The sequence below is a fragment of the Lampris incognitus genome, chromosome 2 (genome assembly GCF_029633865.1).
Source record: "Lampris incognitus isolate fLamInc1 chromosome 2, fLamInc1.hap2, whole genome shotgun sequence".
Classification (NCBI taxonomy): Eukaryota; Metazoa; Chordata; class Actinopteri; order Lampriformes; family Lampridae; genus Lampris; species Lampris incognitus.
Genome location: NC_079212.1, coordinates 49,490,757 through 49,562,845, shown reverse-complemented (window position 1 = coordinate 49,562,845; position 72,089 = coordinate 49,490,757). Strand labels below are relative to the sequence as shown.

General features: G+C 46.9%; 1 protein-coding gene across 3 annotated transcripts; it reads left to right on the top strand.

The window, feature by feature from the left end:
• The first annotated feature begins 41,308 nt into the window (after window positions 1-41,308).
• nsfl1c (NSFL1 (p97) cofactor (p47)) lies at window positions 41,309-69,830 on the top strand. 3 transcript variants are annotated; one of them, XM_056273983.1, is made up of 9 exons: window positions 41,309-41,500; window positions 43,544-43,644; window positions 46,994-47,071; window positions 53,672-53,837; window positions 58,447-58,542; window positions 62,798-62,907; window positions 63,849-63,986; window positions 66,673-66,915; window positions 68,564-69,830. In XM_056273983.1, exons 1-9 carry the CDS (start codon window positions 41,399-41,401, stop codon window positions 68,724-68,726), a joined length of 1,197 nt encoding a protein of 398 aa, XP_056129958.1. In that variant the 5' UTR covers window positions 41,309-41,398; the 3' UTR covers window positions 68,727-69,830. The 3 variants fall into 3 exon arrangements, with proteins under 3 accessions (XP_056129958.1, XP_056129959.1, XP_056129960.1); XM_056273984.1 differs by having other exon boundaries at window positions 41,319-41,500; window positions 66,745-66,915; XM_056273985.1 differs by lacking the exon at window positions 41,309-41,500 and having other exon boundaries at window positions 46,994-47,073; window positions 53,673-53,837.
• The last annotated feature ends 2,259 nt before the right edge of the window (window positions 69,831-72,089 follow it).

The following is a 72,089-nucleotide window of genomic DNA, read 5'->3' as shown; positions in this document are numbered from 1 at the left end:
ATCATCCACTGGAGCACAAACTAGGAGTCATCAGGATGCTGGACCACCGAGCTGACAACGTCCCCACCGACACAGCAGCCGGGGTAGGGGAGAAATCCCACATTAAACAGGCCCTGGTTAAGTGTAGTCATCCTAACTGGGCATTTGTCAAAGCCAGGAAGACGCCCAAACAGTGTGTTCTGTACTCGGTTAGTCATTGTTTAAGTTGAGACCTTTATCCTGTCGACGGACTTTTATTTTGAAGTACTTCCTTGATTCTTACATCTTGATACGCACAATGTTTGTAAGTATTTCAGTATGGCCTATATTTACTACAGCATTACAAAGTCTATCCCGTTCCGTTTTATCTGTAGTATGTTATGCGGTGTTGGTTTGTGCTAGCTTGCTATGTGTTAGCATGTTCCCCTTTGCTAGCCGTATGCTACATTATACCTATCTGTATATTGGCTAGTCTACAGCTCTTATTTCGTGCACTGAGGCACTCTTATTTGTACGTTTGATATGTCTTATGTGTTCATTTTGTGCACTTTGTAGTACCTTCAATTTTGTAACTGCAGTGTTATATTGTGTTTGTATATTTCAGTTTCACCTTTTGGCAAGTAAACATCATAAACTTCACTCCGCCTCCTTAAATAATTGACTGCCAGAGAGTTTAGCTGACTGGATAGTTGGGTTATTGCTCAGATCCCCCAAGACCAGTACAGTGAAAAAACAGCATATCATCAAGCTGTAAGCGGCTGGATAAGAGACTGAAGGACTGTCATACAGGTATTGAGCAAGCCTCCACGACACCTTCCGCTGATGTTCTCACTTCAGTGAGCCCACACATCTTCTCTCACCATGGCAGAAAGAGGCGCTAAATTGCTAGAAGGATGCGTCACAGAAGAGGACCTCCACTCATTACATTCTCTTTCCTCCAAATCATCAAGTAGTTCCAAATCATCACTCGCCATCGCCAAAGCACGAGCCAAGGCTTAGGCAGGTATCGCCAAGATGGCCTATGCTCAGAGGGAGATGGAACTTAAACTACAGAAGGCCCGTCTGGAAGCTGACCTAGCAGTGGAAAAGGTCCGCATAGAAGCCACCCTAGAGGCTCTTCAAGTAGAAAAGGAAACGGATGCTGCATGGATTGAAGCAGAAATACTGGAGTCAGGTTTGATTGACCAAGACCGTCAGTCACGTGGCAGTAGAGCCTCTAATCATCTCTCACCCCAGACACGACTTCAGCGTATAGAAACACTGTACTGGACCAAGCCAGCCTGAAGTCCAACCCATTCAGCGCACATGCTTCACCTTATCATGAGCTCCAAGTCACAAATCACAACCAGCAGCCCGCTACATCCATCCCACTCTACAGACCCCTTCCCATGAAAATGGAGCTGCTCTGGCAGAACAATGGAGGAGCGGACAAGAGAGATCAACAACGACCACTCAGTGATCCTAATAATAACCAGAACGGTCAGCCCAGGCACCCCTGACACCTCCATTACATTACAGTCATTTAGCCGACGCTTTTATCTAAAGCGACTTACAATAAGTGCATTTAACGTAGGAAATCAGGAGAACTACTAGTCATCAGAGGTCATAAGTGCATCTAAGAGCAAAACAAGTGCTAAAGTAAAAGTGCAAGAAAGAGTTTTTTTTTTTAAATGAGTGAATACAATAAGTGCTAAGAACAAGTAACAGGGTAGTAGTTCTTGAAGAGGTGAGTTTTCAACCTTCGCCGAAAGATGGGCAGCGACTCCGCCGTCCTGACATCAGTGGGGAGTTCATTCCACCACTGCGGGGCCAGGACAGAAAAGAGCCGTGACCGGGTCGATCGGCAGTAAGGGCCTCTGAGCAACGGGGCGACCAGGCGTCCCGAGGCAGCAGAGCGAAGTGGTCGGGCGGGGGTGTAGGGCTTGACCATGGCCTGGAGATAGGAAGGAGCTATTCCTTTCACTGCCATGTAGGCAGTGAATGCGATCAGGTCCCAAACAATCGGTCGGAGATCCCAACTCCCAATTTCGCTCGGATTGCAGACGAGATCCCACCCCTGGACCCGGACGCAGGCATACTCCTGTTGCTTGGCACAGACATTCTGAGAGCGCACAAAGTCCGGAGCCAGACAAATGGTCCTCATGACGCCCCATTCGCCCAAAGACTGGATCTTGGATGGGTGTCGTTGGCGATGTGTGCCTTGGAGGAGCACACAAGCCACCTCGCGTCAGAACTTTCAAGACCTCAATTCTGGAAAGTGGATACCCCAGCTTTCTCAGCCCATGCAGCAGCCAGGTCCAGGAGAAAGACATTTGTCCATAGCTACCCGGTGTCGGCTGCCCTAGACAGCACACGGAAGACGCTCGGCAGAGAGAACCTGGGTCAGTCGGTCTTCCTTCACACAGCCAGCGACCACAAGCTTGCTCCTTCGATAGACGACCTGAGATTCCTGCAGATCATGGACAATGAGTATCGTCAAGATGAGTCTAATACCTGTGTCGCACCCCTACCCTTCCAGTCACCACGGAAATGACTGTCCAACAACAGGGAGTATACCCGAAGCCGTCTCAACTCTCTCCGCCGCACTCTAGTCAAGCAGCCACAGATGAAAGCCCACTACGTAGAGTTCATTGAGAAGATGCTTACCAACAAACATGCAGAGATCGCTCCACCCCTACAGGAGGGCCAGGAGTGTTGGTATCTCCCATCATTTGGAGTCTACCACCCAATGAAGCCAGACCAAATCCGTGTGGTTTTCGACTCCAGCGCACCTTATGAGGGAGTCTCTCTCAACGACGTGCTCCTCAGGGGCCCCGATCTCAACAATAGCCTTTTGGGGGTGCTCATGAGATTTCGGAAGAAACCTGTCGCCGTCACTGCTGACATTCAGCACATGTTCCACTGTTTCATAGTACGCAAAGACCACAGGGACTTCCTCCGCTTCCTGTGGTTCCGCAATAACGACCCCAACAGCGACATTATGTACTACAGGATGCGCGTCCATGTCTTCGGCAACAGCCCATCTCCTGCAGTCGCCATATACGGCCTGAGGAGAGCGGCCAAGGAGGAAGAAGAGAACTTTGGTAGCGATGTGAGAAAGTTCATCGAACGAGAGTTCTATGTAGAACGATGCACTGAAGTCTTTCCCTACCAAAGCAGAAGCCTTCAGTGTCCTCGGACGTGCCCAAAGAATGCTTGCAGAGTCGAACCTCAGGCTGCATAAAATAGCCTCCAACAGACCTGCTGTAATAGAAGCATTCCCTCTGGAAGATCGTGCTAAGGATATCAAGGACCTCAACCTTGTGTAGCACACTTGATAAGAATGACACTTACAAGGGCTGGTGTTTTTGTTGTTTTACTCCATCTGTCAAATAGACATTACAGAGGACACGTTTTCAGAGCACGGCTCACTATACGAACGGCAACACTCATCTGACGACTCTACCCGAATGCCCCAGAGTGCACCGCGGGAGCCAGCACTACGTCACACAGGCTAGAAGCAATTAACCTGCAGTGCCCTCCTGTGGCGAGAACCGGCTATCACAACAACACAGCAGACAATTCTCCTCTTTACTAGTAGTGAGTGGTCAATGAAGGTAAGTATATAAAATAAAAAATAGATGGGGGGGGCTACTAAATCCCAAGTACCCCACACTCTCCCCTCAAAAAGATAATGGCGTCCCAACATAACAAATCTACCAGTCCACATTGCATAACTTTTCATTGAAAAGATAGGTTATTACTAAGCAGGAGTCAATCTGGATACTGTACTGTAATCAGTCATAACATATAACACACATCTCCTATTAATGGTATATGTTTGCAGTAAATAATGTGCACTTGAATCCACTGCTTCGTCCGTCTTGAGGCCGGGGAGCTATAGTATCTGACTAAAAGCAAATAACTTTGTAATAGTAATATCCCTGGTGGTAACAGGTGTGTTCTAAAACACCAATGCTACAGTAACTCTATGTCTGGTGATCACAGGACAACTAAAATCACATAGCTATAACAATTGTAACATGTCAAAAGTTTTTTTTTGGTTTTTAAAAAAAAAATTCATTTATTTATTTATACTGACTTGTCTGATTTGCTTATCTACCAGACACACTAGGCTGCCCTAGTCTGTGATAAGTAAACACTGGTGTAGGTTTTCTATTTCTCAAAGGATATGCTTTTTCTCTGGCAGGCTGCACAGCTTCCCCTGGAGGAGGCTGCAAGGCATCTTCTGGTGGAGGCTGCAAGGCATCTTCCGGGCTCTTGTCGTCATCGGGCTCATCCTCTTCTTCAGCTCCAGATGTCTCGCCATTCTCTGACACTGTCCCATTGTCCTCTATTGTTGCAGGCTGCTCCGCAAAATCCTCTTCATCTTGACCGTCTCTTTCCTCCGGATAGAACTCCAAGGCGTCTGGGCTCAGCTGACTCTGGATCCGCTCACTGGCTCTGACTGTTGGTCGTCCCACGATGCATCTCCAGTTATCCTCATCATCTGAGTCACTGTCCTGTTCCTGGTTCCACTGCATTTGTCTGTCTGTCTTCTTTCTCTCCCGTCTAGGTTTCACAGGTAAGTCCTCTTCTCTTGGTTCCACCGGCAGGAAGTCGCATGGCAGAAGAAGGTTCCTATGCATGACTCTGGTTCGTCCTTTTCCATTCTCCGGCTTCAGCTCATACATAGGGCTGTCGGCGTGCTTCCTCTGTGTTACTACATGCACCTGGTCCTCCCAGAATGGTCTTAATTTCCCCGGTCCTCCTTTCTCGTTCAGGTTGCGGATGAGAACCCTGCATCCGGGATACAGCTCTGTCCCGTGGGCCTTTTTATCGTATAGTGTTTTGTTTCTGGCCCCCTCCTTCCGTGCTGTCTCTGATGCTAGGCGATAGGCGTCATTCATGCGGGCCTTCCACTTCTCTTCATATTCTTGATGGGATAGTGCCTGGTCCTTTGCTCTAAGGCCAAACATCAGGTCAATGGGAAGTCTTGGATTTCTGCCGAACAACAGATAGTAAGGTGCAAATCCGGTCGCTTCATTTCGGGTGCAGTTGTATGCATGTATCACCTTTGGGAGTGACGCTTTCCAATCCGTTTTCGCAACCGCTGGCAGGTTTCTCAGCATCGCCAGAACCGTTCTGTTGAAACGCTCGACCTGACCATTTCCTTGCGGGTGATACGGTGTTGTGTGAGAACCCCTGACTCCACTGTACTCCTGCAGCTTGGCGAAGAGCTTATTGTCAAACTCCTTCCCTTGGTCATGGTGCAGCGTCGCCGGGAAACCAAATCTCAGCACAAAGTCCCCGAATACCTTCTCTGCGGCGGTCTTGGCAGCTTTGTTTCTGCATGCATAGGCTTGAACAAAACGGGTAAAGTGGTCCATAACCACCAGTATATACTCGTACCCTCCCTTACACTTCTCTAAGCGTAAGAAGTCAATGGAGACCATCTCAAATGGGTGTGTGGTCACGATGTTGGTGAGAGGGGCTCTGGTTGGTTTGTTGGGGCGCTTGGTCTTCAGGCAGCTACACACCTGTGTGATGTAATGTTCCACATCTTTCTGCATGTGAGGCCAATAGAAACGGTCCCTCAACAGGTGCAACACCCTCTCCACGCCTAGATGGCCCAGGTCTCTGTGCAGTTCTTTATACACCAGCTCATGGAACTTTTTCGGCAGGACTAGCTGAGTTCGGGTAGCTGTTTTCCGGCGCAGGATGCCATCATCATCAAGGCACAGCCGATGCTTCTCTCTCATGAGTGTCGCAACACCCCTGCTCGCACACTGTGTTTTTCCCCGAGGCCACTGATTGGAGGTTATGTACTTCAGCACCTCACCAATGACAGCATCCTCCCTCTGGGCGTCTCTCACCGTCTGACTGGGTATCTCTGCCACAGGTGATGTATGTTCCTTCTCAAACTCGGCTAGTGCTGTGGCTATGGTTACCGGACACATCCAAGGCTCAGCTCTCTCCAGCTGTACTGACAGCGCCTGGGTCACACTGTTCATGACCTCGGGGTGTACTTCTTGTGAACAGGTCTGCATGTACTGCTCCATCGGCATGCGTGAGAGGCCATCTGCGTCCCCATTGGCTCGTCCAGGCCGGTACTTGATAGAGAACTGGAAATCGGCTAACTCTGCTACCCACCTGTGGGTGGTCGCATTCAGTTTGGCTGTCGTGAGCACATAGGTGAGGGGATTATTGTCTGTGTAGACAGTGAATGATGGAGCGTGGTAGAGGTAATCTCTAAATCTCTCACATATGGCCCATTTCATCGCGAGGAACTCCAACTTCCCTGAGTGGAGATGGTAGTTCTTCTCAGGAGTTGTCAGTGTCCTAGACCCGTACGCGATGACTGCCAGCCCACCCTGTGACTGTCTTTGATACAATACTGCCACGAGGCCCTCTCGTGACGCGTCGCAGTGAAGGATAAAGGGCTGTTCAAAGTCTGGGTAGCCCAACACTGGTGGCTGGATGAGGAATTCAATCAACTGACAGAGGACCTGGTGGTGTTCAGCTGTCCACTTAACTGGGTGGGAGGAGGGCAGATGGTCTCGGGAGCCCTTCCTCCCCTTGTCCTTTCTCTTTTGTTTGAGCTTCCCCGCTGCTGTCTTCTCTGGGGTGAGGAGGTCATAGAGAGGCCTTGCGATTCGGGAGAAGTTAGGTATGTAGGGCCGGTAATACGAGATGAATCCCAGCATCTTCCTGAGCTCTCCGATTGTCGTAGGTTCTCTCTCCTTCAGTGCCTGGACCGGGTCCACATCAGCGGGGTCCATTGTGTATCCATCCTTGGTCACAAGCCTTCCCAGGAACCTTACTTGGTTTTTGAAGAGTTCACATTTTCTTGCCGTCAGCTTGATTCCATGGCTTCTGTAGCGGTGCAGTACTCTTCTCAGGTGCTGGAGGTGTTCGTCGAATGTGGTTGAGTGGACCAGGTTGTCATCTAAATACGGCTGACAAATGTCGTCCCTCAGCCCAATCAAACATTCCTCCATGGACCTCTGGAACTCTGCTGGTGCTGAGGACAGTCCGAAGGGAATTCTCACCCATTCATATAATCCCCACGGGGTGATGAATGCAGTCAGTGGGCGGCTGGACTCCTCAAGAAACCCCTGGTGATATGCCTTCCCCTGATCCAAGACAGAAAACCAGGCACTCCCCTTCAGGCTGTCGAGCATATCCTGGATGCGTGGTATTGGATGGCGGTCTGGGATGGACCTCTTGTTCAACTCACGGTAGTCACAGCAGAGGCTCCCATCCTTTTTCCGCACACACACGATTGGGCTTGAGTAGGGTGATTTTGACTTAGTTATCCAGCCTCTGTTCAGTAAATCCTCGAGGTATTCCTTCACTTCTTTATGAAGAGGCTTTGGGACTGATGTGTATGTCCGCTTCACCGGTGTGGTGTCACTCAGGCGGATCTTGAGCTGGAGTGATGGAATAGTCCCCACATCATGGTCATCGCGTGCGAACACACTACTCTCCTCCCGCAGTAGCTCTCTCACCTGCAGTTGTTGTTCAGGTGTCAGGTGGTTCAGAGGGACAGGCGGGTCCCATAGATCTTCCTCCTGGTGTTCCGTCTTGACATCACCTGGCCCTTTCAGCTTTGTTGTGTCTCTAATCACAGGTCTTCGTTCTGTACCTGTTGTGGAGGTCCCTGGGATGACTGGGTTCACTGTACTAGTCCCATCCACATCCAACGGCTTCACGGCGGCAGGGTAGATGGCTCTAGTTCTTTGGGTCTGCCCCAGGGGAGTCCGTGGCGGCAGTGTGATGTCATGAGCTGTGACGTTAGTCACTGGGACAGCGATGCGTGACCAGGTTCCCTTCTGTAAACATACAATGTTTTCATCCACCTTCAGGCCCTCTGGCCACTTTGGGTTCACATTAGGCTCAAAGAGGACGTTCTGGTCTGCTTGGAGGGGCCCTGCTCTAACACCACACTTAACAGTCTTTGTCTGGCCCGCCGGAATAGTCATGCTTTCTCGGCCCACTTTAACCATCCCCTCACCTTCCATATCATCTCGGCTCTTTATCAGCTTCACGAGGACTTCAGCCTTCTTGTAGTCAACCGCGAACGCAATGCTTAGTGCCTTTGTGATTACACTTGATGGCTGTCCAGCTCCAGACTCTAACAGGTGTTCAATTACATTGTAACCGATGATCGGTTCTTCTGTGGTGCCCTGGTGTGTGGTTACTAGTATTGGCACAGTGAGTTCCATTGGTGGGGTCTGAGTGGTGCTATTCGGTGCTAACTGGACAGTCACTTCCACCCATCCAGAGAAAGGAATGGTTGTCTGGTTTGCTGCTTTACCAGTAAGGGTGCCAGGGCCAAGGATCTCTTCTGTGCTTCTCACCTTGGTGTGTGGGAGATGTTTTCTCCTCCATTCTTCACTGATTAGGCAGACCTGCGACCCGGTATCCCACAATGCCTGTGTGGCTACACCATCAATGTAACAGTTTATCATGTATTTCTTTCCAATTAGGTTCAGCAGCTGTGACTGGCGTTTTGAGGAGATATGACTCACTGTGGGTGCTTGCTGTTCCCGCCCTGCCTCGTCTCGCTGTCGGGCAGACACTCTGGCTTCTAGTAGCTGAATACTGTCGTCGATGAGCTTGCTGGTGACAGTACAGCTAGATGTGTCTACCTGCTCCGATTTTTCAGGCCTCTGAGCTCTACACCCTCTTGAAAGATGGCCACTCTGTCCGCATTTGAAACAGTGGTTGCACTGGTCGCCCCTTTCACTGTCTTGACAGGCTTTGCATCCGCGCTTCCTCACAGGCTGCTGCTGACGAGAAGGTCTTTGGCCAGAGGAGTGGTTCATGGCTTTTCTCATCTGTTCCATTTCTCCTTTCAGCTGTTGGATTATCTCATAGAACGCAGACTCCTTTTGGTTCCCTGCCTGTGTCTTAAGGGCTTTCACACTCGCGGATGTTGATGGCGACGACTCCTGACCCCCGACCACTGCAGCTTCCGCTCCTAGATACTGATGTGCCTCAGCTCGCACTTCCCGCACTCTGGTTTCCTTACTGTGGGAGCTCTTCTTGAATTTCCGCTGTCTCTCTGACTCGAAACTTGCGGCCTCTATCATCTTAACAATGAGAACATCATCAGTAGTTGCTTGATCATCGAGATAGCTCTTGAGCTGATATTTTACCTGGTCATTCACTAGCCCAATTCCCACAGCTCTTAGGAACTTCTTCTGTATCAGTTCAGGGCTGTATTGTTCATCAGAGCCAGGCTCTCTCGCTGCTGCTAAGAGTCTCTCTTTACATGCTATGGCTCGGAACAGGAAGTTCTGTGGTGACTCCTGACTGTCCTGTGTGATGTTGATTAGTCGGTGATATAGGTCCACAGAGCTATCCTCTTTGAAATGGCCTTTCAGAATGGTCCTCAGCTGAGGGAGGGTGAGTTCAGTTTTGATCTCTAACAAGTCACGGAGAGTCAGCCCAGGGCTGATGGCTCGGATTACAGCCTCTATTATCTCCAACTCGCTGTGGCCTTTTCTCACCCCCATATCAATCTGATGCGTAAGATTTATATAAGACAACTTGTCTATCTGCCCCCGTTCTCCTATTTGGCCATTTATCTTAAAGTCTCTGCGTATGGTCACTTCAGGGGGTTGGATTACTGACGGGATTGGGTTTGAAGGTTGACTAGGTCTACTGGGTTCTTTAAGACTTAGTTTTTCACTGAGGCGTGATATCTCTTCCTCAAGCGCTTTTGTGGATGCAGTAAAGCTGGACTGTAAGGCCTGATATTGTTCATGTAAGCTTGCCAATTCAGCAGCATCCTTGTTAGTACTGTCTGCACCTGCACCAGTATGTGACTCCGCCCCTCTCTGCTTCATTTCACTAGAGAGGTCCACTAGTCTGGACAGAAACTGACGTGCTACCTCTTCATCCTCCTTCTCAATTGCTTCATCCACAGTTTCACTAATAAGTCTGATCAGCGCATGCCTCTTTGTCTGGTTTTCAGTGGGGACTTTAGCAATAACACACACCTCTTTTAACTGGTCCAGCCCTAACTGCAGGAGGGTCTCACTCAGCCTGTCTTGCAGTTGCTCAAGCTCCAGTTCCATTGTTGGTCACGTGTTCTCACTCCGCTCCCCACTTCTTCTCCTGACAATGGTGGCAATGGCGCTGATCCCGGGTTTCGGCACCAATATTTGTAGCACACTTGATAAGAATGACACTTACAAGGGCTGGTGTTTTTGTTGTTTTACTCCATCTGTCAAATAGACATTACAGAGGACACGTTTTCAGAGCACGGCTCACTATACGAACGGCAACACTCATCTGACGACTCTACTCGAATGCCCCAGAGTGCACCGCGGGAGCCAGCACTACGTCACACAGGCTAGAAGCAATTAACCTGCAGTGCCCTCCTGTGGCGAGAACCGGCTATCACAACAACACAGCAGACAATTCTCCTCTTTACTAGTAGTGAGTGGTCAATGAAGGTAAGTATATAAAATAAAAAATAGATGGGGGGCTACTAAATCCCAAGTACCCCACACTTGCTACTGATGACCTTCCCCTTCAACACAGCTTCGGAGTGTCCTGGAACATTGCCTCAGACACGTTCACATTCCAGGCCATGGATGAGAAGAAGCCCTTCACCCATAGAGGGATGCTGTCTGTGAACATTCTATACGACCCCCTCGGTCTCTTAGCTCCTGTCACAATACAAGGCAGGCTGCTCCTGAGGGACCTCTCCAAGCAAGCCGAGGACTGGGACTCATCCCTCCCCAGAAGCATGGAAGCAGAGTGGACAAAGTGGAGAGACTCACTAAAAGACCTACAGGAGCGCCAGATACCCCGCACTTATATGTCTTTCTCACCCTCTGGCAATGTATTCAAGGAGCTTTGTGTCTTCGCGGATGCCTCTACGAAGGCCATTGCAGCAGTAGCTTACCTGAAGCCACCATTGAAGAGGGACAGACCAAGGTTGGCTTCTTCTTTGGAAAAGCCAAGCTGGCACCCCAACCAGACCTCTCAATTCCTAGACTGGAATTTTGCGCAGCAGTACTTGCAGTCGAGATTGCAGAGTTGATCATCGAAGAGATGGACCTGGAGTTCCACCGCACCACATACTACTCAGACAGTGAGGGGGGCGGCCACACGGCTGAACCCCCTGATGAAGCGCCGGTAGAAGTTTGCAAACCCCAGGAAGCGCTGGAGTTGCGTCCTGTTAGTGGGCCGTGCCCACTCCTCCACCGCTCGGGTCTTCCTGGGGTCGGTGCGGACGAGCCCCTTCTCCACGATGTGGCCAAGGAACTCCACGGAGGCGGAGTGGAACACGCACTTCTCGGCTTTCACGAAGAGCCTGTTCTCCAGCAGCCGTTGGAGGACCAGGCGGACATGCTGGTGGTGTTCCTCCTCAGTCCTGGAGAACACGAGGATGTCATCCAGGTAGACCACCGCGAACGTGTTCAGCATGTCCCGGAGCACGTCGTTGACCAACGCCTGGAAGACGGCCGGGGCGTTGGTGAGGCCGAAGGGCATAACGAGGTACTCGAAATGCCCTAGGTGGGTGTTGAAGGCCGTCTTCCATTCATCCCCTTCCCGGATGCGCACGTCCAGCTTCGTGAACACCGTGGCGTGAGTGAGTGGCTCGAACGTGGAATTCATAAGGGGGAGTGGATATTTATTTTTGACCGTGATGTTATTTAGCATTCGATAATCTATGCAAGGCCTCAGGCTGCCCTCCTTCTTTGCCACAAAAAAGCCCGCTGCCACCGGGGAAGACGAGGGCCTTATGATTCCTGAGGCCAGGGACTCTGTGATATAATTGCGCATAGCCTCCTTCTCCGGGACGGAGAGGTTATACAACCGACCGGTGGGAAGGGCGGCCCCGGGAAAGAGATCTATGGCACAATCATAGGGACGGTGAGGGGGGAGGGAAAGTGCACTGTCCTTACTAAATACAGGGGCTAAATCGTGATAAATGGGAGGAACACCAGTGAGATCCGTGAGAGGAGGCACGGGTCTGAGGCCGCTGGACGGGGAGTGGGCGGAGCGAAGGTAGTTGGCATGACACGCAACGCTCCAACCCAAAATCCGCCCAGTAGACCAAGAGATGTAGGGATCGTGCCGTTCCAACCACGGTCTTCCTAACACCAGGGGTGCTGTGGGGGCGTGCAAAACCAAGAAACGGATAGCTTCCACGTGATTACCCGAAAGGGTGAGGGAAGCAGTGCTATGTGTGATCTTACCAAGTGAACGACCATCTAGGGCTTGGGCTGTGAGGGGTGTGTCTAGGGGGACGAGTGGAATGCCGGCCTGCCGGGCCAGCGAGATGTCCATCAAACACTTGTCCGCCCCCGAATCCAGGAGTGCACCAACAGACAGTGAGTCGTTACCCCAGGTGAGAGTGACCAGAAAAAGGTGGTTGTGCTCCTTCTTGGGCTGGGGCTGAGGAAGGGTCGTCAGGCTCACTAGGACATCCCTCACTAATGAGCCGGGTCTTTTTGGGCGAGCCTTGATGTAGTGGCCCGACCTCCCGCAGTAGAGGCAGAGGTGGTCACGCATCCTCTGCTCCCTAACCTCCAGCGGGAGCCGTGACCGACCCAACTGCATGGGCTCCTGCTCCGGCCTGGATCCAGAAGCCACCCAGGGTTGCGAGGGGGGGTGTGAGGGTGGAGAGAGCCCACGGGACGCTGACCCAGGGAAGGCACCGGTAGAACGGACGGGGGTTGGTCTATGGGAGGGGCCAGCGCACGGGGCGCGTTCCTGGCGCCGCTCCCGCAGCCGTTCGTCCATCTGGAGGGCGAGGGTGACGAGCTCGTTGAAGGAGGCAGGGCGGTCCCGAACGATGAGATCTTTGATGGGCTCGCTCAGCCCCCTCCTGTACGCGCTCTTGAGCGCAGTGTCATCCCACCCACTGTCTGCCGCGAGTATCCTTACCTCCAAGGAATAATCTGCCACCGACTTGGCTCCCTGCTGGATGGAATGGAGGCGGCCGGCAGCGTCCTGCCCGTCAGCTGGGTGGTCGAACACCAGACTGAACTCGCGGCGGAAGGCACCATAGTCCGAGGCGAGCCACTCGGTATGGCCAACCGCCGCTATGGCCCAGCTGAGGGCTTTGCCCGTGAGGAGGGACATGACAAGGGCTACCTTGGTCTCTCCTGTCCTATACCTGGCTGGCTGGTGTTTGAACAGGAGCTCACACTGACCAAGGAAACCCCTGCACAGCTCGAACTCCCCACCGAAGGCCTTGGGGCAGGGGAGGTTAGGCTCGCACCGGGGGTTGACTCGGAGGAGGGGGAACGTCGGGACCAGGAACGGGGAAACCGGAGGCCGAGCTGGGGGCAGAGACTGAGGCCAGGGCAGGGTGGTCGCTCATCCTGGAGACCGCAGCGATCTGCGCGGTGAGGGCGTCTAACGCGCTCGTCGCGGCCTGGGAGCCGGACTGAAGATCGCTGATCTCTCCGGTGACACGGGTGAAGGCAGTAGTAAGCTCTGAGTTGAGAGAGGCAAGTTGGCAGCTGTGACTTCTTACTACTGCCTCTCGGGGGACGGGGCTCAGGGGCGTCACAGGGACCGTATGCTCCTTGGGTTTGCCTGGGTCCATAATGGCTTCGACGTTCTTTTATGCTCGCGCACCAGAACCCGACCCGTGTGGCGAAACCCAAGACCTCTCCTGCGATCTCCCCCCTTGTCCCTCCATCTGGACCCCTCCTTTCGGACTCGACTTCCCGGATCTCGGACCTGGACTTTCTCGGACAACCCCTCTTGGATCACGGACTGGACTTTCTCGCCAGGTGCACGCACATTTTTTCAACACCTCCTGGTCATTTACATACCGCACCACACATTGGCTAAAAACACTCACACAGTTATTCACGCAAACCACGGGACACCACACAGTTTATTCACACATCCCACTAACAGAACGCCTTTTTTCACCATACATTTCCCTCCCACAATAAAACCTCCCTTTGTAGCTTTTGAAGTCATCTCGTGTCTGTCTGTCTTGGGTTTCGCCACACGGGTCAGGTTCTGGTGCGCAAGCATAACAAAAAGGGGTTTTTATTGTGGGAGGGAAATGTATGGTGAAAAAAAACGTTCCGTTAGTGGGATGTGTGAATAAACTATGTGTGGTGTCCCGTGGTTTGCGTGTATAACTATGTGTGAGTGTTTTTAGCCTGTGTGTGGTGCGGTATGTAAATGACCAGGAGGTGTTGAAATAATGTGCGTGCACCTGGCAAGGAAGTCCAGTCCGTGATCAAAGAGGGGTTGTCCGAGAAAGTCCAGGTCCGAGATCCGGGAAGTCGAGTCCGAAAGGAGGGGTCCAGATAGAGGGACAAGGGGGGAGATCGCAGGAGAGGTCCGGGGAGAAACGTGAAGGTCGCTGGGGACGAGGGAGACGCGGGGAGCCGTGGAAGTCGCGGAGGGAGAGTCTTGGGAGGAAACAGAGACACGAAGATAAAACACTGGGGAATAAACAGAATGCAAGGAACGCTGGAGGGCTTGTCAGAACTTTACCGCAGGGTTCAGTACGTCGAAGCACGGAGTGGTGTTCTGGAAGACTTCTTGTAGAGGGCTGCCTGATTGCCACAGGTGTGCCTGATGGATGATGGCAAACACCTGGTGCAGTGCAGCGCTCGTCTCCTCAGAGCGCGAGCCGAGCGCTCGGATGTTTCCGGCACGTCCGAGCTGGGGGAGTGACTTGAACGTGCCGGGGAGGCAGCTGTAACCACAACAAGCACAACTGTACCTGGGTATTCAACCCAACCCACTCTTCTCACATGGGGGGCGCATGGGCGCACATGACTGGAATCGCCCGTCGCATCCTCGACTGTATGCTCCTCCAAGGTGGATCATCGCGTCTCACACATGAAGTCCTGACTACCCTCATGGCTGAGGTTACTGCAGTCATGAATGCTTGACCCCTCGTCTCAGTGTCCTCAGACCCAGAGTCTCCTCTCATACTTACTCCAGCTATGCTCTTGACCCAGAAGACATGCGTTTCCCCTTCCCCTCCAGGTGACTTCGGGGCAGGAGATCTTTTCAAGGAAGAATGGAAACGGGTTCAGAGTCTAGCAGACATCTTTTGGAGCAGGTGGCGAAAGGAATATCGCCACACACTTCAAAGCCGTCGCAAGTGGCAGGACAAGAAGCCCTACCTCCAAGTAGGAGACATCGTCCTAATGAAGGACAGTCAAGCCAAAAAGAAACCAGTGGCCTATGGCTATGGTTGTGAAGACGCTTCCAAGTCAGGACGGGATGGTGAGAAAGTAGACATCAGAGTCGTCAAAGAAGACACCCAGAAAGTATAAGTGGTCCTATTGCTTTCTACAGAAGACTGATAAATAGTTTTCTTGACTCTGTTAGTCATTGTTTAAGTTGAGACCTTTATTCTGTCGACGGACTTTTATTTTCAAGTACTTCCTTCGCAACCGGCAAATTGTAGTCAGGAAGTGTTATACCGTCTTACCAGTGCATTGTGTGTGCCGCAAAAGGTTATCCGCCATCCTTGATTCTTACGTCTTGATACACGTAATGTTTGTAAGTATTTCAGTTTATGTGGCCTGTATTTACTACAGCATTACAAAGTCTATCCCATTCATTTTTCGTTTTATCTGTAGTATGTTATGCCGTGTTGGTTTGTGCTAGCTTGCTATGTGTTAGCATGTTCCCCTTTGCTAGCCGTATGCTACATTATACCTATCTGTATATTGGCCAGTCTACAGCTCTTATTTCGTGCACTGAGGCACTCTTATTTGTACCTTTGATATGTCTATGTGTTCATTTTGCGTACTTACTTTGTAGTACCTTCAGTTTTGTAACTGCAGTGTTATATTGTGTTTGTATATTTCAGTTTCACCTATGGCAAGTAAACATCATAAACTTCACTCCGCCTCCTGAAATGATTGATTGCCTAAGAGTTTAGCTGACTGGATAGTTGGGTTATTGCTCAGATCCCCCAAGACCAGTCCACAATGCACCAGCCGATCGAAGAGAGGAGAAGGACAACAGCTGTCTAAGCGTAAACCAGTGATGATTCTGTATGGGGCGGGAATGTCGGAACAGTTGAGATACATATTTTCCAAACACCACGTCTCAGTTGCTTTCAAACCCCAAAACACGCTGCACCAGAAATTGTTAAACCCAAGGACCGGGTCCCCTGACACAAACAGAGCAATATAGTGTACACTATTAAGTGCCAGGAGGATTGCCGTGACTTGTACATCGGGGAAACCAAACAGACGCTGGACAAGACGATGACACAACACAGGAGAGCTAACACGTCAGACCAGGACTCCACAGTCTACACCTCCTGCACCACAGTCTACACCATCTACAGACCAGTGGTCACTCTTTCAAGGATAAGGATGTGCACATCCCTGAAAGGGAGGAACGCTGATTTGAACAGGGAGTCAAAGATGCCATCTATGTGAAGAGGGAACAGCCATCCCAGAACTGAGGATGGGGAGGGGGTTAGAGTACGTCTGTCTATTGCTTTTTCACGTGTTTATTCAGGAAATTGAAACCGGAACTACAAGCAGTCAAACCGGAAGTACAGGCAGACACTAGAGGACAGTACAGCGCATTAGCGACACCCATTGTCAAATTACTGTATTACAACACTGTCACCATTTTACAATGCCGTGACTGCAACTATTCCCCAATCCTCTGTGAATAGTACACATGGCCATTGTAACTCTAGTTAAAGGTCACATCCATATTTTCATATGAAACTGGTCGTTGGTTTCGGTGGTTATGCCACTGTATTGTTTATAAGGGTGGGGATACCTGCAGTCACTGTATTGTTTATAAGGGTTGGGGTACCTGCAGTCACTGTATTGTTTATAAGGGTGGGGATACCTGCAGTCACTGTATTGTTTATAAGGTTGGGGACACCTGCAGTCACTGTATTGTTTATAAGGATGGGGATACCTGCAGTCACTGTATTGTTTATAAGGGTGGGGACACCTGCAGTCACCGTATGGTTTATAAGGGTGGGGACACCTGCAGTCACTGTATTGTTTATAAGGGTGGGGACACCTGCAGTCACTGTATTGTTTATAAGGGTGGGGACACCTGCAGTCACTGTATTGTTTATAAGGGTGGGGGTACCTGCAGTCACTGTATTGTTTATAAGGGTGGGGATACCGGCAATCACTGTATTGTTTATAAGGGTGGGGGTACCTGCAGTCACTGTATTGTTTATAAGGGTGGGGATACCGGCAATCACTGTATTGTTTATAAGGGTGGGGGTACCTGCAGTCAGGTGAGACTGAAGAGGTCACTTAGATGATGATGAAACGTATCTGTCAATAAACGTTGCATCCAGATAAACTGATTCAACCTTCTTTGACTGACAGTGAGGAGTTTCGCCAGTTTGACGTAGCCCGTGGGAGGATCACGTTATCCCCCCAGTCCTCCCGAACAGGCGCCCAGACTGACCAGAGGAGGCGCTAAGTGCAGCGACCAGGACACATACCCACTTCTGGCTTCTCACCCACAGACACGGCCAATTGTGTCTGTAGGGACGCCCGATCAAGCCGGAGGTAACACGGGGATTCGAACCGGCAATCCCCTTGTTGGCAGGCAATGGAATAAACCGCTACGCTACCTGGACGCCCCTAGTCTGTTCTATTTCTGATGTGCCATTGGTGGACACTATTGTCCCACAATGCAACATGTTTTAATGAACAGAAAAGACAAACGTAGCGACTTCAAGGGGCAGTCGGGAATCGCCGCAGCCGGGTCTCCCGCACCACGGGCGACTACGTTAACCAGACGATTAAAGTGTCCGACCCGTTAGCCAATGGCTAGCGAGTCTACACATCCGTGGTCGTTACACTACCCCCTCCTTCGGGAAGCGCTTCCCCGCGCTTCAGCAGTACAGCTCCCTCACGCTTGTGGGCACACACGCTTCCGATGGCCTCACAGTCTCACCATCCCACTTCTGACACCAATGTAGCGAATTCAGGTACAGCCGAGAATCCGCCGCAGCCGGGACGCGAACCCGGATCGCCCGCACCACGGGCGACTACGTTAACCAGTCAACTAAAGGGTCCGACCTGTTAGCCAAGGGCTAGCGATTCTAGTCATCTGTGTTCGTTACAATGCAAAGAACATTTTAGTAACTCATTTTGTTCTATTGGCACATGCGTTGCGTCATTTCCTTGGTACAAAATGGTCAGTACGTTCATTTCTGACATACTGTCAAAATGTCATACTATGAGGATTAGTACACGGTGGATAACATATAGTATTAGTTGACCATAGTATGGATTTGGGACACAGTCCACACCATTGCCTCAGAGAAAACCCCAGAAACAGCCCCAGACAGAAAGAGACTGAGGATGCGTCCACATCCACTGTTGTTAGAATACGTTAGGCTGAGAGACATCACATTCATCAGAGACACCAGATCAAGCATTTTACCGCACAGACACTGGCCCAACCCTCACACAAACCCAACCCCCACACACTAACGCAGACAGATGAAGTCACATGCATACATCCAGACACCAAAGGCTGCCAAATGTCATCTGAGATCGGGGGCAGCTTCCTCGCAGGCATGGCCCCAGATGCCTGTATGTAGCCAGATGAGGTCCCCCCAGCCACAATCATGTGGTTGCCGCAGAAATGGCAGCTACTCTTCTTCACCGCCCAAAAAAGAAAAAAGAAAAAAAAGCAGAGCACAACACCCCAGAAAAGAATTGTCCAAGAGGCATTTACTGGGCTGTGGTATTAGCCTAACGTGAATAACAGAACATTTAAAGGGCTGGACGAAGCCTCGGAGGCTGTCTGGATGCTCTAGTCTGATGGCAAAGCCTACACCAAGAGACAGGCCTGTTTAATGTCCATTGATGGGCTTGTTTCATGTGTTTTTACTCGGGTTTAGTATCCATTAACAACAACATAAACTTCCCCGGAGTTTTATTGCACCGGTGATCCCGCGTGCCCGTAAATGCACTACGCTATTGGGTTTAATTCAAATGAGCAAAGGTAAGCTTAACCCAATCGACTCTGTGCATAGCTGTAGTTCACTGACTTCCGGTTTCTTCTGCAGCGGTCATACCAGTTTCCTGTTTGCTGGCGCGTGTTATCGTCAATGGCATATTTTTGGCGATGCCTGCAAGATTTACCATGGATAAATAACAAGCACATGCACACAGCTGGCCACACACTTCCACCTGCACCGACCAGCCAACGGGTGAAACGCGTCAAGTTGTACATATTGTACCGTGCATGGATAAGTAGACACGCTGGCCGCTGGCTGGCGGGTCTGAGCCTTTAGTCGAGCGGTTAGCGATGTCTCCTGCGGTGCGGGCAATTCGGCTTCGCTTCCCGGCCGCGGCAGTTTCTGTGGTTGCGTTGTCCCCCGAATTCGCTACAATATCAAGTTACGTCCACAATTCCGTCCGTCCGCTCATCCTCATAATTGTGGACGTAACTTGATATGTATAACTTGAAACTGTCAATTGCCATTGTCATTGTCAACAGCACACGCCAACAAACAGGAAACTGGTGTGACCGCTGCAGAAGAAACCGGAAGTCAGTGGACTACAGTTATGCGCAGAGCCCGCTAGTGGCTCTTTGGTTGTTTCTGCATCCTAGCACCCCTTCTCCTTCTACCCCTTCTCTTTCATTCCCTCATCTTTCTCTCTGTGCATCTACGACTCCCATGCACAGACAGAAACACAAGCACATCTTCTCGTGTGTTCAGTGCAGCTCCATATTGTGGTGACCCGCATCTATATAACGAGAGACATTCACCTAAGAGGACGGTGTACCTTTAAGGGAAGAGGCGAGGGGTCAGATAATGCACTTCCGCTTCCGGTTCTTAGTAGAGTGTCGTTGTCGAATGTATGACATGCTAAGTTGGAGCTAGTACCTCGACTACGTCTACTCTCACGTCTCCTGTCTCGTTGTTTTCTAACTCCACATTGGTGACCCCGACGTGATCGAACTACTAATACGAGTATGTCTGACAACGAAGACGCCGGGAATAATGCTGCCGCGGTACCCGCTCCCGACGCCGGTGCTAACAACATGGCTATTGCATTTACGCCGCTACTGTGAAGCTACCCAACTTTTGGCAGCATAATCCACGGCCGTGTTTTCAACATGTGGAAGCCCAGTTCCAGCTGAGAGGGATAACGCAGGATGCAACGCAGTACTTCCACGTAGTGGCGGCGTTAGACGCATCGACAACGGCGCGAGCAATGACACTGTTGGAAGCTCCGCCAGCTGCTGGCAAGTAGGATGCTATAAAGACATTCCTCCTGAAACTATTTGAACTGTCGGAGCTGGAGAAGGCAGACCGTTTACTGTCCCCGAATGGCCTCGGCGACGGCAAACCGTCTGAGTTAATGGAAAAAATGCTGTCTGTGCTGGGATCGGCTGATCCGGCCTTTCTTTTCACACACATTTTTCTGAGGCAGCTCCCCGCACCTGTACGCACAGCACTGACCAGTTCTCCTCTCGCCGCCTCCAAGGACTACCGTTCTCTGGCTGCTGAAGCAGACAGGGTTTTCCTGGCCAACCGGCAACAGTTTGTCCATGCCCTGCTACCCCACCAGACCGCCCCACCACCACCTGTGTACGACTATATGGACACCGCGGCTGCGGTGACAGCCCGCCGCCAACCTGACGACGGGCTGTTATTACCATGCCAGGTTTGGGGCAAAAGCAAAACGGTGTCGCAAACCCTGCAGTTACAGGGTTCAGGGAAACGCCAAGGCCGGCGCTCGTTAACGGCTATGGGCGCCGGCCGTGACTGCAAGCTGTTGTTCATCAGAGACTCCTTCTCGGGCCGGCGGCTGCTGGTTGACTCTGGCGCTCAACGCAGCATACTACCAGCACAAGCTGTGGACACGATGACCGACAGTCACGGCCCCCAGATGGACGCCGCCAACGGCACGTCAATTCGGACGTACGGTATCAGACATGTGGACGTGTGTTTTGGCGGCCGACGTTTCGGCTGGGACTTTGTGATGGCTGCTGTATCCACCCCTCTCCTAGGTGCGGATTTCCTCTGTGCTTTCAACCTGCTGGTGGATGTTAAAAACTGTCGCGTGATTGATGCCGTCTCTTTTGCGTCATACCCCTGCACGCTTGGGGGGGGGGGCTGGAGCGCTGTGCCTCGCTAACACACTCTCCACCGGGGATCCATACCAACGCCTGTTCGCAAATTTCCCCGAGCTCACCACACCCACCTTCTCCTCGGCGGTGGCCAAGCATGGCGTGGAACATCATATCACCACAGTGGGCCCCCCAGTTTACGCCCGGGCCCGACGCCTCGACTCGGCCAAGCTCGCAATGGCCAGGGAGGAGTTTTCGACTATGGGGCGCCTCGGCATTGTCTGCCGTTCTGACAGCCCGTTGGCTTCCCCTCTTCACATGGTTACTAAGGCCGACGGGGGTTGGCGCCCGTGCGGGGACTACCGTCGCCTAAACAATGCCACGACCCCCGACCGGTACCCCATACCGCACATACAAGATTTCTCTACCCACCTGGCGGGCGCTGCCATCTATTCCAAAATCGACTTAGTGCGGGGGTATCACCAAGTGCCGGTCCACCCACTGGATGTCCCAAAAACGGCTGTCATCACACCCTTTGGGCTCTTTGAGTTCTTACGTATGCCTTTTGGCCTTAAAGGGGCGGTGCAGACGTTTCAACGCCTTATGGATTCTGTGCTCCGCGACATGCCATTTTTGTTTGTGTAGTTAGACGACATCCTCGTGGCCAGCGCGTCGGCGGAGGAACACATGACGCACCTCAGACAACTGTTCGACAGGCTCAGCGAACACGGCCTCATCATCAACCCAGCTTAGTGTCAGTTCGGGGAGTCGTCCATCACCTTCCTCGGGCACCACATCACTCCACAGGGGGCCGTTCCCCTCCCTGCCAGGGTTGAGGCTGTCACCATGTTCCCCCGCACTGTACAGTCGCTGCAGGAATTCCTGGGCATGGTGAACTTTTATAACCGTTTCCTGCCCCGTGCCGCCCACATCATGCGTCCCCTGTATGAGGCCCTGCGGGGTAAGAAGTCTAAGGACGAGCTGGACTGGTCTTCGGGGATGGACGAGGCTTTTGTGGCCGCCAAGACCGCGCTGGCCAACGCTGCGCTGCTAGCTCACCCGTCGCCTGCCGCCCCCATAGCCCTTACAACGGATGCCTCCGACTACGCCGTGGGGGCCGTGTGTGAGCAGTGGGTGGGTGGGTGGGGGGGCTGGCAGCCGTTGGCGTTCTTCAGTAAACAACTCCGTGAGAGCGAGCGCAAATACAGCACCTTTGATAGGGAACTACTGGGTCTCTTCCTCGCAACCAGACACTTTAGGTTCCTATTGGAGGGCCGACAGTTCACCGCTTTCGTGGACCACAAACCGCTGACGTTCTGTATGGCCAAAACCTCAGAACCGTGGTCTGGGCGTCAGCAACTCCATCTCGTGGCGGTTTCCGAGTTTACCACGGACATACAACACGTGTCGGGCAAGGATAACTTCGTCGCCGACTGCCTTTCACGGGCGGTTGTTAACGCCGTTCACTTGGGACTCGACTACGCCGCTATGGCAGTGGACCAAGCCAAGGACGCGACCGTTCAAGACTACCGGTCGACCCCTACGGCGCTACGGCTGGAGGACGTGACGTTCGACGCGGCCAACACCACCCTCCTCTGTGACATCTCCACCGGTCAACCGCGCCCCCTGGTGCGTACTTCCTGGCAGCGCCGAGTTTTCGACACCGTCCACGGCCTTTCCCACCCGGGAGTGAAGGCCTCGACCAAGCTGGTGAGCGTCAAGTTCGTTTGGCCTGGGCTCCGTAAGGATGTTAGAGCCTGGGCCGGCTCGTGTGTGGCGCGCCAAGGTGCACCGCCATACCAAAGCCCCTTTGGCGCCGTTTGTGGTTCCAGAGAGGCGGTTTGACCACGTCAATGTTGAGCTGGTGGGTCCCCTGCCCCCCTCCCGTGGTTATACGTTCCTCCTCACTATTGTGGACAGGGCCACCAGGTGACCAGAGGCTATTCCCTTGTCCTCCACGACGGCAGCAGAGGTAGCACGGGCGTTCATCGGCGGCTGGGTGGCCCGTTTCGGCACGCCTGGTGACATCACGAGCGACCGGGGCTCCCAGTTTACCTCGGAGCTCTGGACGGCGGTCGCTGAGCACCTGGGGGTGAAGATCCACCGCACTACGGCGTACAACCCGCAGAGCAACGGACTTTGTGAGCGGTTCCATCGGGACATGAAAGCCGCTCTGCGGGCAAGCCTAACTGGCTGCGACTGGATGGACCGGCTCCCATGGGTCATGCTCGGCCTGTGTTCGGACCTCCAGACCTCCTCCGCTGAGCTGGTGTATGGCCAGCCCCTGCGGGTTCCGGGGGAGTTTCTTCCGGATGCTATGGCTCCCTGGTCGGCCGCCTCTCACCTCAGTGCGTCCCGGAGCGCTGCCGGTGCCTTCGCTCCCATTCCGATTTCTCAACACTGCCTCCCTCGGTCCTACGTCCCCAAGGATCTGCCATCGGCGAGGTACGTCTTCATTAGGCACGGCAGCCATCGGTCCCCGCTGCAGCCCCCATACGACGGGCCCTTTCGTGTCCTGGAGGCGGGGGATAAGAACTTTGTGGTGGACATGGGGGGCAGGCCGGAGCGGGTCGCTATAGACCGTCTCAAGCCCGCTCACTTGGACATCGGGGAGCCAATGCAATTGGCCCTACCCCCGCGGCAGGGGCGCCCTCCTAGGTCGGCCCCGGCACCTGCCTCTGTTCCTGCTTCGGCCCCGCCTATGGCCCGGGTTTCGGCCCCATCTGTTTCCCCTTCTGTGAAGCGCAGCCGTTATGGCCGCAGGGTCCGCCCCCCGACTCGTCACCTTTTTTCCCCGTGACTTTGCACTATGTCATTGACTGTTCTGTTGTAGAGTCTATTTTTATGTTCATGACTTGCACTTTTGCTGTTTTGCATTGTTTTGTGTAGGTGAATTCTGGGGGGGCCTGTGTGATGACCCACATCTATATAACGAGAGACATTCACCTAAGAGGACGGTGTACCTTTAAGGGAAGAGGCGAGGGGTCAGATAATGCACTTCCGCTTCCGGTTCTGAGTAGAGTGTCGTTGTCGAATGTATGACATGCTAAGTTGGAGCTAGTACCTCGACTACGTCTACTCTCACGTCTCCTGTCTCGTTGTTTTCTAACTCCACAATATACAACATGACGTTGTAGCTTTCAGCAGCTCTACGTCACACACACGTTCATGCAGTTCACGAGAGGCAGTTTTTCATTTCATTCTGCTCGTGATGGAGAGGAATTCATACGCTCACACCTTCTAAAGCCATCGTCTCTAACCATCACTAACGACAGCTGGAAGTTAGAATTTGTCGTGGAATCACAACTAAGTTAATGCAAATAACAGCAAATCCAGTTACGTTTCTTCCTGTCTCACATGTTACCCTGCGTCATTCACCGCTTTAATTTGCAGCTGGAGTGTAAACTGTAAATCACATTGTGTTTAATTAAAGTGTTTCCCTGCTGTGTCAGTGTGTGTCCTTCAATTACGAGGGGGAGCCGTGGGTGCTTGGCCCTCAGTGACGCCGGGGTAAAGGGCGGCAGGGGGCTTTAGGCAGTGGAAAGATTGGGGGGAGTACTTGAGGAAATGGGGGTGGAAAGAGGTAAGAGAGCAATGCAAATACAACGAGAGAGGAAAGAGAGTGGAGGGATCTCGGCTGGATGGGATTAGAGGGACAGAAAAGGGTGGAAATAGCCAGGAAGCGGAGAGAAGATGGGCAGGAAAGGGGAGTGGAAAGGAGGAGGAAGAAGAGGAAACGAGATGTAGGAGGGCAACGCCTGATGGCTGTAAATCTTTCAGCTGGCTGCTGAGGGACAGGGCCGTGGCCAGATTTATGGCTGTCTGCTGGAGTAATAAGAGAATTGAGTGGCCCATTTCCCTTCCCCCCTAGTGTGATACTGCAGACAGCTAACATCTGAGGAGTCATACTGCTGATACATATTATATCATTATATATATGCTTACATCTGAGGAGCCATAATGCTGATACATATTATATCATTATACGTATATATGCTAACATCTGAGGAGCCATACTGCTGATACATAATATCATTATACGTATATATGCTAACATCTGAGGAGCCGTACTGCTGATCATTATATATATGCTAACATCTGAGGAGCCATACTGCTGATACATAATATATCATTATATATATGCTAACATCTGAGGAGCCGTACTGCTGATCATTATATATATGCTAACATCTGAGGAGCCATACTCCTGATACATAATATATCATTATATATATGCTAATCTGAGGAGCCATACTGCTGATACATATTATATTATATATATGCTTATATCTGAGGAGCCATACTGCTGATATATATTATATCATTATATATATGCTAACATCTGAGGAGCCATACTGCTGATACATATTATATCATTATATATATGCTAACATCTGAGGAGCCATACTGCTGATACATAATATATCATTATATATATGCTAACATCTGAGGAGCCATACTGCTGATACATATTATATCATTATATATATGCTTACATCTGAGCAGCCATACTGCTGATACATATTATATCATTATACGTATATATGCTAACATCTGAGGAGCCATACTGCTGATACATATTATATCATTATATATATGCTTACATCTGAGGAGCCATACTGCTGATACATATTATATCATTATATATATGCTAACATCTGAGGAGCCATACTGCTGATACATAATATATCATTATATATATGCTAATCTGAGGAGCCATACTGCTGATACATATTATATCATTATATATATGCTAACATCCGAGGAGCCATACTGCTGATACATATTATATCGTTATATATATGCTAACATCTGAGGAGCCATACTGCTGATACATAATATATCATTATATATATGCTAACATCTGAGGAGCCATACTGCTGATACATATTATATCATTATATATATGCTTACATCTGAGCAGCCATACTGCTGATACATAATATATCATTATATATATGCTAACATCTGAGGAGCCATACTGCTGATACATATTATATCATTATATATATGCTTACATCTGAGGAGCCATACTGCTGATACATATTATATCATTATACGTATATATGCTAACATCTGAGGAGCCATACTGCTGATACATAATATATCATTATATATATGCTAACATCTGAGGAGCCATACTGCTGATACATATTATATCATTATATATATGCTAACATCTGAGGAGCCATACTGCTGATACATAATATATCATTATACATATGCTAACATCTGAGGAGCCATACTGCTGATACATATTATATCATTATATATATGCTTACATCTGAGCAGCCATACTGCTGATACATATTATATCATTATACGTATATATGCTAACATCTGAGGAGCCATACTGCTGATACATAATATATCATTATATATATGCTAACATCTGAGGAGCCATACTGCTGATACATAATATATCATTATATATATGCTAATCTGAGGAGCCAAACTGCTGATACATATTATATCATTATATATATGCTAACATGTGAGGAGCCATACTGCTGATACATATTATATCATTATACATATATATGCTAACATCTGAGGAGCCATACTGCTGATACATAATAAATCATTATATATATGCTAACATCTGAGGAGCCATACTGCTGATACATATTATATCATTATACGTATATATGCTAACATCTGAGGAGCCATACTGCTGATACATAATATATCATTATATATATGCTAACATCTGAGGAGCCATACTGCTGATACATAATATATCATTATATATATGCTAACATCTGAGGAGCCATACTGCTGATACATATTATATCATTATATATATGCTTACATCTGAGGAGCCATACTGCTGATACATATTATATCATTATATATATGCTAACATCTGAGGAGCCATACTGCTGATACATATTATATCATTATATATATGCTTACATCTGAGGAGCCATACTGCTGATACATATTATATCATTATATATATGCTAACATCTGAGGAGCCATACTGCTGATACATAATATATCATTATATATATGCTAATCTGAGGAGCCATACTGCTGATACATATTATATCATTATATATATGCTAACATCCGAGGAGCCATACTGCTGATACATATTATATCGTTATATATATGCTAACATCTGAGGAGCCATACTGCTGATACATAATATATCATTATATATATGCTAACATCTGAGGAGCCATACTGCTGATACATATTATATCATTATATATATGCTTACATCTGAGCAGCCATACTGCTGATACATAATATATCATTATATATATGCTAACATCTGAGGAGCCATACTGCTGATACATATTATATCATTATATATATGCTTACATCTGAGGAGCCATACTGCTGATACATATTATATCATTATACGTATATATGCTAACATCTGAGGAGCCATACTGCTGATACATAATATATCATTATATATATGCTAACATCTGAGGAGCCATACTGCTGATACATATTATATCATTATATATATGCTAACATCTGAGGAGCCATACTGCTGATACATAATATATCATTATATATATGCTAACATCTGAGGAGCCATACTGCTGATACATATTATATCATTATATATATGCTTACATCTGAGCAGCCATACTGCTGATACATATTATATCATTATACGTATATATGCTAACATCTGAGGAGCCATACTGCTGATACATAATATATCATTATATATATGCTAACATCTGAGGAGCCATACTGCTGATACATAATATATCATTATATATATGCTAATCTGAGGAGCCAAACTGCTGATACATATTATATCATTATATATATGCTAACATGTGAGGAGCCATACTGCTGATACATATTATATCATTATACATATATATGCTAACATCTGAGGAGCCATACTGCTGATACATAATAAATCATTATATATATGCTAACATCTGAGGAGCCATACTGCTGATACATATTATATCATTATACGTATATATGCTAACATCTGAGGAGCCATACTGCTGATACATAATATATCATTATATATATGCTAACATCTGAGGAGCCATACTGCTGATACATAATATATCATTATATATATGCTAACATCTGAGGAGCCATACTGCTGATACATATTATATCATTATATATATGCTTACATCTGAGGAGCCATACTGCTGATACATATTATATCATTATATATATGCTAACATCTGAGGAGCCATACTGCTGATACATAATATATCATTATATATATGCTAACATCTGAGGAGCCATACTGCTGATACATAATATATCATTATATATATATGCTAACATCTGAGGAGCCATACTACTGATATCCTTATCTATATACACTACCGTTCAAAAGTTTGGGATCACCCAAACAATTTCGTGTTTTCCATGAAAAGTCACACTTATTCACCACCATATGTTGTGAAATGAATAGAAAATAGAGTCAAGACATTGACAAGGTTAGAAATAATGATTTGTATTTGAAATAAGATTTTTTTTACATCAAACTTTGCTTTCGTCAAAGAATCCTCCATTTGCAGCAATTACAGCATTGCAGACCTTTGGCATTCTAGCTGTTAATTTGTTGAGGTAATCTGGAGAAATTGCACCCCACGCTTCCAGAAGCAGCTCCCACAAGTTGGATTGGTTGGATGGGCACTTCTTTGAGCAGATTGAGTTTCTGGAGCATCACATTTGTGGGGTCAATTAAACGCTCAAAATGGCCAGAAAAAGAGAACTTTCCTCTGAAACTCGACAGTCTATTCTTGTTCTTAGAAATGAAGGCTATTCCATGCGAGAAATTGCTAAGAAATTGAAGATTTCCTACACCGGTGTGTACTACTCCCCTCAGAGGACAGCACAAACAGGCTCTAACAGGTACTATTTAATGAAGATGCCAGTTGGGGACCTGTGAGGCGTCTGTTTCTCAAACTAGAGACTCTAATGTACTTATCTTCTTGCTCAGTTGTGCAACGCGGCCTCCCACTTCTTTTTCTACTCTGGTTAGAGCCTGTTTGTGCTGTCCTCTGAAGGGAGTAGTACACACCGGTGTAGGAAATCTTCAATTTCTTAGCAATTTCTCGCATGGAATAGCCTTCATTTCTAAGAACAAGAATAGACTGTCGAGTTTCAGATGAAAGTTCTCTTTTTCTGGCCATTTTGAGCGTTTAATTGACCCCACAAATGTGATGCTCCAGAAACTCAATCTGCTCAAAGAAGTGCCCATCCAACCAATCCAACTTGTGGGAGCTGCTTCTGGAAGCGTGGGGTGCAATTTCTCCAGATTACCTCAACAAATTAACAGCTAGAATGCCAAAGGTCTGCAATGCTGTAATTGCTGCAAATGGAGGATTCTTTGACGAAAGCAAAGTTTGATGTAAAAAAAATCTTATTTCAAATACAAATCATTATTTCTAACCTTGTCAATGTCTTGACTCTATTTTCTATTCATTTCACAACATATGGTGGTGAATAAGTGTGACTTTTCATGGAAAACACAAAATTGTTTGGGTGATCCCAAACTTTTGAACGGTAGTGTATATTTTGCATAATGCCAAAACATTTCTGTTTCTAAATTATTTTATATATAGGTGAAAAAAATCAAAGATGCTCATAATCATCTGAAATGCCGAGAAAAGTGGTTGTTAGCCATTTTTAGAAAAATGCATATTTTGCATATTTATGCATAATTAATTATGAATAAATTTAATTTTCTGCTATTTTTTATAGGTGCCCCCGATCATCCCCAATAACCTCCAAAAAGAATCAAGGCCCCAAGTGCTTTACTTTGGCCGTTTATAGACTCTCACACAGACATACACCGCACACCAGACACACATTGTGAAAATACAGGAGTAGATATATATATTTATGAGTGTATGTTCGCTTAAAACTCCAGAAATACTCATTGTAGAACAAAAAGAAAGGTATCTTTAGAACCAGCACTTTCCAAGGATTGCACAGTTCGAAAAATATTCCAAAAACCAAGTAAATTTTTGATTTATTTGCGAAATCGAGTTTATTTTGTGACAATTTGCGGCGGTGGTGCCGCCGAGCTGCCCCTCCGGTTTCGCAGACTTCAGTTTCCCTGCAAGCCATGTTTTGCAATGACCATTGAGAAAGCCCAAGGTCAGACTTTTAAAACTATTGGAGTAAACCTTTCTGCTCTGTGTTTCTCCCACGGCTGGTTGTATGTATGTATGTGCCTCCAGAACTGGTAGTGCAGAAAAGCCTTCTATCCTGGTGCCAAACAGTAAGACACGCAACGTGGTTTACCCTGAGGTGCTTGAGCACTGAGCAATTAATACACACACTGGCAAAGAAGCTTGAGGAATGGATTGAAAATTATGACATTTCATAATTTTCGTTAATAAGATTCGCTTATCCAACATTCGTCTATCACATGTATCATATCATAAATTATCCTATATTTCATCATCGATTATATCGTAAAGATCACATGGTGTTGGTTGATTTGGTGAGAATATTTTCCCCAGGCAATGCCGGGCACCTCTGCTAGTGTATGTATATAAAACTTTATGAAAAGAAACACTCAATGGTAGGGAAAGTGCTCAAGCAAAATAATCCAGTGAGTCAAGTAAACTCTTTATGAGACGGTAAAAGCCTGTTTCATGCCATAAGCAATCAGCTGAGGATTGCTGATGATTCAGGCCTATGCAGAACAATAGCGGGGATAGTGCATCACCTCGGTATGCCACATTTGATGGTTATCTGTGTGATTGTCTTTGAGTTGGTAGTGTTGTTTTCCACTGCTGGACTGAGTTCTTAATGAAGGGTATTAGTGTCCTGTTGGCTTTGTATAGTGCTCCAGTAACCAGGTATGGGGCATTGAATCGTAGGCTTTCTTGAAGTCAGTCCAGACTGTGTTCAGGTTGGTCTGTCTGGTCTTAGAGTCTTGGTTGACCGCTCTATCAACCGGCAGCTGATGCTTTGACCCTTTGGTGTTGTTCCCAATTCCTTTCTAAGTTTCGCTCATGTATTGACTCATGTGCCCATTCAGCTTAGCTGCTATGATGCCTGACAGGATCATCCATGTTATGGAGAGGCAGGTTATCAGCCAGTAGTTTGAAGCTGTTGTATCCTTGTGGGGATCCTTCATGATCAGTATTGTTCTCTCCTGTGTTAGCCAGTCAGGGTGAGACCCTGATGTTAGCAGCTGGTTCATCTGTGTCGCCAGGCGTTCATGGACTGCCTTTAGCTTCTTCAACCAGTAGGCAGGGCCTGATGCAGCCCAGCTCTTCATCTTTGAGACTCGTCGTTGGGTGTCGGCCACTGTGATGATAACTGGTTCTTGTTCTGGGATATTGCCGTGGTCCACCAGCCACTGGGCATTGGTGTTGTGTGATGCCTCCTTTTCCCACATATCTTTCCAGTATCGCTCAGTCTCTGCTCTGGGTGGGTCTGATGTTTTTCCCTTGTTACTCTGCAGCTGGGAGTAGACTTCAGATTGTTCTTTGAGGAACAGGCCATTTACTCGTTTGGCTTCTACTCTAGTGCATCTCTTCAGCCTGCTGGCCAGAGCTGTGAGCCTTGGTTTGGCAGCTTCCAGGCCTCACTTATGGACAGCTTGCTGTACTTCTTGAAAGGCGTATTTCATCACACCTTTCTGCACCTCTGTTAACTGGCCAACATCTCTCTGTGCTGCTTTGATCTCGGCTTCCATCCTTCTCTTCCATGGAGGGTACTGTTGGTGACTTGTGTCCTTAATCCTGTACCCAAGCATCTTCAGGATTATGGTTGCAATGGCATACACAAGCTCATTGACCCTCTGTTATGGTGGCAATTGGCAGCTGGATAACTCAGTTGGTAAGAACGTTGGCTTGTATATATATACATGTGTGTGTGTGTGTGTGTGTGTGTGTGTGTGTGTGTGTGTGTGTGTGTGTGTGTGTGTGTGTGTGTGTATGTGTATATATATGTATGTATATATATATGTGTGTATATATGTGTATATATATATATGTATGTGTGTGTGTGTATGTATATATGTATGTATGTACGTATATACGTATACATGTATATATGTATGTGTGTGTGTGTGTGTGTGTGTGTGTGTGTGTGTGTGTATGCATATATATGTATATATGTGTGTATGTATATATATGTAAAAATGTCATTAGAAGCTGATGAGTGCGCGACTCACGAAACAGACTTGTACTGTTATGTATTAAAACTTTTTTCCTGTATCTGTGTTGATATATATATATATATATATATATATATATACACTATATACATACATATGTGTGTGTGTGTGTGTGTACTCTGTGATCAGTTTATTATGCTGACTGTTTAATCCAGTGTGATTTGGTGTGCATATCTTGTCGTCACATGTGGGTCAGTGGCTCTTGTATCGCCCCTGCGGACATGACTCTGCCAACTGTATCAGGCGATTGTCTGCTGCCATGGAGATAAGAATGGAGCTGGCATCACCTCGGGTATAAGATACTGGCAGACAGACAGGCAGGCAGGTAGCTGGACACAAATTCTTCCATACAGCATGCATATACATGTACATGTACATGCAAAGATAAATATGTGCATACATACAGACAGGGAGGTTGCCAAAAAGACCAACAGAAAGACAAAAACATGGACATCTTTCAAACATGTGCACATGCAAAGCAGGACCTAGGGGAGTTGCAGTCCAAATGGAGGGGCAGTGCAAACAGGCTAATGGCACGGGAGATAATCCACTTCCTTTCCCTTCTTCCTGTTGATACCAGGCCATCTATTTGCTTACCTTGTACATCCTCATGGATCAAACCAAAACACTGGTAATAACCTGAAATTAAGGCGTTGGAACGTTCTCCCTCCCTTGATGAACTCGAGGGGAAACTGCCTCTGTCATGCTTATCACCGAGAATGTAAATATAATTTGCCTACCGCAGTCTCACGCTATCTGTATGACTTATCGTCCTTTCTGCTGAGGCCATGTGACACGTAGCAGCTGCACGCTTGATCAAGTGACTGTGCACACATTCAGGTTTGAGAATTCATTTTCACTCAGTAAACTTGGACTTCAATGAATATTTATGACAGAGCTGCTCGTGGCCCTTGACTCCACTTTCCATCCCACTGTGCTGTTTTGATTACTCTACATGTTGGAAACAAGTTTCACAGAGACATTACTGTTTTTTGAAGCAATATTTCATATTACTTACAGGGCGGCATATTATTAATAAAATATATGATATTACTTTCAGGGCGGCGCAGTGGTTAGCGTGGTCGCCTCACATCAAGAAGGCCCCGGGTTCGAGCCCCGGGGTAGTCCAATCTTGGGGGTCATCCTCTCTGTAGAGTTTGCATGTTCCCCCCGTGTCTGTGTGGGTTTCCTCCGTGTGCTCCGGTTTTCCCCCACAGTCCAAAGACATGTAGGTCAGGTGAATCCAACCCATACGACCACATAGGTCGTTTGTTCCTACCCTGCAGTGCTGCTAATTATGAAGTCCTCGTTTGGGACGTTATTATTGTTCATGCAGAGTGGAGGTGTAAAAGTAAGCAAACACAGCAGCTTGGGGAGATCTGTGAAGAAACCAACAGTTTACAAGAGTATAACTAGCTCTTGCACGCCCCCATCTCTTGGCTCGTCGCATTTTGATTGATAACGAAGGTCAAACGTCATGTGATGACGAGGCACCCGAGACACCAGATTGACGTTATTTACACGACCGCTAGAGGTCGCTAAACTTTAAAACGTAACTATAGGTCGTAATAAGCTGCCTGTGCAAACGACCCATGGGGTCGTTTTTTTTGGTGGAGGACAGTCGCGTCCAGGGCGTCTCCCTGTCTGCCGCCCAATGGCTGCTGGGATAGGCTCCAGCGTCCTGAGAGCAGGGTAAGTGGTTCGGATAACGGGATGGACATTTCATATCAGTTAAGCATTAAGTGTACAAAATATTATTCTGTTTGAAATCCTGAACAGCAATCACAAATGCTGGTCACTCTGTGAACACAGTGCCAGTACTTCTTAAATATCTGATATTGTAGTATAAAAAGGTACTTTTCTAGCACATTTGGAACTCTTTTCTTTTCTAATCTGCATCTAGGTTTATGTTTCTAAAGGAGTAGTTCAGGTGGATTGTAATCATCAACGGTGAGAGCTGAGGTCAAAGCCTCGTGTTGGCATCAAACCTGTGTGTGTGTGCATTCTAAATAGTAAAAACGTTCTTTCAAAGGTGAATCTCAAAGTGTTGTCCAGCAAATATTACAGAAAATTCACTAGTTTTTTCCTTGGACAACGTCAACGGCATGACACTAATGGGGGCACAAGCAGAGACCTTGTCGCACTGGGTCAGCAAGTCCTTTAGCTATTGGCGGCAAAATGATAATAAGGTGCAGCATTAAGAGGCCACGCGGACGAGACCAACTTCACCAACAGTTCTTCCACTAAACCACCATTCCCTGTGTCATGTTGCTTTTGTCTCATTTGCAGGTAACGATGCAACAGTGGCCACTGCCGCTGCATCACAGCAATCTTCGGGACTCCCTCCTGCAGAGGCATGTGGTCTCTCCGGGCCTCTGGTGGCCCTTGGCCAGGACAGTAAAGATGACACAGAGCTTCAAATCCACAGACAAAATTGTCCCCACTAGCTGCTGCCTGCCTCAGAGGGGCAGATATGTCATTCCTCGGGGCGTCCGGGTAGTGTAACGGTCTATTAGGTTGTCTACCAACACGGGGATCGCCGGTTCGAATACCCGTGTTACCTCCGCCTTGGTCGGGCGTCTCTACAGATACAATTGGCCGTGTCTGCGAGTGGGAAGCCGGATGTTGGATATGTGTCCTGGTCGCTGCACTAGCGCCTCCTCTGGTCGATCAAACCATTCAGTGACCCCTCGTGCCCTGTGGATGAGGGCATCGTCATCCTGGAAGAGACCATTCCCATCAGGATAGAAATGTCTCATCATAGGATAAAGGTGGTCACTCAGAATAACTTTGTATTGATCTGCAGTGACCCTACCCTCTAAGGGGACAAGTGGACCCAAACCATGCCAGGAAAATGACCCTCACAGCATAACAGAGACCCCGGACCCCCCACTGTAGGGGGTCATGCATTCAGGCTTTTCCTTTCATTTGTCACCTGTCTGTAAAGTGGGGCGGCACGGTGGCCCAGTGGTTAGCGCTGTCACCTCACAGCAAGAAGGTCCTGGGTTCGAACCCCGGGGTTGTCCAACCTTGGGGGTCATCCCAGGTCGTCCTCAGTGTGGAGTTTGCATGTTCTAGCTGTGTCTGCGGTGGGTTTTCTCCGGGTTCCCCCACCATCAAAACGACAAACATGTTAGGGTTAATACTCCTGTCTATGCCCCAGAGCAAGGCACGGCAAGACGAACTGGAGTTGGTCTCTGACCGAGGCACGGCAAGACGAACTGGAGTTGGTCTCTGACCGAGGCACGGCAAGACGAACTGGAGCTGGTCTCTGACCGAGGCACGGCAAGACGAACTGGAGTTGGTCTCTGACCGAGGCACGGCAAGACGAACAGCAGCTGGTCTCTGACCGAGGCACGGCAAGACGAACTGGAGTTGGTCTCTGACCGAGGCACGGCGAGACGAGCTGGAGTTGGTCTGTGACCGAGGCAGGGCGAGACGAACTGGAGTTGGTCTCTGACCGAGGCACGGCAAGACGAACTGGAGTTGGTCTCTGACCGAGGCACGGCAAGACGAACTGGAGTTGGTCTCTGACTGAGGCAGGGCAAGACGAACTGGAGCTGGTCTCTGACCGAGGCACGGCAAGACGAACTGGAGCTGGTCTCTGACCGAGGCACGGCAAGACGAACTGGAGCTGGTCTCTGACCGAGGCACCGCAAGACGAACTGGAGCTGGTCTCTGACCGAGGCACGGCAAGACGAACTGGAGTTGGTCTCTGACCGAGGCACGGCAAGACGAACTGGAGTTTGTCTCTGTCCGAAGCAGGGCAAGATGAACTGGAGTTGGTCTCTGACCCAGGCACGGCAAGACGAACTGGACTTGGTCTCTGACCGAGGCACGGTAAGACGAACTGGAGCTGGTCTCTGACCGAGGCACGGCAAGACGAACTGGAGCTGGTCTCTGACCGAGGCAGGGCAAGACGAACTGGAGTTGGTCTCTGACCGAGGCACGACAAGGCAAACTGGAGCTGGTCTCTGACCGAGGCACGGTAAGACGAACTGGAGCTGGTCTCTGACCGAGGCAGTGCAAGGCAAGCTGGACTTGGTCTCTGACCGAGGCACGGCAAGACGAACTGGACTTGGTCTCTGGGCGCTGCACAGCTAGGATGGGTTAAATGCAGAGAATGAATTTCCCCACGGGGATTAATAAAATATATCAAATCACATCAAATATGTCACATGCACCCTGGAAAAGGGAGCAGTAACCCTTTCAGTGCCACGTGACATGACAGATTTGACAGAATGGTAAGCAGCTATACCCAGCTATGGATGTGTGTACCAGTACTGCGGTGTCATGTGATACATGGTGTGCATTTTTCTAACACAAGTCATTATTTTTTGTTAACTTTTTTATTTATGTTTATCAGGTGCAGTTACACAGTACAGTTACACAGTACAGTCGCATGTTCAAATACACGACACATACATAGATGTCTTATGAAGCAGTCCATGGATTTCGGCATCCTCCCAAATGTCCATATATATCTCCCATTCTCAAAAAAAGAAAAAAGAAAAAAAAGAACAAGGAAACAGGAATGAGTAGTGACATCTGTCCATGAAGACAGATAACAGGTAAATAATTGTACATTATATAAGGGGGAAAAAAGACACATGGTGTTCACATTTAAATGAGGAGAAAAGAGACCCGGAAGAAGTTTGTCATCATCTCTTATTTCAGATCAATTGAGAAAATGTGGGGCAAACTCATTATTAAACTAATGAAATTCATTCAAATCAGAGCAAAAACAAACAAAACAAAAACAAAAACAAAAAAAAAACCCAACACCTAAAACGTCTACTAAATATTCAGTTTTGTAAGCGCTCAGGGGTCAGTTTAACACCTCCTTTGCCTTTTGTCCCCTTTTGCTTTCCATGAACTACTGTCACAAGATGCCCTGGAACTGACAGGCTATGGTGGGGTGGATGGAGCAGGATGGAGCAGGGGGGAGCAGGATGGAGCAGGGGGGAGTGGGGGGAGGGGGAGGACCCACCCCTCACAAACCGTCAGGAGTCATAATGAATGCTCTGGTACTTTTACAAGGCTGTGAGGCGGGCTGAGGAGGGAATGAAGAGCAGAATAATTTCCCAACTTCTGTGGGGTTGTGTGTGTGTGTGTGTGTGTGTGTGTGCAGGCATGTGTATTTTACTGGGTGGGGGTCGAACTTGCTGAGGGTTTACTGGTTATACGTGCTTGCCCTAATAAACCCTCTCCGCAAGAAGCTTTTACGAGCTGTCATTAAGCTGACTTTCACAACGCTCCGCTGGTTCGAGGCCTCCTGTGGTCCGTTCAAGGGTGAACGACCGCAGTTTGGTACATACAGGTAAGTTTGACTTTTAACAACCCAAAACATGTGGTCTGAGCACTGCTCTATGAGTTCCCCTATTCTCTTCACTTTAAAAGAAGCTAGTTCGTCAAGTGTTTTCAGGCATATTCTTGGGCTAGCACTGGAGTAAAGGGGAGGCACGTGGTCCTTTTTAAGAACAGAGCAGGCTACACCAGGATCAAGGTGAAGGAATCACTTCTGAATGCTACAGATAAACTTTCGTGGTTTAAGTATAAACTCTTACTGCAGATGGGCCGTGCTTCTTGTCAAGAAAACAAATCAGCCAACCAAAAAAAGAAGAAACGCCATGGCCGGTGGTACATCTTGGGCGGCACGGTGGCGCAGTGGTTGGCGCTGTCACCTCACAGCACGAAGGGCCTGGGTTCGAACCCCGGGGTTGTCCAACCTAGGGGGTCATCCCAGGTCATCCTCTGTGTGGAGTTTGCATGTTCTCCCCGTGTCTGCGGTGGGTTTTCTCCGGGTGCTCCGGTTTCCTCCCACCATCAAAAAGACACGCATGTTAGGGTTAATACTCCTGTCTGTGCCCCTGAGCAAGGCATGACAAGACGAATTGGAGTTGGTTCCACGGTGGCTGCCCACTGCTCCTCACTACACAGCTAGCATGGGTTAAATGCAGAGCATAATTTCCCTACGGGGGAATCAATAGAGTATATCAAAATAAAAAAAAATAAAAAATCTCTCATACTAAACCAATGGCACTCGTCACTTACATTCCTTTCACTTTCTCTCGTAGTTTAAATGTGTCGGATCCTAGCACATCTCTCCACAAAATCGTCGGTGCAGTTGACATGTATTGAAAATCACAGGCTCTGATCTTGGGGTATCAGGAACCCCGCTCATTGTTTTTCATGTGCAAGGAACTGCATTGGTTAACAGCCTAAACAACAAAACAGCTGCAACATGATCAGAAGCATAAGGCACAACACGGGGTGTATAACTATGCAATCAGTCCAGCTGTTGGAGGAAGGAGGAGGAAGAAGGTGGGTCAAATGAGTCATATGTGTCATCCTTGTGACGAGGGTTGTTATTGTAGTGTGGTGACGGTGAATAATACTGCCTCTGGGGTGCCAGGGGGAGGTACCTGCCACCACAGCACCAACCGCCCACACAGGTGTTTGGTGCTGTGATGCAGGAGCTGGGTGCAGGAGCTGGCATGCGTGCAATCAGGTCCCGCATAAGTGAAGTGTGACCCTGCATCGCATGCTGAGTGTCTCAAAACGTGCTGCAGAAGGCATTCGGCTCTGTCCACTCCCATCTGTTTCATCTCTCAACTGCTCTTCATGGGCTCCATCCGAAGACGACCCCTCCCCTCATTTCACGGTGCATTGCCGGCAATAGGTCCTTTATTTCTTTAGTCAATGGCGCCGATAACGAGATGGCTCTTTATGGTCAAACACACCAGATCGATCATGAGGTGCAGATTTGCCGTTTTTACTGCTGGTGTCCATCTCCAAGCCGCTAAAGTCTCTGGTGTCCGCACTGGAGGGGGACACAGCGGGACCAGTCTCAGTGGGGGCTGGCTCCTCTATTTTGCTCAGCAGAGCAACTGGCTTAGCAGAGTGAATGGTCCCCCAAATCGAATGGCACAAGTCGAAATATGGCCATTCCAACCGCCCTCTACCACTCCTGCCATTATGGTCGCTGGCCTGGTGGAATTTTTGTGAAAGCTCTTCAGTTTGCTCATCACCTGCGCCTCTCCCCTAGCAAGGCCACACTCTTGCAGCTGTTTTGCTAGCCTTTACATTCCTTTACCGCCCCTGTTATATGGCAGTTGATCTCGTCCTCTGCTAGGAGGGTTAGGAGCTCCCAGACCTCATTGTCTCCCCAATCGACTCTGTGCATAACTGTAGTCCACTGACTTCCGGTTTCTACTGGAGCGGTCATACCAGTTTCCTGTTTGTTGGCGTGTGCTATTGACAATGGCATATTTTTCGCGATGCCTGCAAGATTTACCATGGATGCATGTCAACGACATGCACACAACTGCCCACACACTTTCACCTGCACCTACCAGCACACGGTGAAACGTTTCAAGTCGTACATATTGTAACGTGCATGGATAAGTAGACCCGTTGGTCCTTGACTAACGGGTCGGACCCTTTAGTCGACTGGTTAATGTACGTCGCTTGCGGAGTGGAAGACACGCGTTCGCGTCCCGGCCGTGGCGGTTCCCGGACTGCCCCCCAGAATTCACTCCATTGGTGTCAAAAGTGGGATGATGAGACCGTGAGGTCATCGGAAGCGCGTGCGCTCAGAGACGTGAGAGAGTTGATATGCTGAAGCGCGGGGACGCGCTTCCCGAAGGAGGGGGGTAGTGTAACGTGCATGGATGAGTAGACACGTTGGTCCTTGACCAACGGGTCGGACCCTTTAGTCGACTGGTTAACGTTGTCACTTGCGGAGTGGGATACACGGGTTCGCGTCCCGGCTGTGGCGACGGTTCCCGGGCTGTCCCCCGAATTCGCTACAATATTAAGTTACGTCCACAATTCTGTCCATCCTTCCATCCGCTCATAATCGCGGACGTAACTTGATATGTACAACTTGAAACTTTTCATGTGGTTGACATTTATCCATGGTAAATCTTGCAGGCATCGCGGAAAATATGCCATTGTCAACAGCACGCGCCACCAAACAGGAAACTGGTATGACCGCTGCGGTTAGAAACCGGAAGTCAGTGGACTACAGTTATGTAGACAGCCGATCTGCACACATTTTCGAGAGTACCGTTAACTGCCCGGTAGCTGCAGGTTAGCTGCTAACTGCCGCTAGCTGCTTTTTACAAAATGGGTCTTTTGATCCCCACTTTTTCTGCCTGCTGTCGGTAGTTCTTTCTTTTACGAATGCTCCTTTTTTTCTCTTTCTCTTACACACACGCACGCACACACACGCACACGCACACACCTATGCTTTGTCTCACTCTCTTTGTCTGCCAGTCATTTCTATTTGTTTCTACTTTATTTTTGCTTTTGCGTTTCCTTTGTCTCTCCCTCTCTCTTGCTCTGTTGTTGCCTCATCACACACCCTCAAGCTGAAAACAACCAAAGGGGAAACAATATACTTCTAAAGTGTCTGCATTTTAATGCAGTTTAGGTTGCTTTTTTGTGTTCTTCATGTATACAAAGAAGGATGTGAATTTTTGGTGAGGGGATGACACCCCCCCCCACACACACACACACTTTTCTTGGGATTAATTAGAACTGAAGATCAAACAGCCGAGAGCAAGCATATTAAAAACTCATCACTCATTTCCCCCTAGAAACAATTAAGATGCTTCAAATCCGTCCATTAGTCTGGGTTTTACCATCTGACTTCATCATCATAATCATCAGAGAGATTATTAAGGGTGCACATCTCTGCACCCTTAATAATCTCAATATTGTCTCACAATTAAATCTGCCATACGTTTGGAACAGTTGTGTCCGGGATGACATGTTTCACCCGTGCAATGTCCAATGTCAAGGCAGTATCAAAGTGTGTAAACAAGGCTCTCTCTAACTTGTGACTGGAATACGTGAACTGATGTTTAACTGATCCTGGGGTCTCTCCGTCCCGTCACTGCCATGTCTTCCTCGTACAGATCCCCACCGTGATCGTCTGCTGAAGCTCTTCCAGCATTGCCGTTGCGGTGTGCCTGCAGTGCCATCTAGTGGTGGCAACAATCACAAAACCCCAACAAAATGCGATGTACTAAATAAAGGAAAGGAAAGCAAAACTGAAACTAGAACCGAACAACGCAAGCTCTTATCACTTGAAACCATTTCCACGTGGAACGACCCATTTTATCCCGACAGTGTTAACCTATTACAAATGAGCCCGGGGGCTTAGCTAGGAACCAAGAATCCGTCGCTCGCGTTCCCTGGGTCGAGTCGGAAGTGTTGACAGAGCATATCAAAATGGCGGACCAAGAGGAGTCTGTGAGGGAGTTTGTCGCTGTGACTGATGTTGACGAGGAGAGGGCTCGGTTTTTCTTGGAGTCTGCGGGCTGGAATTTACAGGTGCGTGTGTGTGTGCGTGTGTGTGTGTGTAAACCCGGGTTTTCTCGCTGGTTGTTCGAGAATGTGCAACGGACGGTCAAAGGGCTATTCGGGGATGCGGTTTCAGCCCGAGTCAGACTCAGAGCGCAGGCTAGCGTTAGCCACATTCTGCCGGCGATTTGTGCAAGTCACCCCTTCTCACTAGCCTTTGTTTAAAACCTCTGCTGTCACCCGTCCGCATGGGTTTCCCGGCGTCAGCTTTCAGCCGAATAGGGTCTCACAAAGTGACGGGTCATGTTTCCACGATTTCCACGAAAAGCAAGTTTAATCTCGTCCCCTTGCCCCTAAGTCCGGTTCTTTCAGTCGCGTCGGCTAAGCTAGCCCTAGCTAAGGAACAAGTGGGATTTGCTACGGTCCGTTAAGAGGTTAGCTAACGCTAACGTGCCGTTTGACCCGGTTCCCGGAGAAGCCTTCACCAAATGATTTTGTTAATGCTAAGTTACTTAGCCAGCTAGCTAGCCAGCCCCCAGTAAACCCAAGGCTAACGCTAACCGTTGCTGAATGCTACTAAAGCTATTAATGGGTGACTCTTCCATGAGGGGAGTGTTTTCTGTCCCCAGGGTAGATTTCACAAAAATAAAAAATAAAAAACATTTTTTTAAAACAATTATTGTATTTGTTAGAGTTGAGTTGTGTTGTGTTAGCTATGAAAAAAAGACTCGTGTCCCAGTGATGACGTTTTAATACTTTTCCAGTATGTTGAAAATTCAAATGTGCCAGAATTTCACTGTTTTGGGGCTTGTCCCAAACCCAGACTTCTTAACTTCCCTTCTATAATGAAGTAATGAAAACGGTTAAGTTCATTATAGCTTTACTTTGCATTTTCTCATAATAATTTAAAAAAAGGTATATTTCAAATTCAGATTATTTAAAAAGACATATTTCAAATTCACATGATTTATATACGTGCAATTTGCACATTTTTGTAGTTAGATATCGCTGTCTCTCATACATGTGTCATTACCATCACTCCGAACATTTTAGAGCAATAAAGCCTAATTTATGCTCCAAATGTCGGCTAGCAGACAAAAAAGTGTCTCTCGAGTTGTCACATTCATGCTTGTCGCAATGTCGCTTGACTGTCTCCTGGTATCTATGGAAACGTTTCGCGTCACGCGCTGTGTTGTAAACGGTAGCGAGTGTTCTGTTTATGAATGAGCGAGCGTAACGTAAACAGCGCTCTCAACGCTCGAACGCCTCCTCCCTTCGGTCCAACTGTCCAATCACAGCTAAGCGACGTAATGCGCGCGAGTCTGCGACGTCAGAAAATGTGTCGTGTACGCGACGGCCATGGGAGACAAAAAGTGTCTCTCATGACGTCAATAGCGATTTTTCAAACAGCAACAACGTGGTTGCCATGGAAACGAGAAGTGCCAGAGGCGCGTGGCCAGTCACGGCAGAAGCGTGACTTTTTCATGTCACAAATGTAATGTGAAGATTTATATGTCCTGATTTGACAGGATGGTTATTAGGCGTTATTACCAAACAAGTTACTAATTGAGTGCTTTAGTTCAGAAATAAGAAGTGTCACTTTATTCACGTGTATTCATTGTACATTGTATGCTAGCTAACAAGTTAGCTTAGCAAGTCTAAGACTTAGCCAACTTTTTGTCCAAAAAGTGAAGATTGTCATTGCCATCACGTGTCATTACATCTCACATTTTGCTGTTACAACTTTGAAAAAAGCATCATGATACCAAACTTATTTTGTAGGACGATCAAAGCTATACTAAGATATTTGTTCCAGACCATTTAATAGAGCTTTTGAAAAAAGGAAAAAAAACAGATTTTAAAGAATTTTATTTTTTATTTTTTCAAAATTTCAAAAGCCCAAAGTGCCCCAAATCGAAGAATCACCCTAATAGGTTAAGTAATCTTGTCACTTGTTAGATAAGTCGGTGTACAGTTATCAAGTAGTTTATGCGTTAGCAAGTTGCCGGACTGTCTCTTTAGGATGTTGGTGTGACATTGTCTCATTTATTCTAAATAAATTCTCTGCCCTAGCTTGCACTGGCCAGTTTCTTTGAGGATGGAGCTGAAGATGACATCGTGACGCTTCCTCAGCCCGAGGGTGGATCCTCTTTGTCGCGATCTGCGGGACCAAGGTATTGTTTCCAGTTCATGGAAGTATCCACTCGGTGCCTACATGCCCAAGTTACAGCTATTGATACAGTTGCGCGGCATTTTTCTTTGAGCTATTTGGGCAGTTTCGGTCGTTTGCTTGCTAATCCCAACAGGCCGATGTATAATTTAAAAGATGCACAGTAAATGAACTGCATTTTATATAGTGTATTTCTAGCTGCAACAGCCACTCAAAGCGCTTTACAATCAATCAATGCCACACATTAGGGCTGCACGATATTGGAAAAAACTCACGTTGCGATATTTTTTCTCTCTACAATCTATATTGCGATATGAAAAAAATACAGGAATTTTTACCAGATGACTTCAATATCTCTATTTGTAAAGAATTGATTATTCTAGAATTATTAGGGTGATTTTGTAGAGGGGATGTTGGGAAATAGTGAAAAGTGAGTGGTGTCTTTTTCTTTTCTTTTTTTTTTTGCCCTTTGTACGGGAAGAGGAGGAGATGGAGCTAGACAGATGATGCAGAGCAACGGCCAACAATAGTGATGCGTGGCTTGGCTCTGACATCATCCGAACCTGCATCATCTACCCGCCACCCACCCAAACGAATTATTTTCTACGATTTAGAGACCCGCACCCGATCACACATTACCATTATTTCTCAGTGGGATGTATGTGAACGTGATGATATGGTAACATATTACACAATGTTTGAAGTACCAGTTGTGAGACTATCATATACCTGCATAAAGCGCTTAGCAGCTGTTGCATATGACGTACCCAGCACTTGACTCATCCCACACAGAACTTTTCTGCCCTTCCTTTTTTTGGTTTTAAGTCTCCTTTTTTAATTATCTCTCGGTTCTTTTTTGCCTCCATTGCTGCTTAAGGCAAATGGACACTGCAATTGGCGCAATGGGAGTCTAGTCTGCTAATTCGTAATTTGAACCTGACAAAAAAAAAAGAAACTTAAATATATCCGTTATCTAGCGAATGTAATTAATATTTTCCTCATTAATTGTGTATTATTTCACCCACCAGCAACCCATCCGCTATTAATCATAATGTTAATTATTATGACTTGGCCTGCCCGATCTGCAGATTAACCCCGGGGCCCGCGGATATAACTGCGATCTGCACATAGCCGAGAAGCAGACAAACACATCATTTATTCAAAGGGAGCCAGAAATGACTTAAGTTCCAAGCATTAAATCAGAGTAAATTAAGTTATATCAGACAGACTTGTAGATTAGTCATGGAAAATGAGAACTGTACAAGTTTTCCTTTTGTATAAAGCAGCAAAAAGTTGTAGCATGAGGTGTTTGAGTTAATTTGCCTTACTTCACATCCCGCGTCCTGCAATGTGACTATTGTGCATGTGTACATCGCGATGCTAAAACAATATATCGTGCAGCCCTACCTCACATTCACCCACCCCACACGCACAGAAACTCATACACCAATGGTGGTGTCAGCTATGCAAAGTAACAACCAGTTCATCGTCAACAGTTAGAAGTTAGGTGTCTTGTCTCAAGGACACCTTGATATCTCTGCTTGGGGGAGCTGAGGATAGAACCGGCAACCCTTCAGTTACCAGACAACCTACTCTACCTTCTGAGCCACTGGCAGCCATACCTGTACCTCATCTGCTATGCAGTTGATACATAAATGTAAATGAATTTATTAAGTACTTCAACTTATTCTTTTTTTTTAAAATTTATTTCTGATTTTTCCCTTTTTCTCCCAATTTAGTGGCCAATCGCTCCCTATTCTAATTCAAACTCCCACCCTCGTACTGCATCTCTCCGGCTGGCAGTCTCGAAGGAGACGCCTCGCCACTTTCGTGACAAGGTGAATCCAGGCCGAACCACTGCTTTTTCCGACACACCCAGAGACGCATTCATGTGACGAACACAACCCGACTCCGCCCCCCTCCCGAAGACAGCGTTGCCAATTACTGTTGCTTCATCGAGTCCAATCATAGTCGGATCTGACGAGACTGGGGCGTGAACCCCGGTCCCCAGTGGGCAACTGCGTCGACACAAAGCCAATGCTTAGACCGCTACACCACCGTTGACTCCTTATTCTTAAAACTTTTTTCATCCATCACTCTCCAAGAATTTTGGACCGATCTCCAAACCACCATTTTTTTAATTATTGAGAAGGTGGTTGCTAAACAGCCGTTGTATATCTTGTGATATCTTAAGACAACTTCTAGTCTGGTTATAGTCAGAACTCACTCACCTCACCTCACTCAGCTATCCCGTAACCTGTCGAGAGGTCTTTGGGGCACCGCTGCTGAGTCCACAACCAGTCCTCGCCATCTCTGTCTGTCCTCAACTGCTCTCTGTAAACTGGCAAAGTCAAGGCCTGTCCACTCTCTGATGTTACATAGCCACCGCTTCCTCGTCTTCGCCTGCCCCTCACTGTGCCTTGCAGGATGGTCTTGGCAAGGACGGAACTTCTCGAGATGTGACCATACCATTTCAGTTTTCTCTTCTTGCGTCAAGAAGGGAAAACTTGATTGTCAGAAAACTGCATCAAATCTGTGCTCCTAAGGATCTCATAGTTTTTAATGCATGCTAACACTGGTGAGAGATTGCCGGTCTTGGTGCAGCATTTGACGCTAATGATTGTAGAACTCTTGTTGGGGGGCTTAGGCAGCGAGTGAGTAATAAGGGACAGCCTCATTCTTTTCATTCTGGTAAATTTTCCAGTCTGTGTGGTTGACTGTCTTCACTTGCTCCTCTGTCATGCATTGCTCCCCAAGGCTGAGTGCAGAGTTCGAGCCTAGAACAAGTCATTTGTTGTTTTAAATGACTCTGCTGTCATTGCTTTGCAGGGTACCTGTCTTGCAGAACTGTTTAACTCCTATTAAGGGCTGGATGGCTACTTTTCTTTTGCTGAAATGCTAGAAAGCCCTGACAGCATAGTGTAAAAGTAACAGCCGAACCTCAGCCCCTCTTTTAAGTTGTATAAAATCATGTTCTAGGAATTGCTTTCCATCAATTTATAATTCTTGATCAGCACTTCATAACACTGACCTATTTTTGTGTCTTCCAATTTTGAAGACAGGCTGTGGAAGAGTCTTTCCATGGACATTAAGTCAGTCGGCACTGTCTTAAATAGCATCTGAAAAGCCTTTTTATACAGGCTGGCCTTTTATTAATGTCACTGTGCTATTGTGTGTCTTAGTGTCTATGTTATTGTTGTTCTCGTGTTGGAATTTATGCAGCACTTGCAGTCCTCTGGGAAGGTGTTCTAAACATACATTTTACACAACATTGTTGTGGATGTGTGTTTAGATGATTTAAAATTACAAAATGTAATCCTGTATTAACCCATTTGTTCCTGTGTTGTTACCAGTGCACAGCCCAGAGTGACCTCATTCAGAGATCTGATGCATGAGGCAGAAGATGAGAGTGATGAGGAAGAGGGCCAAAGGTGAGTTCCACATCTGACCTCATCTGTTTCACTGCTAATTCTGAACTAATTGATTAGTACTGCTAATACTGTGTAAGGGAGCACTTCAGTCAGCATAATGTGTGCCAGACTACCATTTCTCCCATCTTTTATAGTTGAAACTGAAATCGAAGCTAATCTTGCAAGTCATGTCACTGAAACCTTCTCAGTTTAATCTCTGCCTGCCTTTCTCAACCTCAGTTTTTCACGTTATAGCCTTCTGTACTTGCTGTTAATTGCATTTTAATGGTTTAACTTAATTCTTGTGAATGGGACTCCAGATTGTTCCAAACCATTTTTGATCTCACTTCCATTCAGTATGAGCTTGTGTGCAGACGGTAACATCAAGACATTTTGTTGTAGGGTTAATGTTGTGAAAGGATTGATAAAGGGTGGTATTTGTGTTTGGTTGCAGTTACAGCAGACTTGGCCTGTTTTTTAGTATTCATAGATCATCATTGTGGGTTTTCTCCGGGTGCTCCAGTTTCCCCCACCATAAAAAAGACATGCATGTTAGGGTTAATACTCCTGTCTATGCCCCTGACCCGAGGCATGGCAAGACAAGCTGGAGTTGGTCCCTGGGGGCTGCACGGTGGCTGCCCACTCCTAGCGACACAGCTAGAATGGATTAAATGCAGAGCGTAATTTCAACATGGGGATTAATAAAGTATATCATCATATCATCATCCAGTACTCCACATTTCTTAAACTCATGGGTTGCACATACAAGAAATGTCAAAATGAAGTAAGAACATACACGTGACTATCAATGTAGGTTTCACTGCTCATCCAATTGGCTTCTTCAGTTCTGACATCATGTGGGGAAATTTGGCTTTTATTCTGTAAAGAAAGCACTCCCCTTACTGATTGATGCCAAAAGGCACCTTTCCTGTGACTCCTTTTGAACGTGTAACTAGGGCTGTGCGATATGACCAAAATCTCATATACCAATACAGGTCATTTTGTATCCCGACAACGATATATATCATGATATAGCACATTTTCTGTAAATTCATGAATAAGTCGTTTCTGGTCAACATTTTCTGTAAATTCATGAATAAGTCGTTTCTAGTCCATGCCCCCCAGGCATGCAGCTCGCCCTCACTGAACCGTAGAGAGCAGAGCAGCACGACCGTAAAATGACAGCAAAACGCAGTAGAAACTATCATACTGAGCAGAAGTGAAACAAGTGCACATAAAGTAGGTAAATAACATAACTAAACATAGTCTCTACTGTGTTTTGCTGTCGTTTATGGTCGCATTAGTTTCTCGTCTCCTCTTCTTTGCTCCCTGTTTCACCACAGGCAGGGCTCAGCCCCCTCACACAGGTCACATATAGGATGACAATGTGGTCTCCTCGTGATGGACTTCTTATTCAGTCTGGTTTTCCCAGTCAACTTTGTAGATGTTTTAATATACATGTCCAATAAAGGGTAATAATAATAATAATCATGTCAGACAGTATGCAGGGTAGCTGCATGCTGTCAGAGCTCAGTGGATGTGCCCTCTCTCCCTGTCTATGGTGTTAATAGTTGTTGAAATCGTCTCTCTGCAGTGGTATAGGGCCTTTTTTGCACCGCGGACCGATTTAATATTGACAATACTCTGGCGGACCGGGGAAGGGGCGGGGGTGGGTTTATAATGACCGGAATATAGGTTAGGCTTATAAGTCAATAGTATCATAACATTTAAAGTAACGTGCCAAAGCAGTTTTTAGGGCTTCATGCCTCACTAGACAGCTTGTCTCCACATGTCACACACGGGGGGCTCGGAGCATGCGAGTCACCGGTCGCAATAAAGTCGTATTTTTGGAAGGATTCGTTGTATTTCCCATTGAAGGAAGCTTTTTTTTTTGTCTCGGCCTCTGCTGTCTCTGCGTTATCATCGTCACTAGACCTTTTATCTCCCCTACCTCTTCTGAAGAAACTCTCAAGCGACATCTGTTTTTTACTGGTACTCATGGTAGCTAGCTAGCTGCTAGTAGCGAGTCGACTGAGTGCGTCTCTGAGTTATGAAGTTAGTCACTATTGGTCTGCTGAATGCCACGTGATAGGCTCCAGCATCCCCGCAACCCTGAGAGCAGGAGAAGCGGTTTGGATTATTGACGGATGGATGTACACACTTCAAGTATCCGTTTCAAATTAAAAGCCCTCTAACATTACACGGACCGGCTGGACCGGGCTTTTATTTGAATATTGTATATCATGTTGTTTCCTTGCGGCCCGGTAGCAAATGCTTTGTGGCCCGGTGCCAGTCCGTGGCCCGGTGGTTGGGGGCCCCTGGTATAGGGTAAATACATCAGGCCTGACTCCAGTTGGTCAACCAGTCAAACATTTATTTGGCAGGTTGTTGGTTGACCAAGATTTCTTTGGTTGAGCAGTTGCATTTTGTTATTGAGCACATAAGGTCTGTATGACTTGGAGGGATGTAGTGGTATAACGTGCACAGATTAATAGACTCGCAAGCCCTTGGCTAAAGGTCAGACCCTTTAGTCGACTGGTTAATGTAGTTGCCCATGGTTCGTGTCCCTGAAGGCCTCTGGGCGCATGTGCTTCTGATGGCCTCACCATCCCACTTCTGACAACAATGTAGCGAATTCAGGGGGCAGCCAGGAACCGCCGCAGCCGGGACACGAACCCGTGTCTCCAGGGTTCGAAATTAACTTTTTGACTTACCGGCCAAGGGGACTGGTAGATGAAAAAAGTCTACTGGTCAAGCATATTTTTTACCAGCCAAAATAATTAGTAGCCTTTTTTGTGCCATACATACGTTTTCAGTACATATCAATGAGAGAATAATGTATTGTGTTGAATAAAAGCTTTTAAAAATGCGACGAGCAGATCTAAAGCAAAAATATTTTTATGTAAAATTAGTGAATTGTTAAAACGTAAAATGTTACAAGTATGATTTCATGTTTTATTTGCAGTATTATAACTACTCGAGTGCTGCACATACCCATCCCTAGTCCCAGACTACTTCTCACTCTACAGCAGCCACTCTCTTTGCACCGTCCATGAAGTTTGGCCTCCTGCTCCTGACAGAGTCTTGGTGCCACAGATCAACAGCACTGGTTGGGTCATACTCTCTGATCTCGGGAGATGACCGCTGCACCATCAGTAGATCCGAGAGTGTGTCTGCGTTGAGGTTGGACCGCCAATCAGTTTTAACCTGTTTCATGGTGTTGAAGCTAGCACACAGCTAATGTTAGTGCAAGCTAGGTGTCACATACTAGTAGGGCTACCGAAATTCTATCCCAGGAAAGCGGGACGGGAGGGCGGACGTAATCAAAAAAAAATTGCCAGAGTAACAGCCTACATGACGCTTTGTATAGGTAGCCCAGAGCCTTATGTAATAGTAATAATAATAATAATAACACTTTATTTGTATAGAACTTTTCATACAAACAATGTAGCCCAAAGTGATTTTACATTTCAACACAGAAGATACTATAGTAGGCTAAAGATATAGAGTAAACATGTCTGTTAAAAATATATCCACACACAATAATAATGATAATAATAATAACTTTATCTATCAAGCACTTTTTGCTGTTAAGCTTATTGTTGCAGTCCATGCTGTTGTACCTCAGTCCGTGTTTAACTATGATATACAGATGAAATCTCGCACGCAGCAATTTTGTCATTTTCAGTAGTAGTCGTGGCGAAGAACTTGCTAATGCTAGATGCACCTTCAGCTTGTGTAGTCCTGTTGTGCGTGGCGGCATGTTGTTTCATGTCGTTTTCTCCTCCGTGGCTGATCAAAAACTCCCGACGACACAGGTTGCAGAAATCTCTAGCCAAATCGCCACTGACAGGTTTAACCCAATTATAGACGTTTTTGCAGTTGGTAAACAGTGATCACGTGATTTTGCTGCCAAAATGCATGCGCACGCTATGCGTGACGTAGGTCATAAAAGGGTCTATTGAATGGGTCTTTTCCCTGATGGAATGCAGTAGAAATTAATACCTTTAGTTTTGCTAGACCTGTTCTGGCAACCCACAACACAACAAGATGACATTTTAAAAATGTAAATATCAATCGATCAAAAATCCACTTGCACTCTGCATTGACTGGAGATGGAGAAGATGCCTCTGTTGCTGCCAAAATGCGCATGCATACGATGCGTGACGTAGGTCATAAAAGGGTCTATACTTCTCTCCCCACTGCTTATTGTATGTACACAATCTTTTCTTTTTCGGAGGGCCTGAATCGCCATCTACACTTGCACTCATTTTTCCCAACAGGGTCAAGAGGAAGAGACGAGTAAGTTACACATACGGGCCAGTTAGTTTAAAATGATGCTTCTTTCCAACTGAGCGCCACCCATCGGTATTCCCACACAGCACACATAGGCCAGATTTAAAGGCAGTATACGTGTATATATAAAATATTTTTTAAATCATTCAGATACGGGACAAATGTCCCATATGGGATGAACCACTTTTGATCTAAATACGGGGCGTCCCGGCTAATATGGGACAGTTGGCAACCCTACATACTAGTGCTAGCTGGCTAACGTTAGCTACAGCCAGCACTTCGTTTACGCTGTAAAAGGATGTTTTGAGATGACAACTAAATTCACTTACTCGCACATCCATTCGAAGTCGGAGAGTGGTCTCGCCTTCTTGCCAATGGCATGCACAGTCCTAAACATGTTCTGCATTTTTCATGCTGGTCTGCTCGGACATGGCTATTAGCGCCTTAACAGAGGATGTTGCGAGGAGATGCTCCAACTGAGCCCGAGAGGCCTTCATACAGGTGATGTGACATCTGGAGGTCTCATGTTCCTTGATGTTTTCTACCTTCATGTTCTTGTTACTGAGGACAAATGAATTGCTACGGTTTTTGGCATACTAGTGACAGACGGAGCACCTCATTATCACGGTCTGTGCGTTATACTGCAGCCAGCCTCTCGCGGCTCCTTTATCGTCATACCTTCACTTTTTGCTAAACTTTCTTTTTTTCAGAGTGGTGGTGAAGGTGGCTTCTTCCTCCTCTTTGGGGCATGGTTGTCTTTTTGATGGTGGTTTTGCGCCTTCTAAATATCGCCACGTAACTGGTGTTGCTTGCTAACGTTAGTTAAAGTGGCGAGTAACTGAGCTCAAATCTGTGTTTTGGGATACCCATACCCCAGGAAAACATATCAGTAACCACCCAGCCAATTCTGTATGATTAAAAATGTTGCGAAGTATATAAAACAAAGCTTCAAAAACGTGTAAAAATCTGCAGCGTCCACTGGTTTCAGACTCTGGGAGCGTGGCACCGAAAGGAAGACGGCGACGTCACCAAGGAAGCCGGCCAAAAACTCAAGAAAGGAAAACGGGAAAAATACCCAAAAATGGTCTAACTCCGCTAATCAGTTCTATATATGGTTCAACACATTTTAACATGTCAACAGCAATACATCTCCCACATTTATAAAGTATTTTGAAGCAAATCTGTCAATTTGATTACCTGGCTCGTTAAAAGAATAGAATAGGCTAGTACCGAGTTTGACGGATGCTGCTGTCGTAGCGTCAAGCAACATTCTATGCACTTTGGTTGGTTAATTTCTGTTATTGTTGCTATGTTATTGCTGTTGCTAAGGAGAGGGGGAGAGAGAGAGATGGGTGGGGGGTTTAAGTCGTTGGATTTCACTTTTTTTGTTACTCGCCATGTGGCAGGTAGGCTTCTGCGATTTACTCGCCAATCAGAAAACCTGCTCGCATTTGGCGGGTGGCGAGTGTTAATTTCGGACCCTGCATGTCTCCCGCACCATGGGCGACTACGTTAACCAGTCGACTAAAGGGTCCGACCTGTTAGCCAAGGGCTAGCGATTCTATGTATCCATTGGCAGGGGCCCTGTCCGTCCCGGGGGTAGGTTGCTGTCAGGTGGCCTGGGTTGTTCAGCTATGTGGGTTTATGCTCAGTGCATGCGGCTGGATGGGGCATCTAGGTAGGCTTCGTCATATTTTCTTAACTTGGTTTTTGGTTGATTACTGTCACTTTGTCTTGTTTGTCTGGGAAGCATCGCCTGTCTTTCTTTTCGTCCCTGTCAAATATCTCCATTCTGCCAACCTATAGACTGTCTCATGAAAAATAATTTTGTTGATTGTTCCACTGTGAAAAAGATTCCGACGTCAAAACAGTAGTTCCCCACTACATTCTTTCCCGGTCATGCACCCCCCCCCCCCCCCTCATGCCTCGGGGCACACCACACACTTTGAGAAACGCTGCATTAAGGTAATGAATATATCAATCAATCCTATTAGCCATTGTGCGGTGACCAGAGTAAGGATTTGCATTGTTGGGCTCCATAGCAATAGGCAACAACTTGTGGGCACTAGATAGAAATTTCACATTAAATTTCAAGTTAGTGATCCTTTTTTAAGTCTGAAACAAGCATTAAACTAAAATGCTATGTTTCCCATTGGGATACTTTTGGAAAGGGAAAAAAAAAGCTTTAAGAACCGTTGCCTATGGACTTTTAGTAATCTCTGGCACCGTAGCCAGAAAATCCCACAGCCCAAAAGATGTTTACTGGTGAAAGAATTACTTCCTATATATCTAATCAAACCCTGTCTTCTGTCTTTTTTTCTGCAGGTTTTTTGCCGGAGGCTCAGAGCGCAGTGGGCAGCAGATTGTTGGGCCTCCCAAGAAGAAGAGCTCAAATGAAGTGGTTGAGGATCTCTTCAAGGGGGCCAAGGAACATGGCGCAGTGCCTCTGGACCGTGGCGGGAGGGGACTGGGGGAGCCCAGCAAGGCCAGGGTAAAGGCAGTTCATGAAAACAATTTAATCAGTGCCATTTGTTGGCTTTCTGTTGTGTTTTTCTGTGCCATGCTTGTGCCTCCTTTCTGTTTTTATCTTTTCACACGTTACTTTTGCTGTTGTGACACAACAACATGTAGCGCATCAAAACTGATTAAAATAGGTTTAATGTGAAATAAACCCTTGCAAGGTTGAGCTTCACCTTGATGTTGACCATCGTAACCTGTAGAGGACAGGAGTGAGTGGTCCTAGGCGGCACTGACCCGATCTGATCTGGAGTGGAGGGAAAATCTGAAGTGGTTGTGGAGGAAATGGGAGGAGACGCAAAAGCTATTGTTTGATGGAACAGCAATATTAATGCCACCACTAGGGGTGTAAGCCCCTGGCCACCACAAGCCTCTTGAAGTGTAGTTTTGCATTTTGAAGGACTATTTTTCAGAGGTGTTTTTGAGTCTGTTTTTGCATTTTGCAGGGCTACTTTTGTTTGGACTTAGACTCTATGAACAATGGGAAACTGACTGAAATGAGCTTTACTTTGGATAAAAGTTATATTGTTTTGCCAGTATAGTAAACATCTACTTTAATCCTTTGTTTGCAGTGATTGCCCTGAACTTTTGTGGTAGCAACATTTTTATAATGAAGCTGATTGTTACACTGTTTCTGTCACATATGCTTCTAATTTTTGTTTATAACCTTCTCTTTTTCTATTTGGCTGCTTTCCCTTTATATCTGATAAGTTACAGCATAACTGATATAGATGTATGAGGCTCTTTCATTATTTCTTATAGTACATGTATTATGTGTGAATGTGTGCCTTACCCCAAGTGGTCTGTGTAACAGCTATCAGTTCAATATTCTTAAGATTGGAAAATAGAAAAATAAAAAAAAAATCAATTAAATTGAAATTGGGGTTTTGAGACTCATCACATTTCAATTTTTTTGTGATTTAGTCCGGAATTTATAAATTCAGGAAAGTTGACAAGGAATCAAAATGAGTGTCAAATCAAAGGGGAGGTGACGTGATGGTTGTTTATCCAAGGACGCCATGGATTCAACCCCTGGCACGGAGTGGAGCTAGAAATAGTAATGGGGTCTGGCTGCAGCACTGACAGTCTCAGGGTTATAAGCGGTCTGCAACCACTTACATAGCAGTCTGAGAACGCCATTATATACAGCCATGAATTTTTATCTTGGCAAATATACACTCAGTGATCAACAAAATAGAAACCCTGCCCCTGCAGGAGCAGTGGGCTGGCCCTTGCTATTTGCAAATGTGCCACTACATGTCTGTGAATGTTCTCATTCATCCAGGTCATGGTTTTCCAAAGGAGTTGAATCAAGTGCAACTGGACTTGGTATATATCCGTGAAGACGTTTCGCCTTTCATCCAAGAGGCTTCCTCAGTTTGTGCCTTTCTGACTAGACCAAGCTAGTCTGACTGGCTGGTGATGAGACTCAGAATTTATCCTCTTTGGAGTCATTGTCAGAGCTATAGATGTCCATGGCTCTTTGTGTTCTGATGTTTACCAACGCCCGTCGCTAACAGAGCCATAGATATGAGTGGCTCTTTTGTGTACCTATGTTTGGCCGCGCCCGTTGTTATCGGAGCTATTGATATGCGTGGCTCTCCTGTGCTCCGATGTCCAGCCGCGCCCGTCGCCATCGGAGCTATTGATTTGCATTTGTTGAGCAGCGACGGCCGTTGGGGGTGTTAGTTTCGACTTCATTATTCAGTGGTCATGAGAGTCGTTGGAGCCGTTAGTGACCGACTGTTGTTCTTGGAGGCTAGGCTTCTTGAGTCTCCTGGGTAGAGATGAAAGGACGGCATTGTAAGTGGGAGACAGGTGGTGTCGCAGACCTCCTCCTCTGTTGAGGGATGGTTTTTCCAGTTTTGCATAGATGGCTTCCTTCACCCCTCTTTCAAACCATCTATCTTCTCTGTCCAAAATATGTACGTTGCTGTCCTCGAAGGAGTGTGTCTTCTCCTTTAGGTGTAGATAGACTGCTCAGTCTTGTCCTGAGGAGTTTGGCCTTCTGTGTTGGACCATCTGTTTGTGTAGTGGTTGTTTGGTTTCTCCTATGTATAGGTCAGTGCAATCCTCATTGCATTGTACAGCATACACCAGATTGCTTTTTTGGGTGTGTGGTACACGGTCTTTGGGATGAACCAGTCTTTGTCGGAGTGTGTTGCTGGGTATACCGGGATGCAGTGTTTGTTGAAAATTCTCCTGTGCTCTTCCTTTTGTTCCTTTTCTCCTCGTCGCTCACCTGGTTGGTCTTTTTGGAACGTGTTGCAGTTTTCACAAAGGTCCAACTGGGGTAGCCACAGGTTTTTAAAGCTCCCCTCAGGTGTTTGTGTTCTTCTCGTTGGGCCTGAGTGCTACATAAACAGCAACTCCATTTCCACACTTGCTTTGCATGTGAGCAGATTATAGAGAATGGGCTTAAAGCATGACCAGGAATCAGAAACACTTTGTCATTTCACTTCATGCACTTGCATACATGTAATGAAACGAAGTGCCATTTCCCTCAGCCCACAGCAGTACAACGTAAAGACAAAAACACAAAACTACAAGAACACATCCAAACTAAACAAAAAAAAAATCACTGTCCAAGGGAGCGAATGCCAGCCAGGATGACTGTTGGAACTGCTGGTCTGCCTGGGCTAGCAGTTAGCTTATCCTTCCCCGCTTCCACATCCTGTCAGACCGCCCGAGGAGGAGGCCGTGGTCCCTGGGCCCAACGGATGAAGCAGACCAAGCTCTCCCACCCAGACACCCTCGACACACCTCCCCGCACTCCTCACGACGACATCACAAACATCCACAGTCAACGCCAGATGAGGCCGCCGCCATTCCGTTATCGGAACTGCCGGTCTGCATGGGCTAGCAGTTAGCTTAGCCTGCCCCGCTCTCCCAGCCGATCCAGCGCCAGCTCTCCCAGCCATCAAACGAGGACAAAAACTAGACGTAGACAAAGACACTGCATGGACGTTACCGGGTGAGGCCGCCACAAATGTGAATTCGCGCCGCCATCTTCTGACACCGGCACTGGGTGAGGCTGCTGCAAACGCGAATTCGTGCAACAAACACATTGAAAAAGCACAAACATAGGTGCCAGGAGGGCAGGTTTGAGCAGCTATAGGCCAAGACCTTAGAGGTTTGGGGCTTTTGGAAGGAGGCAATCTCAAAGGTGTACAATGAATGAACGAGAACAGTAGACACCTCATCAAACGTTTGCTGTGTGGGAGGCGGCCCTTGGTAGATGAACATTTGAGACTTCAGGTCGCTCTGGCCATAACAAGTAATTGCTAGTACAGAGCACATCAGTTAACATCACAATACAAATGTGGGGTACAGCAGCCAATTTCAGAACACACAATGCATTGTACTCTTGCCTTTATGGGGCATAATAGCAGACTACCACACAGGATACCTCTGCTGTCCATGGGAAACTTCTGGAATCAGCACTGGACTATGGATGACTGGAAAAAGGGTGTCTGGTCTGATGAAGCTTGGTTCCAAACTGTACCATCACAATGGTGGTCTCAGGGTGTGGCATAAACAACATGAGGCCGTGGACAAATCATTCAGCTGTACAAGCCGATGTGGGAGGTGACATTTTTTTCATACTATATCACAAAAATCAGAAAACTGATACCCAATCCTTAAACCCTAATCTTCCATTTATTTGTGTAGAAGAAGATGGATATATTTGAATTCAGCACCCAATTTTCAACTTATTTTTCATTGCTTCATCTTAAAAGAATACTGAACTGATAACTTCCGCTTCATGTGTGGGAAGATGGCGGCGCAAATTCACGTTTGCTGCAGCCTCACCCAGTACTGATGTGGGAAGATGGCAGCACGAATTCATGTTTGCGACGGCCTCACCCAGTATTGTCCATGCAGTGTCTTTGTCCACAGCTGTGTCTAAGTTTGTCTTTGTTTGATGGCTGGGAGAGCTTGGTCTGCTGTGTCCTGTGGGCCCAGGGACAACGGCCCTGACTGGAACTGTGCCTGAAGAGGAAACACCGAGGGCGGTCTGACAGGATGTGGAAGTCGGGCAGGCTAAGCTAACTGCTAGCCCATACAGACCGGCAGTTCCGATAACACAGGGTGGTCTGGCGGCGGCCTCGCCTAGCCTTGACTGTGTTTTTAGTGTCGAAGTGGGGAGGTGTGTCGAAGGTGTCTGTCTGGGAGAGCTGGCGTTGGATCGGCTGGGTGAGCTTGGTCTGCGGCATCCTGTGGGCCCAAGGCCCATGGCCCTGACTGGAGCTGTGCCCAAAGAGGAAACACCGAGGGCAGTCTGACAGGACTGCAGGCTAAGCTGACTGCTAGCCCATGCAGACTGACTCTGGACAGTGATTTTTTTTGTTTAGATATATGTGTTAGTTTGAATATGTGTGTTCTTGTAGTTTTTGGATATGTGTTTTTGTCTTGGTGTTGCACTGCTGTGGGCTGGGGGGGACAGACGCTTGTTTTTGGAGTTGGTGAGATTCTGAAATTGGTTGTATTTCTCTCCTCTCATGTGTGATACTTCATTCAAGAACTATTCGTCTAAACAGTTTCTCTCACCTTCCTCTTTCTCAACTTCCTCTCCTCCTTAGCCTTTTGTTGGTGGAGGCTACAGGCTAGGAGCTGCCCCTGAAGAGGAGTCAGCCTATGTGGCTGGAGAGAGGAGAGCCTCCAGCAGCCAACAGGATGTGAGTACTGCTTTCAACGGATCGTTTTCCTGTCCATGTTCACCCTTGGCTGGTTTTTCTGCACCTCCATGTCAGGAATGTTATTTCTCAGGATTCATTCCTTCGACACATACGATGGATATAAAAAGGCTACACACCCCTGTTAAAATAGCAGGTTTTTGTGGATAAAATTAAACCAGGATAAATCCCGTCAGAACTTTTTCCACCCTCATTGTGAAATTGCAGCCTATAAAAATATAGTGGAAAAACAAACATTTTAGGGGGAAAAAAAGTATTTAAAAAAACTTAGAATAACCTGGTTGCATAAATGTACAAACCCTTTTACAGTTGGGGATGTGGCTGTGCTCAGAATTAACCAATCACATTCCAACTCCTGTTACATAGTAGTTAGTATACACTTGCCATGATTAACCCCAAATAAAGGTAAGCTGTTCTTGTAGGGGCGGCACGGTGGCACAGTGGTTAGCGCGGTTGCCTCACAGCAAGAAGGTCCTGGGTTCGAGCCCCGGGGTAGTCCAACCTTGGGGATCGTCCCGGGTCCTCCTCTGTGTGGAGTTTGCATGTTCTCCCAGTGTCTGCGTGGGTTTCCTCCGGGGGCTCTGGTTTCCTCCCACAGTCCAAAGACATGTAGGTCAGGTGATCGGCCATACTAAATTGTCCCTAGGTGTGAATGTGTGTGTGTGTGTGTGTGCGTGAGAGTGAGAGAGAGAGAGATGTTCAGATAATGGATGGATGGATGTTCTTGGAGGATTTTCCTGACATCTTCTTGGTTACGTTACATTACATTACAGTCATTTAGCTGACGCTTTAATCCGAAGCGACTTACAGTAAGTGCATCATCAGGAGAACTACTAGTCATCAAAGGTCATAAGTGCATCTTCTCTCTAAACAAGCATCTAAGAGCAAAACCAGTGCTAAAGTAAAAGCGCAAGAAAGAGAGTTTTTTAAATGAGTGAATACAATAAGTGCTAAGAACATGTAACAGGATAGTAGTTCTTGAAGAGGTGAGTTTTCAACCTGCGCCGAAAGATGGGCAGCGACTCCACTGTCCTGACATCAGTGGGGAGTTCATTCCACCACTTTGGGGCCAGGACAGAAAAGAGCCGTGACGGGGTCCATCGGCAGCAGGGGCCTCTGAGCGACGGGCAACCAGGCGTCCCGAGGCAGCAGAGTGAAGTGGTCGAGCGGGGGTGTAGGGCTTGACCATGGCCTGGAGATAGGAAGGAGCTGTTCCTTTCACTGCCCTGTAGGCTAGCACCAGAGTCTTAAACTGGACGCGAGCAGCTACTGGGAGCCAGTGTAGGGACATGAGAAGGGGAGTTGTGTGGGAGAACTTCGGGCGGTTGCATCCAACTGCAAAAGCCACAGTCCAAAGAGCTTACAAAGCATGAACAGGATCTGGTTGTTGAAAGGTGTCAATCAGGAGAGGGATGCAAAAGAATTTCCAGGCATTAGATATCCAGTGGAACACAGTGCAAGTGGAGAAAATATGGCACAACAATTACATTACCAAGAACAGGATGGCCCTCCAAAATTGATGAGAAGATGAGGAGGAAACTGGTCAGGGATGCTGCCAAGACGCCTATGGCAACATTAAAGGAGCTGCAGGAATTTCTGGCAAGTCCTGGTTGCTCCCTACATGTGACAACAATCTCCCATATTCATGTCTTGGCTATTGGGCAGGGTGGCAAGGCGGAAGCCTTTTCATGCAGAAAATTAAAAAAAGCCACCCAAGCCCAGCTACATTTGCAAAAAGATGCATCCAGTCTCCCAAAGCCATGTGGAAAAATGTGTTACGCTCAGATGAGACCCAAGTTGAACTTTTTGGCCATAATTCCAAAAGGTATGTTTGGCACAAAAAAACAACATGACACATCACCAGAAGAACACCATACCCACAGTGAGGCATGGTGGTGGCAACATCAGGCTTTGGGGCTGCTTTTCTTCAGCTGCAGCTGGGGTTTTAGTCAAGGTGGAGGGAATCATGAATAGCTCAAATACCAGTCAATTTTGGTGAACAACCTTCAGGCGTCTGCTAGAAAGGTGAAGATGAAGAGGAACTTCACCGTTCAGCACGACAACAACCCAACGCATACATCCAAATCAACAAAGGAATGGCTTCACCAAAAGAATAATGTGGCCAGAGCCCAGACCTGAATCCAATAGAAAATCTGTGGGGTGACCTGAAGAGGGCCGTGCACAGGAGATGCCCTCACAATTTGACAGATCTAGAACAGATCTAGTTTTTGAAAGGAAGAGTGGAAAAAATATTGCCAAGTCAAGGTGTGCCAAGTTGATAGTCTCTTACCCAAAAAGACTGAGTACTGTAGTAAAATCTATAGGTGCTTCAGGAGAGTATTAGTTTAGGGGTGTGCACACTGTTCAACCAGTTTTTTACCCCCTTAAAGGTTTGTTTGATTTCCACTTTATTTCTTATTTATTTGTTTATTTATTTATTTATTTATTTATTTATTTTGCTTTTCCCCCTCTTTTTCTCCCCAATTGTACTTGGCCAATTACCCCATTCTTCCGAGCTGTCCCGGTCACTGCTCCACCCCCTCTGCCGATCCGGGGAGGGCTGCAGACTACCACATGCCTCCTCCGATACATGTGGCGTCACCAGCCACTTCTTTTCACCTGACAGTGAGGAGTTTCACCGGGGGGACGTAGCATGTGGGAGGCTCATGCTATTCCCCCCAGCGCCCCCCCCCCCAAACAGATGCCCCGACCGACCAGAGGAGGTGCTACTGCAGCGACCAGGACACATACCCACATCTGGCTTCCCACCCGCAGACATGGCCAATTGTGTCTGTAGGGATAACCGACCAAGCCAGAGGTAACGCGGGGATTCAAACTGGCGATCCCCGTGTTGGTAGGCAATGGAATAGACCACTATGTTACCCGCACACCCATTGATTTTCACTTTATTTTTATGGGTTGCAATTTCACATTAAAGGTGGAAAAAGTTCTGACATGATTTATCTTGGTTTCTTTTTTCTACATAACAAAACCTGCCATTTTAGACTAATGCAGTATGCAAGCTTTGCAAAGCGAAGGTGAAATGTTTTGGAAACACGACAGACATGAGGACTCGGTGGTAAAGTCAACTTGCCTGTCATATTATTCGGCTACTTATTATGTTAGGAAGTATAATGCGCCCATTTTGACATGCATGTTAGGGTTAATACTCCTGTCTGTGCCCCTGACCGAGGCATAGCAAGATGAACTGGAGTTGGTCCCTGGGCGCTGCACGGCGGCTGCCCACTGCTCCTAGCTACACAGCTAGGATGGGTTAAATGCAGAGGAAGAATTTCCCCAAAGGGATCAATAAAGTAATAAAATAAAATGAAAAATAAAAGATTTTAACAGGGGTGTGTAGATTTCTTACATCCATCGTAACTGTCACTCCTACCATGAACCTTTATACCTCCATTATTACTTGCTGTACTAGTGTTGTGCTTACCTGGTTCATGAAGAACTGAGCCTACACTGATAACTCGTTGAAAGCCTCCTACAGAGTGTGTGATGTGGGCCGTCTCAGATGAAAGATGACTAAACGTGGTGATATCTTTGGCCGTGGCTCCAAAACGGTGGTCCTACATCGTTCTGTGAGACAGGTTCACAGATGGACGATATTACGGTCTTGTGACCGAAGATAAGCTGGGGCGAAAGTCTGACAGTGTCAGAAATGGAGGATGACCATCTCACAATGTGACTGCTGCTACGACCTATAGAAACACAGCACAAAATGGCGCATTGATCAACGCCACACACAGTCTTTGCTGCGCTAAACACAAACAAACACACTGTTAGCATCTGTGACCCAAATGTGATGGATTCAACAAAACGAGCCCCGGCGACTATTGAAAGGACTGGATTCCGGCTTGGCGTCATGTTGCTCTACCAGCGGCGTAGATCGATTATGCACGCTGATGCGGCACGCACGCTGATGATGTTTTTATGGACTTACGTCGTAGCCTGTGATTCAGTAGTGTTATCGTACAGTCTGCATACGTCAAGCTTGATGTCCTACCAAGATTATTAGATCCATATCACAGTGTGGCATGCAGTAAACTTACAGGACTGCTAAAATCACACGGTCTGTAGGAGGCTTAATATTCCTGGAATGGCATTGCTGCTTCTAAGAGCCTGGAAAAAATCAGTGTGGCAAAGATCAGCTCATTTTTACTGCTGTGCTCGAAGGCTTACTTAACAAGAGTTTGTGTGTATGTGTGTGTGTGGGGGGGGGTGCTAGGTACATGTGGTGCTAAAGCTTTGGAAAACAGGGTTCAGCCTGGATGATGGTGAGCTCAGAAACTACAATGATCCTGGCAACGCCATCTTCCTGGAGTCCATCCGCAGGGGGTGAGGCCAACCGATATCTTTCATTACATACAGGCTCTTAATTTCTATGAGATTTCTGTGGATTTCTATGCAATATTTTTTGTGTATTTCCTCGGTTAAATGTAAAGAGTTATGTACTCTGATAGAAATATCGAACCGTCGTCAGTGTTAAATTTCTGAGTGCTCTGACTTTACATACAAAATGATGCAGTCGGGCAAACAAAACAACCCCTTTACAAGTACAGTCTGTCATGTGGGGGACCAGTGAACTCTACACAATTTTGTCTGCACGGTGGCGCAGTGGTTAGCACGGTTGCCTCACAGCAAGAAGGCCCAGGGTTCGAGCCCCAGGGTAGTCCAACCTTGGGGGTCGTCCCGGGTCGTCCTCTGTGTGGAGTTTGCGTGTTCTCCCATGTCTGCGTGGGTTTCCTCCAGGGTCTCCGGTTTCCTCCCACAGTCCAAAGACATGTAGGTCAGGTGAATCAGCCGTACTACATTTTTTTTTTCCAACTTAAGCAAGCGACCATTTCCCTCATTTTGAATATTGGGGCTAAACAGTGGCTTGCTGTGCCGTGTCGCCTCTTTCCATCAACTTTTCATTGATTCATGCTGTGCTGAAGTTTGGTACAAACAAGCCCGTGACTGCTGTACCCACAGAAATACTGTAGGCCATGCTTTACAAGGATGAAACAAAAACTGGGAAAAGGAGTCAGCAGAGATGCCAAGTTTGCGACATTTTTTTACACAAGTAAATTAACTTTTTTGAATTTCCGGGCAGGTATCTGTAGGCGGTGAAGTGGGGATAGGTGGAGCTATTTGAAAAAACCATAACAGTAACGTATAACATATTTTAAAAATAGCGTAGAGGTCGTCAGTCCCCGACAATAGAGGTTCTGCTTTGTAAGTGTGTTGTGTAACTGTAATGTTTATTGGGGTTATTTTCTCCGTTGTTTCTCCCCCAGAGAGATTCCCATGGAGCTGAGGCAGCGCTCCCGGGGGGGGCAGGTCAACCTGGACATGGAGGACCACCGAGATGAGGAGTTCTCCAAGCCCAAGCTGGCCTTCAGAGCCTTCGGAGGTGAAGGACAGAAACTGGGAAGGTGAGACAGCTGGGCGTGCTAAATCCCTACACTGAGTTTGTTAAACCAGTCGTACCTGTGTTACATGTAAATAACCCAGGTAAATCTGTCTTTACAGTGGGCGTGTGCCCTCACCTTGTTCGCTTAAGTCATGTTGGAGCCTATGAACAAGTTATGAGGCAGCAGCATGACTGCCCAGCCTCAAAGTCTGATGAATAAGTTGGCTGTAATGATTGGGTGAACATTTAGCCTGTACGATTTGTCACAATAGAGGGATCACTCCAGACGTCGGCTAAATTCAGTTTGAATGGGGGGTGTCCGCGTGGCGTGGTGGTCTGTTCCGTTGCCTACCAACACGGAGGACTCTGGTTTGAGTCCCCATGTTACCTCCGGCTTGGTTGGGCGTCCCTACAGTCCCCGTGTTACCTCCGGCTTGGTCGGGCGTCTCTGCAGACACAACTGGCCATGTCTGCGGGTGGGAAGCCGGATGTGGGTATGTGTCCTGGTCACTGTACTAGCGCCTCCTCTGATCAGTTGGGGCGTCTGTTCGGGGGGGAGGGGGAACTGGGGGGAGTAGCGTGATCCTCCCACACACTACGCCCCCCTGGCGAAACTCCTCACTGTCGGGTGAAAAGAAGCGGCTGGTGACTCCACATGTATTGGAGGAGGCATGTGGTAGTTTGCAACCCTCCCCGGATCGGCACAGCAGGGGGTGGCGCAGTGACCGGGATGGCTCGGAAGAGTGGGGTAATTGGTGAGGGAACAATTAGGGAGGGAAGGGGGGGGGTCAAAAAGCCAAATTCAATTTGAATGAAGAGCAACCCGTTAATTTTTCACCACACATTGGTCCACATGACTAGTGGAGTAGTTGCTGGTGGTTGGCTGTGAGCAGGAGAGGTGGGCACAGCTATGCCGTCTCATAAGAAGCACTGCCTGACACTTCCTGTTGAAGACAAAAAACACCTGTCTGCACAGGAGCACGGGTGAAAGGTGTTCATTCGAGACATTCTTCTTTTACTGTTAGATAGCCTAAGTGCTTCTTCTTCTTCTTCTTCTTCTTCTTATGCAAAGTGTCTGCGTGGGTTTCTTCTCGGTGCTCCGGTTTCCTCCCACAACCCAAAGACATGTAGAATCAGAACACTTTATTCATCCCCATGGGGAAATTGGGTCCTATTACAGACACTCGCATTCTAGTAAAGAAAAACTAACAAGAGAATAGAAACAAATAGAAATAAAAGATAAAATAAGAAATAGAATATATATATCAGAATATATATATAAATAATATATCAACATAACACCCTATCTACACTGCACTACCGCAGCACCAAACAAACACCCGGCAAGGTAAAACAAGTGGAAGGGCCAGTCTAATGACTGTTGACTCAAGAGTGTCTGACCTTCTGAGGGAGGAGTTGTAACGTTTGATGAGCACAGGCAGGAATGACCTCCTGTGGTGCTCTGTAGTGCACTTCGGCAGAATGACTCTATCAGTAAAAGTGCTCCTGTGCCCGACCAGCACGTCATGGAGTGGATGGGAGACATTCTTCATGATGGTCAGGTGAATCGGCTGTACTAAATTGTGTGTGTGTGTGTGTGTGTGTGTGTGTGTGTGAGAGAGAGAGTGTGTGTGTGTGTGTGTGTGAGCCAGCCCTGTGATGGCCTGGTGGCCTGTCCAGGGTGTCTCCCCACCTGCCGCCCAATGACTGCTGGGATAGGCTCTAGCATCCCTGAGAGCAGGATAAGCGGCTTGGATGATGGATGGATGAAAGTGCTGCTTATCTTCATCTCTATGCCCCTCATATGAGCTGGCTGTACACCTGTAATGTTTTATCCGATCGGTTGAAATGCGGGCGTATAACATTGCATTTCGCATTTATTTAATGGAACTTAATTGTAATCCATTGTTAATGTCAGCTTGTATGAATGTACAAGACACATCCACTGCTCAGCAACGCACTGGTCACATCACATGTTAACAAAGATGGCTCTGTGTTAACTTATAAAAAAGGCATTTTGTCAAAGGTGTTTTCCTAGTCTTCGCTAACCTTTACTTATTTTTACCGTCACAGATGGAAATAATGTACCGTATCATCACGTGAATCAGTTTTGTTTCATCCCCACTCAGCTACATTCACCTGACAGCCACTCACCTGTACTCACCCGTCACTGTAACACAGAAAGGCCGGTATAAACTGTGTGATGTGGGCCGTCTCAGATGAAAGATGACTGACGTGGTGATATCTGTGAGCGTGGCTCCAGAACGGTGGTCCTACGTCGCACTGTGTTTTTCAATTTTCCCCCCTTTTCTCCCCAATTTTATCTGGCCAATTACCCTGCTCTTTTTGAGCCCTACTGGTCGCTGCTCCACTAGTGCAGCGACCAGGACAAATACCCACATCCGACTTCCCACCCGCTGACACAGTCAGTTATGTCTGTAGGGACACCCGCCCAAGTTGGAGGTAAGCTGATGACGTTTTTATGGACTTGCGTCGTAGCCTGCGTTTCAGTCAGTGTTATCATACAGTCTACACACATCACACTTGATGTCGTACCAAGATTATTAGATCCATATCACACAGTGTGGCCTGCAATAAACTTATGGGATTGCTAAAATCTCACAGTCTGTCAGGGGCTTACGACAACTTTGGTGCTAAGTTATCCTGTCTTATGTTAAAGTTTTTTATGTAATTTTACATCCTAACAGATCAGTGTGTAAGTCAAGGAAAATGCCCAGCACCCAGGTGTGTTGCCATCCCTTCTTTTTCTTCCCCTCCAGTGCCACCCCAGAGCTTATTTCCATTCCGGGGGGCTCCCAGCAAGATCAGGCTCTGACAGAGGCCCAAGCCAGCGCCTCTGTGACCCTGAACCCCTCCCAGCCCATCACGAACATTCAGATCCGATTGGCTGATGGTGGCAGGCTGGTGCAGAAGTTCAACCACAGCCACAGGTGAGCATGTTTACCCAAAGAAAATGAATGCTGTCTTGAGTTTTTATCAACAAAGTAAACCTGCTGGTAGTTGCACGTCATCAGTATTTGCTGAACTACGATTTGTAACAAAATCAGGGAGAAAAGGAAAGTTAATACTGTAATCCACTAGCGTCAGTGCTATCCATTCTATTCTGCGATATTTCTGCATTACTCAACTGAAATACCTATTGAAGGACAAGGGGCAGACATTTTGAATGACTGCAGTAGGGTATTTTTTGGCCCATAGATGGATTATGGGTAAGCTGAAATCAAGACAGCAGAAGACATAGTGAGATGTTTATGGTTTAGGAGGCACAGTGGCCCAGTGGTTATCACTGTTGCCTCACAGCAAGAAGGTCCTGGGTTCGAACCCCAGGCCGTCCCAGGTCCTTTCTGTGTGGAGTTTGTGTGTTCTCCCTGTGCCACTGCAGTCAGTTGAGACTGGAGAAGTCCATTAGATGAGTGATTAAATGTTTCTCTCAATAAACGTTGTGTCCAGATGAACTGATTTAACTGTCTGTGATATCCTTACCTGGATTGTTGAGCAATGCAGAAAGACAACTGAAGTAGAAACTGGATTTCACTGAGTTGGAATTCCATCAAGATTGAAATTCAAGCACAATTACTGAACATCTGTTCTCACAAAATCACCCCATGAAAGGGTGCAGATGTTTTGTGCGCCATGCCAAATGCAAGTAAAATAATTTTCCCATAGTCACTTCTTAGTTTCTCTCATAGCGTAGCTCACTGTCATTTGCATCACTTCCTGCTGTTGATGTGTTGTGTAATACTGGGAAGTACGCAATATGAATTCGTTTTCAAAAAATTATTTTTCCTTTTTCTAAGTCGTAGACCTTTAACAGAAGACAGGGAGGGGGCTCATGGTTTTCAAAGGATACGTCTTGTGTCAACATTTAAAAATATAAGACTAGCATTGCAGAGTAAATTAATGAAGAACTTTGCACATCTTGTGTCAATGCTTAAAGGCCACATGAAATGAAAAATGTTTTTCCCTCCGTTTCCTCATTTTATCTGCACCAAGTTCTCATTTGTCTATTGTCATTGTGCCAAAAAATTCATAAAAAAATGGTTACCCTTTTTATCTGCATCTAAATAATCCTGTTTTCTTTGAAAGGCGTTAAATTCATGGTTAAATCTCTTTGCATGTGTGAGTGAGCATCAAGGAAAATGTCCGGAAGTAATTTGAGTTTAATCCCCCACCTTGGAAAAATCTAAATGTGTGCGTCTTTTGTTTTGCAGTTATATCTTTGACTATTCATATCCAGAAACACTCGTTCCTCTCCTCAAAACTCTGTGGCTACCAAAACAACAGTTGTAGTAGTTCATTCACTTAAAGGAGGGACGCGTTTTAGTGTAGACTGCTTCACCGGTCATGATGGGCTTCGTAAGATTTTTTTCTCTGAGAGAAACGACAGTGTCATCGGCATACATGGTACACGTCAGAATGTCAAATCTGCTGCCTGGGCCTTGTTAAGTCCCACCCCAACAGTTTGTTTCTTTCAGAAAGACGTCACATCGTGAATTCTTGCAATCTCCAAGATGCCATTGTGGTCTTTAAGGCCACATTTCCTGTCCTGACTTGTGCTTTCTCCCATGTGTTCCTCAGGGTGTCAGATGTACGGCAGTTTGTGGTTGGAGCCCGGCCCGCTATGGCTGGCAGAGAATTTGTTCTTATGACAACCTTCCCCAATAAAGAGTTGTCGGATGAGAGCCAGACACTGCAAGATGCCAACCTCCTCAATGCTGTCATTGTCCAGCGGCTAAAGTGAGGGAGGGAGACAGAGAGAGAGAGAGCGAGAGAGACCCACTCCCACCCTTGGTGGCGTGGCTGAGTAACTGCGGCCCTTTGAGACCCACCGCCCCTCCTGAAGGAGGAGAAACCATGGACTTGTGTATGGACTTCTAATATTTGATTTTGTTTTTTCTATAGGGATACATTACAGCCTGCTCTTTCCGTCTGCCCCCCTGCAGTTTGTGGCGGGTAATTAACACAGTAAAAATATCGGTAAAGAACAGGAGTTTATGAAATGTGTTAGAAAGGCTGAAGATGCATTTAAGAGTTGGATTTGATGAAGATGTGAGAACCTTTCATGGTAGGTGGGGAACACCCAAACACAACAGTCCACTTTTCTGATGAGGAATCAGGCTGCTATACCTTTTCTAAAGATGCTCACCAAACCTGTTGTTTTTGTTTGCTTGCCACCAGCCGCCCTCTTCCCTGTTCCCTATTTGCTGTGATTGACCCGTCAGCCATTTTTTTTTTTACTTTGCACTGGCCGGAGTCCCAGCAGACCAGCACGGCGGCAGCAGCCAGCCATCTCAGCAGCACAACCAACCACCAAAATGTACAAAAGAAAACGGTGTTGTCATTTAATGGGTGCAATTATGTGACGGTGCCCTGGTTTCAAACTGTTTTTTTATTTCCCTTCGACTCGTCTTCCTGGGGAGGGGAGTGTCCTGAAGTAACGAAACTGAAATCAAACTGCTGCTACCATCCCCTGTACAAACCAGTAGCCTTATGCTCATTGTTTCCACCTCTAAAAATCAGTTACTTTGTCCAAATGATTGAAATATTTTTTTAAACACTTTTCCCTTAATTTTTCTTTCACAGATGGTAGAATTGTGTCCCATAAAACACGGGGATATTGAGTTTGTGTAACATTCAAAGTAGAAAGTTAAAATGGCTTTATTGTCGAACCAACGGCTGATCAAGAGAACACTTGGATTGTAAAACACTGGGTCGTTACTATGGCAGTTAAATTCCTATGACACACTGACCTCTTCTATGCATCCTAGGGCAAGAGGGGAATATTTGTTTGGACCTCTGGAAAAAAAAAATAAACACTTATATGTTTGGTGTATAAACAAACTGGTGTCCCGTCTTTTCCCCTTGTGCTTTTATTCATCTTTTAATATTTGATCATTTGTAATTGATACTTCACTCTGGTTAATAAAATCTTTTTTTTTTTAATTTTCCCCCCTTTTTCTCCCGAATTATATCAAGCCAGTCACCCCACTCTTCCGAGCCGTCCTGGTCGCTGCTCCACCCCCTCTGCCGATCCGGGGAGGGCTGCAGACTACCACATGCCTCCTCCCATACATGTGGAGTCACCAGCCGCTTCTTTTCACCTGATAGTGAGGAGTTTCACCAGGGGGACGTAGCACGTGGGAGGATCACGCTATTCCCCCCAGTTCCTATTCTATTCCCCCCTGAACAGGCGCCCCGACCGACCAGAGGAGGCGCTAGTGCAGCGACCAGAACACATAACCCACATCCAGCTTCCCACCCGCAGACACGACCAACTGTGTCTGTAGGGATGCCCGACCAAGCCGGAGGTAACAGGGATTCGAACCGGTGATATCCGTGTTGGTAGGCAACGGAATAGACCGTTACGCTACCTGGATGCCCTTTGTTTTTAAGTTGAACGAGGGAAATTTCCACCCAGTGACTGTTGACGAAGTGACACGGGGTTTTACTTGACTGCCATTCCCAAAATTCCATCGCATGTCACTTGAAATAAGGAAACAATTGTGGATCGTTCCACATGGTGTCCAACACCGACTTCTGTTTTCATTTTTACACAACCAACTAAATCAAAATAATCGATTTAAATTTAAGTAGTGTAAATATAACATATTTATGATACTTGAATATAACATAAATATAACATTGGCCTTGTGATGGCCTGGCGACCTGTCCAGGGTGTCTCCCCGTCTGCCGCCTAGTGACTGCTGGGATAGACTCCAGCATCCCCGCGACCCTGAGAGCAGGATAAGCGGGTCGGATAATGGATGGATGGATGGAAATATACAGATTAGATAAATGCCAGTCTATAAAAACGTAAAATACGTCACTTCCTGTTCACCAGTAAAGATTTTGCAGAAGAACATGGGTGAATTGTCAAGTCCACGTAACAAAGTTGTGTTTTTCATTTGGGCCTTGATGGAAGAAAATTCACATTAACGGTGTAGTTGCTCTTTATAGAACAAAAAGTAAATAAATAAAACATTTTAGATAAATCAAGGCTCGCTCTCTCCCAACATTTTCCATGCAGGATTTTTTCAACCTTTGTGGAAGTGTGTGAACACTTGTTTACATACATGAAATGGTGGCATGGTACAATATTAAACACTTCTATTCCAGGCAACAGACGAGCACCATCTCAAGCACATATAAAACAAAAGAGGAATATTAAAAAAATTATATAAAAGGACGAAGAAAGCATAACTTGGTAAATGAAATGAAAAATAAAGGCGTCCGAGGGGTTCTCTGCAAGTTTTAGTTCCTGTGTTAAGTTACAGAGTCTCAAAGCATTCTTCTCCATTAATTTCAGTGATGAGACATTATGACACAGCTCCTTGTGAAATATTTAGATTTTTTTTAATCTAAATAATGTGTTCCATCTTGCATAATTATACCAAAAATCACATTTTCTTTTGCTAACTGGGTAATAGAAATTGTCAAATTTAGGAAATAACCAGCATTGCAAATCTCCCCAAATGGCACGAGCAAATTTATATTAATAAAGTAAATGTTCTGTTGTTTCAACATGTTCATCACAATATAAGCAATTGTTATGATCTACGCCAAATTGATCTCTTTAAAATTCTCCCGAAGGTTACATTTCATTAAGAATTTTAAAAGGGACTTCCTTCGCTTTTGGTGCAATTAGAAAATTTAAAAAAAAAGTTCATTATTTCTCATTTTCATCTATTGTAGAACTGAGTTTCTGAGTGTAGTGCTCTCTGATACATTCTGAATATCTTCATGTACTTGTTGTGTAAAGGTCAGTACTTCTTGCAGTCTTCATTTGGTGAGCATGAGTCGGCAGTTGCAGAGAAGTATGTAGGAGTGGTGCAGGATATGCATGAGGGAAGTGTGACAGTGGTGAGGTGTGCGGTTGGAATGACAGATGGGTTCAAGGTGGAGGTGGGATTACATCAAGGAGCGGCTCTGAGACCTTTCTTGTTTGCAATGGTGATGGACAGGTTGACGGAGGAGATCAGGCAGGAGTCTCCGTGGACTATGATGTTTGCGGATGACATTGTGATCTGTAGTGAGAGTAGGGTGCAGGTGGAGGAGAGCCTGGAGAGGTGGAGGTATTCACTGGAGAGAAGAGGAATGAAATTCA

What these genes read in the sequence shown, in the direction of transcription:
- nsfl1c (XM_056273983.1), top strand. Translation starts at nt 41,399, where the DNA reads ATGGCGGACCAAGAGGAGTCTGTGAGGGAGTTTGTCGCTGTGACTGAT. An exon ending in GATGAGGAAGAGGGCCAAAG is followed by an intron (nt 47,072 to 53,671) that starts GTGAGTTCCACA and finishes TTTTTTCTGCAG; the next exon opens with GTTTTTTGCCGGAGGCTCAG. An exon ending in CTGGAGTCCATCCGCAGGGG is followed by an intron (nt 62,908 to 63,848) that starts GTGAGGCCAACC and finishes TTTCTCCCCCAG; the next exon opens with AGAGATTCCCATGGAGCTGA.